Source organism: Mus caroli, chromosome 5 (genome assembly GCF_900094665.2).
Source record: "Mus caroli chromosome 5, CAROLI_EIJ_v1.1, whole genome shotgun sequence".
Taxonomy (NCBI): Eukaryota; Metazoa; Chordata; class Mammalia; order Rodentia; family Muridae; genus Mus; species Mus caroli.
This window is the reverse complement of record NC_034574.1, coordinates 97,309,806-97,364,659: the sequence shown is the minus strand read 5'-3', so window position 1 is coordinate 97,364,659 and position 54,854 is coordinate 97,309,806. Positions and strand designations below refer to the sequence as shown.

The 54,854-nt window shown below is 39.8% G+C and overlaps 1 pseudogene across 2 annotated transcripts; it reads right to left on the bottom strand.

Annotated features, from left to right (window-relative positions):
- Positions 1 to 19,658: 19,658 nt before the first annotated feature.
- Positions 19,659 to 54,485, bottom strand: LOC110294739 (annotated as a pseudogene). 2 transcript variants are annotated; one of them, XR_002377970.1, is made up of 5 exons: positions 54,266 to 54,485; positions 40,449 to 45,744; positions 38,533 to 38,699; positions 34,831 to 34,988; positions 19,659 to 22,992 (listed from the first exon to the last, which is right to left on the bottom strand). The product of XR_002377970.1 is annotated as a THO complex subunit 2 pseudogene, transcript variant X1 (transcript). The 2 variants fall into 2 exon arrangements; XR_003836709.1 differs by lacking the exon at positions 54,266 to 54,485 and adding an exon at positions 54,024 to 54,247.
- Between the last annotated feature and the right edge of the window lie 369 nt (positions 54,486 to 54,854).

Genomic DNA, 54,854 nt, shown 5'->3' with positions numbered 1-54,854 from the left:
CTTATATATACTATCATATCATCTGCAAAAAGTGATATTTTGATTTCATCTTTTCCAATTTGTATCCCTTTGATCTCCTTTTGTTGTCGAATTGCTCTGAACTTTCTGGATTCTTACAGTCTGCTGTACTAGCTATTTGCTTCTCATCAATCTGGCCNCTCTGGTGTAAAAGCTTGACACTCACTTTTGCTTCCCTAAACACCTATTACAAGACATTATAAAAACACTTTGAACTTGAATGCTGATGCTACATTCTGTGCTTTCTCCCCCACATTTTCAATTTCAACCTGTACTGTAAACAAGGTGGCTGAAGCTCTCACACCAATCTGACAAATGGCAATGTTATAAGAGATTAAAATCAGAGAGGAGAAAGAGTCAACAGGGCATTGCTTAAGCTGTCATTCTGTGCTGTTTTATGACCAATAGGGCATTGGTTGTAGGGATCCTTTATAAGGGTATAGTCCCTTAAATGTGANCTTGAACAATGTTACCTATGAGCACATGTGTATTGAAACTTAAAAAACAAAACAGAACAAAACAAAAACCCCCACAAACTCCCACAAAAATAACTCAAAGTGGCTTTAACTGTTATATTTCTCACCGTCAATTTACTACTCATCTTTCAAACAGTGAGGCCCATGCTCTACAGATCTCTCTGCATGGAGAAGATCAGAATGGTGACTATGGCTCTGCAGTCTCTCATGCCTCTTTGTGACTTAGGGAAACCCATGACCTCTGAAACCCACAAAGAAAACAACTTGGAAGAGTAATTTAATGTCTGCTTCCTGCCAAGCACCATGAACACATGAAAAACCTCTGAAACTCAAATCTACTTTTGAACCCTGGACTTAATTTCCATGAAACATGCATTGTGGCTGGTGGTAATAAAACAAGGGACAGATGCATAACAATAGTGATTTTCAAGAAAAACAGGCAATTTCCTGCTGAGGAAATGCCATCAATAAGATGATGTAGGTTCTTGTCCTTATGTGTAATATTAGCTGCTGATCTATAACCTGACACACACACAGCTTCTCAGCTGACATAATTACATCAACAAAGTTTGATACCACAGAACCTCCCCAACTTGTATACCCACCAATCTGTACAATTTCTATAAACATCCATGAATTAATAAATGCTGAGGAATTTAAAACAATCACTCACTTTGCCTCATCAGGTCTTATGTCCTAATGACCCCTGCAGATGACTCCCTTAAACTTTAGTCTGTGAGCTAGCTCTTGTCTACATTGTTTCACCCTACAGTGTACACAGTAAACCATTCCTCCTGTTCTANTCTGAAGGCAGAAGACATGTTCCACAGGAACGCACTTTTCCTTTCACTGCAAAGGACAGNTAATCACAGGACTTAAATGAGTAATTTTAAAAACGCTCTTGTACATACATTTAACATTCGAACTTAGNAAGTCTAATAAAAAGGAAAGCAGGGTCATTGCCCTGGGGAGCATGAAACTGGGATGCACGTGACAACACAGCTTGTCTCAGAAACATTTTTTCTAAAAGGCTAAAGGTGCAGGTGTACAAAAACTAACATTGCATCTATTTTTGTTTTTTTTTTAACAGAGACATATTGAAAGAACGTGCTTTCAGTCACTCAACATTTGAGATGCCTTTTACAACCTAGGAAAAACTAACTCCAAATGAATCACAACCAAAATGTTAAATGTTACAGAAGAGCTTGTAGACTCTACTAGAGGAACCAAGCCTGCCTGCCACTGGCATGGATGTTTCTATACACAAGCCCCTGCTCCTAATGCTTTGTGCAGATTCAGCCCAGAGAGGGAAGTTTTTCAGATGCCACCGCTGGGTCCAGGAATGGATTACACTAACAGGGACCTCACTCGCAGCTGCATCAAGCTGCTGGTTCCCGCCCAGCCCCGAGCAGGACCCACCACAGCGGCTCCCGCTCCTCACCTTTGTGGAAAGTGAGGATGTGCTGGCCATGCTGCAACTTCAGAGCTTCCTGAGCTTCCCTCAGCGCTCGGCAGTTGAGGTGAAAAAACAACACACAAAATCAAGTAAACTCTCACAGAACCTGCAATGTGATTTCCGGAAGAACCCTCCTCCTTTTCTGACTGGCAGGCGCGTATGGAGACTCTGATTGGACAGTGAATCTGTCNGTCCATTTATTCACTTCCGTTGGGCACAGCCTGTTTGGGCTCCGTACCGGGGAATAAATATCTAGACTATATTTTCTTTTCTGCAGCCTGGCTGGTGCTGGGCTTCAGGGGAAGCCAAGAGTCTGCTCAGGGATGGGAAATGCAGTCTTTGATGAGGGCCGAGGCCAGAGCTGGTTAGGGAGTTCCTGGTCTGTGACGCGTCCCAGTTCTGGGGAGGAGGGTGGGGTGAGGTTCTGACTCTTGAACATCCAGGCATAGCTGGGAGTCCCAGAAGAGCCAAACTGAATCAGGGCCCTTGGGGCACATATCTGTGTGATATGATTTTAAATTATGTAGCCATATTGTGTTTACAATATTTTAGCTTCGTGAAGAGTAAATTTTAAAGCCTGTTACAATCTCAAATCTATTCTTTTTGAATCTCAGTTGACAATAAATGTATTTCACGGCTGCTGTTAATTTCTTGCTGCCTTCCCATGGTGAAGCTCTGTATTATATGAGGATGACATGAAGTTTTTCTGTTCCATGAATGACAGTGCTTTAAGATCCTTGTCCTAGCTGCCTGGAAGCCAGTCTTCTCCTGGCAGTCTTTGTAACAAGATGTAGAACTCCCAGCTCCTCGGGCCACATGCCAGCCAAGCTCTGCCATGCACCTTGAACTTCTGAATTGTAATTGAGCCCCAATTAAATGATGTCCTTTTAAGAGTTGTCTTTGTCATGGTAACTGTTCACAGCAGTAAAGCCATAATTAAAACAGGAAGAGATAATTGAAAGGAGAAAACAAACAAACTACTAAAGGCCATTTCAAAAGACATATCCAAAGACACTACCATTGTTTCCTGTCCCCTGGACAACTCCCTGGTGACCTTACCTGCCTTTGTGGGATGGACATGAGGTGACAGAGAGTCAAGGACACGGACTTCTGGAGTAGACAAGAAAGACAGTGCAAGGTCTCTAAACACTGCTGCAAGCTCCTTTAATTCCCTCCACCCATGCTCACTGGTACCAAGAAAGCATCTGATGGTATGAATATAAATGCTCAGAAGATACTGTGGAATCACAATTCTTTAAATAATTTTAGAAAATTCCCACCACTGTACATGTCAGTTGCAGGTTTATTTGCTGGATTTACATGACAAAAAATACAAATTAAAGAAATAGAAAAAAAAGAAGATGGTTTCTGTTTCTTGTCTGGATAATTTAAACTAAGTAGAAATTTAAATATGAAAAAACACAATGAATCCTTTTCTGAAGAGGTAGCAATTGTACATAATTAATTGTTAAGAGGATAATCATTATACAAGCTAAAGAGAGGTGATTCTCTCACAAACCCCATGATGAGAGATGGAGCCCCAAGATGACAGATGGAAACCCTGGGTCTCCAAGAATTCTTCACCAGCACATCTGTAAGACAACACACTCAAAGGTAATGTCAAAGTTAATTCAGGATATTTACTGTTGCTTCCATTTACAAACACATAGTTAAAACATATCACTAAACATTTCTTTTATTTAATTGATACTAGTCCTAATATGTTTTCAGTTTTGTTATACATTATGACAATCCATCAATTGTCTTGAATCTGGTACTTTAGTTAATTTAAAAAACAATCCAATTGTGGATAGCTGCAACGTCTACTCAAAAGCATATTGGAAGATGTCCTAATAAGCTTGGCAGGTTCTCAGAGCAACATTGTGATCCAACCATGTAGACTCAACAATGTCATTCATTTCTCAATGTATAATGCTGCTCTCTACAAAGGGGAAAAGTATGGATCAAATATTGCTACTCCTGTAGAAGAAAACCACAGCCTCCTAATGACACAGATATTTCAAGGAAATTAACGTGGTAGACACTCAGTAGACACTCATGTACAAGAACAGAAGCAATGAATCCTAGACCTGGGACCAGAGGAGAACAAGAACTTCATTCAGCCAGGAGACATTGAATTCCTCTCTGCTCCTATACGAAGTCTGAAGTGACTGTAGCTTGTGTCAAGTTGACAATTAGGTACCCAGCACAAATCCCACACAATTATAACCTATGTATTGCATCACCCATACATAGCCCCAGGTCCACAGTTGAATTCCTGTAAAGTGTAGGATGGTTAGAGTTTATTCTCTGGATACTCTCCATGGCCTCTCTAAAACAGACCATTTACCAGAGGGGTCTCATTGTCCTGCATCTTAACTATCCTAGGAAGAGAAAACACTGCATGTCCTCTCTGAACATTATATCCTCTTTACTGTAGATTTCAAGGTTTGTTAGAAATATGATAGCTTTCCCAGTCTTGTCACTTAAACTCTGTGCAACATGCAGATGAAGCTCAGACATTTTAAAATGAGTGTTGGGCTGTTTTTATTTTTAGAGTAGTTTAACAAAGTTTAAAACACAATAATTATCTTGACTGCAAGTATTATTGATTTCTAGCCATGATACCTGAAACAGCTTCTATAAAGCTTTAGAAGGAAGTGTTTATAACTGTTACCATGATTGGTCAAAGCTTATGGGAACTTTGTTGATTTAAGTAGAGGCTTGACATCAATACATTGATCCTTGGCTTACAAATTGAAATATCCTGTCAATCATCTCTAAGGCTTAAAATTTACATATCTTTAATAACTTGCTAGGACACTGGCAGCTTGCATAAACTTTCTAATTTCTCTTTCCATTCTGGAAACATCCAGCCATCCTAATCTTCATAGATAAAACTTTATTTATTAAAAATCAATCGTTGCCTTCTCTTCCTCCTTCTCCTCGTTCTCCTTTTTGGTTTTTGTTACTGAGACAGGGATCCTCCATGTAGCCCCGGCTGTCCTGGAATTCAGTACTAGGCAGACCAGGTTGACCTTGAACTCTAGTGGTCAGTTAAAGACTTGCCTCTTACTTCCCAGCCTTATATTTATATTCTTATAATGTTTTTAACTTACATTTTAAAGAGTCCAAGGAACATTGATGTTTGCCAATTGAGAGTATGAAGTTAAAATTGCAATTATTTCCTTAGTATCAGGATATAGAATAGTACAAAGCAATCTTTTAATCAGTAACAATAACATGCTCATTTGATCTTTGTTTTTGTAGTTGTGATGAATTGATGATTTTTCATTATCTCAGTAAGAAGCATGTCAGGTCCAGGATGAGTGGCAGCCTCATTTTTTCTAATTTTAAACATGTTGGAGAGGTTAAGGAGTGGAGCTGTTTCCAATTAAACTACTCAAATTGATCCCAGTGGCAGCAGCTGCTCCAAGTTACTAGCTGCCAGCCCCAATGTTCTACTTTCCTGAATGAAATACACACTCACACTCACACACACACACACACAGAGCAGTTATATTTTATATGCCTAAAACAACTCAATGGCAGGGCCACTTCCTGGCCCCTATATGGCCAATCCACCTCCGTTTGATATTCCTAAGTTATTGCTTACCAAACCTCTATATTCTAACTTTGCTGTCCCTCACACAGTCAGGCAGCCCTTTCAGGGCTACTATTCTCTGTCTCCTACATGGTGGCTATGCTCTCTATTCCTCACCTTCTCATGGGTGGTATCTCCTGACCCTCCCCCAGCACATGCCAAATCTCCTTCTCTTCCTCCTTATCTCTCCCAAGCCTGTGAATCATAAAAGTCTCTCCTCTTCCTGCCCTGCACAGCCATTGGTTTTCAGCATCTTTACTTACCAGTCAGAATCAACCTGGAGCATCCCTGAGCATCTTACATATAGACACTTTTGTGAGCAGTTTTGGGGACCAAAATTAACATAAGAATACAAGCAGCTACAAGGGTATGTTCATAGAAATGGAGATTCTATTTTATTGGTGTCAATATCTTAGCACGTTGTAATCAAATAAGCAATTGTATGAGGATCTTTATCCACAGAATGAAGGTATACTTAATAATTATTCATTATAATAAACACAGTTTGCATTTTCTAATGCCTATGAAAGAAATAGGTGATCGCAACTTCCTCATTGCCTGTCTAAGGCTTGTTGTAGACAATAACAACGCCCATAAGAGCTCTGCAGGCTTTTGTCTCACAGTGGAAGAAGTTCCAAATGTGTGCTAAAGCTGGGGACTTCACGTTCAGACTGGGCAGTACAAGCAACAGGCTGGTTGGGAAGCCAGGGCTTGGCTTTATTTCGTAACCCTTTAAAGATTGCAAGTCTTGAGCCACAGTTTTGAAGTTTCATTTTTTTTTTGAAGTTTCATTTTTAAGAGACTTAAGTCATTAAATCAATTTTCTTTAAGATTTTAACTTTATCCACATAAAAGGATCATATCCAACTCCATGGTGAATCAATAAGTGCTTTAAGGTGAAGGCAAGCTTTGGTTATGTATGCACAAGTCACACAGCCTCAAGCTGGTGGAAGCCTGTTTGCTGCTGGGTACTAAGCCATGGATGGCTGCCAACTTCCTGGAACAAGGTAGNGGCTGGAGGAGGATCCCCTGCAGAAGCCGCCCAAGTTGCTGCTGATGCTCAAGAGCACACTGGGGAATGAAAGCTCACAAATGTGTTTCAATGTTGCCTCAGTTTCAATTTTTTAGGGGACGACTGTAATTGTTGCAGATGCATATGAAATTTAAGAGGCAAACAACTCCCTTGAGCAAAAGCCAACAGAGAACCTGAAGTGGACAGGCTGACAAGCAACAGGAGCAACAGCCTTAGGGAAAGCTGTCCTTTGGGCCACCTCAACCCACACAAAGGCCAGTCTATTACACAGAATTTCAAGAGACCTCCAGGACAGAGTTTAACATCATAATCTCTTGTGTACTCCTTTTGAAATTCCACCATATATCCTAGGNGGTATAAGTACTGTTATTTATCCATATTCTTCTCCTATTACTCTTCACAATCACACAGGAGAAAAAAATGGGAGCAATCACAGACTCTTTTCCCATTTATTTATATGTACACATTCAATTGTCTTTCACCCTCATCCCAATGATCCTGAGTCACTGGAGAACTGCATTTCATAGATTTGTAATCCTCTCTCATAAGACACAGGCAGCTCTGGGCTCTGAACGGTGCCCACATGTTTATGCTCGTTCTATCTATACATATACACATATATAATAAATAGACATAGACTAGATGTAGACTTACAATAGATGTAGACTTGATGTATACATTCGTAGTCTTCCTGAGAAACAAACATTTGAACTCCACCTACATTTTTATTTGACTCCATAGATATAAAAAATATTGCACATTTAGAATGACAATGATTAATCACTAACAAATAAACAGTGCTGGAAAGCAAAGTGGTAAGCCTATATTTAGAGTCAGAGAATCCTCCATAACTGTATCCATATTTCTAAAAGATGAAGCTGACTGCATGGACTTATGAAAAGCACTCACCATACAATCTGACTCTGACAAAACCAGGCATACCAAAAATATGAAGTCTTATGAATATTATAGTCTCTATAGGCCACAAGCAAGGCCTGAATCTGAAATNAGAACAGACTCCTGAGTTGAGTGACATCTCCACAGCAGCTTAGAGTCAGATCATACCCTAGGGGAAAACTGAAAATCACCATCTGTACCTGGTCTTTTCCCAAGCTATTCAAATGATAAATAAGTGGGCCTGAGGCCAGCATGTTGACTAAGAGGGTCACCACAACTGGGAAGCACAACAAAGGGTTCAGTAAGAAACACAAGCATGCATGCAGGACTAGAGAAGGAAGAAAACCTGAATAACAAGCCAGTACTCTTAACCTAACAAAAACCCTGCCACCAATTTAACCACTGGTATTTAAAGTTGAGAATACCACACACAGTTAAGACTGCATCCTTGATATCCCCTGTTGTCCTTTTGCAGGTCCTGTGAATGAAGAAGCTCTCATAACAATAGATGACCATCCCTGCAGATCTGAAGTACTTCAAAGCATCCTGTGCAGGTCCATGAAACATAATTTTTTCTGAAGCCACTAAGGTGAGGCTATCAAAAAATCTGAAGATGGAGTACTGAGGCTGATTGATCGAGAAGATGATGGTCCATAAGACATGCTAAGTCACTGGACACTGGAACCTTGAATTCTCCACAGAATATTTCACTCCTGAAGGCACACTCTTTTTTCCCATTTCAGGTTGAATTTTTCTTATAAACACCTCATCTCCCTTGTGTTATAGACCCGAGCAACCAACCAAGTTCCACGCTTCTATTTAAAAGTCTATATCTGGCAACTCTACTATTCCATTAAAAATATGCTCCCTAATACAGTGCAAGGACTTTTTACAACAACAACAAAAAAGTCCATATCTCTTTAACATGTGGAATATCAGGGGTTCACAGTCCACCAGAGTTCTATTGACACTGTAGATCCCCAGGCAGTGCAGCTCTGGAATATTGAATTAGATCACTTACAGGCACACCAGGTGATCTGTAGATTTACCTGAAATTGAGAGCTAGTGATAGGGCATTTATTGATATTATGACTATATGCACAGTCCCTTTGAACACATACAGTTTCTACCTCTTCAGGAATTGGTTTTTATTGTTCTGATAATATGATTCATATTGCTAACCACTTGATCACTCTGCTCATTGCTCCAGTGATAACCTCATTTCAATTTTGATAATATTGGCAAAATAAAAATTTTCATATAAGTTTCCTATTCTGAGGAAAAGCATCAAAACGCCAAGCAACAGCTTTATGGTTTACAGTTAGTGAGGAACAAAGTTTGGTTTTGATCATTGCTTTAATTCCATGACAGGAAAAATAAGCTGAACTACCATGTCACAGAGTCATATCTATTGGAGAACCAATAACCAAGATAGTGATTTAAAGCATTTCATAAAAGCTGAGTATGGGGGCATATCTGTATAATGCCAGCAACTAGGATAATTTCCGGCGGCCAGTACCCAGGTAGATTACAGAGGAATCCAGTTAAAAGAGACAGACAGACAGACAGACTGTAAGGGAAAGAGAGAGAAGGAAGAAAAAGAGGGAGGGAGAGAGGAAAAGAGGGAAAGGAGAGAGACAGAGACAGAGACAGAGACAGAGACAGAGACAGAGACAGAGACAGAGACAGAGACAGAGACAGAGACAGAGACAGAGACAGAGACAGAGACAGAGACAGAGACAGAGACAGAGACAGAGACAGAGACAGAGACAGAGACAGAGAGAGCTGCCAGTGGAGGTGCACACCTTGAATCCCAGCATTCTGAAGGTAGAGGCACGGAAGTGGGTTCAGCCTGACTCACGCTGTGAAACCATGAAAACAGAGAACTTCAAGAAAAGCATCTTATACACATTGCTTGTGAGGAGCGGGTGTGGTGGCAGTCCCAAGAAGGCACCAGGGACTGCAGCTAAGTCTTATGACTTGCACCTGACTTCCTCACCTGAATATAAGCCACAACCATCAAGAGAGCTGCACAGGTGTACCAGGATACTGGCGAATCCATTTTGATGGAGATATGCCTCTGCTGCCTGATTAGCTGAAGCTGCGTACCTGGTGAGGTGACGTGGCCTGCTGTGAGTGGATGGGAACTGAGTATATAAGAGTGAGAGGCCCGGGATTCGAGGGAGATATAAACAAAGAGAAAGAAGAGAGAGGAAGACTGAAGTTTCCTGAATAAACTGCTGTTAGAAGGACTGGTGGTCGTGTCGTTCTTGCTGGTCGAGAGCGGACGCAACAATTGCTCAGATGGCGATGCATCCGAAGGACTAACGCTTCCCTTCTGTCAAATGCTGGAATATGAGGCACATGGTGGCAGAGGGGTGCTGAAGACTCAAACCAAAGAGCAGATGTGACCAGATCCTTCCTCAAAGAAAGGCCCTGACTCAGCCATTAGCAGCATCAGCAGCTCCTCTCATACTGCAGTCAGGAATGTTGGCCCTGCCTCACAGTACAGAGAAAGGGGACTTTTATTTTATTTTAATTTATTGGCTTATGTGTATTAGTGCTTTGCCTGAATGCCTGAGACCACATGTGTTCCTGGTTCATGTGGATGTGAGAAGAATAAATTCGATCCCCTGGGACTGTAATAAAGATGGTTGTGAGTTATCATATGCATGCTGGGAATTTACCCTGAGTCCTTTGAAAGAGCAGCAGTGCTCTTACTTGCGGATCCATCTCTCCATCCCAATCCAAGAATTTTATTTAAAATTTTTTTTATTTAAAAAAAATGTGAATTCTGATTGTAGGAAAGAATAGGATTGGAATATATTGCATGAAAAATTTCAAAGAATAAACAAAAAACACAAAGATTCTCCCAGTGAGGGGGCTTCTACTTGCCCCATGAATTACTTATTACTTACAAAAACGAAGAATAATGTATTACAGCCCATGGTACAAAATGGGAAGTAAGGAGAGAACCCATCCCACACAGAAAGCCATGTCAGCCTGTGAAGTAATTAAAACAAGAGGGAAATTACAAGTTCACACGAAAACTCTTTGGCAAAAACCAGATAAGGAGCAGAAAAATACCATAATAGGTGACTCTTTTCCGTGACAGATTATTAATAAATCACAAAAGGAAATATTGTAATTTATTCATAGAATCCAGCAACCATGGGCATGATTAGATGAGAAAGATTCATATAGGCAAGCCAGATGCCACAATGGATAAGTCCTGTGCTGCCAAGTGTGAAACTCCTGAATCAATTCCCAGTACCCACTTGGAAGAAGGAGAAAACCAACTCCCTTGAGTTGTTCTATGACCTCTATGTGCATACTACACACATTCAAACATACAGACACATTTACATATATGTGCACACACAGACACACACCCACATGCCAACAACTAAATGAATAAATGTAAAAAATAATAAAGAAAATTCTAACACTAGGATGCAGTTTCAGGAGTGTTGGAGGCCAAGGAGGATACAGCGTACCAGGGCCCAGGTCTGCTCCCAGAACCCTGGGATAAACCATGCTTAGGATGATGTGACACAATAACCTAAGAGTACCAATGGGATGAGAAATGGACAGAGGAAAGCATTCCATATTGAAAATGAGCAAGAACTTGATCTTAGAGAATATCCTGAAGCAGACAGAAAAGGGCACTCACAGCAAAGTGGTGACACCCGAGGGGTCCACAGACCAGGAGGTGGCAGGCCCTGCTTGTTGACCACCTCACTGGGATGGCACAATAGACAGTGTTCTCAATTCCTGGAATTACAGGCTGCAGTTTACAGAGGGAATGAAAGGACAGAGAGAGAGAGAGAGAGAGAGAGAGAGAGAGAGAGAGAGAGAGAGAGATAACAGTAAGGGACAACAGGGAGTAGCCTTGGTCAGCAGAGTGGGAGGTCCTTATATGGACCTTCTGGTTATTCAGTCAGTTTAAAACTCTTAAAGCAATGCTTCCTACAAATCCTTCAGCCACAGAATTTATTCTTGAGTGCAGGAGATGTCACTTCTTTTACTTCATTCTTCTTTGGGTTCAGCAACCAATCTTAGAAACCTGTTTCCTCTCCAGGCATCACTGTGTTCAGATCTCTCCACTCAGCCCCAGCTCACTTGGAACATACTTAAGGATTTAGGGACATGCTTTTTGGTTTGGTTTGGTGTTTTTGAGACAGGGTTTCTCTGTGTAGCCCTGGCTGTCCTGGAACTCACTTTGTAGACCAGGCTGGCCTCGAACTCAGAAATCCACCTGCCTCTGCCTCCAGAGAGCTGGGATTAAAGGCATGCGCCACCACGCCCGGCAGGACATGCTTTTTAAAGCAGTGCTCCACCTTCTCCAGTCATACACCCTATACTCTAGGCTATGCTCTTGATGCCTCTTCTTGTTGGTTGAAGTTTCCCTCCAATAAACAAGAGTCCTATTGTCTACTTTTGAATCTCCTGCACCAAAAATGTACACAATTGACTGGGTATTAAGGTAATAAAACCTCAATGGCTTCATCAATGGGAGGAGAGGCCCTTGGTCCTGGGAAGGTTCTATGCCCCAGTATAGGGGAATGCCAGGGCCAGGAAGCAGGAGTGGGTGGGTTGGTGAGCAGTGGGATGAGGGAGGGGATAGGGGATTTTCAGAGGAGAAACTAGGAAAGGGGATAACATTTGAAATGTAAATAAAGAAAATATCTAATAAAAATTTTTAAAAAAGAAAAAAGTAAAAAAAAACAAAAACAAAACCAAAAACCCTTAATGGCCCTTTAGCACATACCTTCTTGTTGTGGGAAATATTTAAAAAGAGAGTAGGCATGTTTCAGTGCTAGTGCCTGCAAGGCAATCAGTGAACTTTCACTTGGCAGTCCCTCTGCCCATCAATTTTCTGGCCTTGAGGGGCCACAGGGCCTCTGATGGGCCATCTCACTCAGTGTCTCTCTGCTAACCATCTCTCCGGTGGCTCCCCCTGCCCCCCCCCCGTTTATCTCACTACCACATAGCGCTCATGTACCCCACGATCAGCCATCGCACCACCTGATTTCCTGGGAGAAACAAGTCTTAAAAAGTAATAGTTAACCAATTAGATTCATGTAGCAATAAAATCACGATTTACAAGATGTTAATAAATAATTTCAGAGCCAATTGATGATGATAAAGCTTTACCCCAATTATTCTACCCTTGTGAAAATCTCAGGTAATTGCAGCAGTTTAAAACCACTTCAGATCAGGATCTTCTTCTTGTCTGTCTGCCTCTCTGTTGGCTTCCTCCTTCTCCTCCTCCTGAGACCTCTCTCCCAGTCCTGCCAACTCCTAGCTCAGCCTCCCTTCTCCTATCCAATCACAGGCCTTCCACTGCCCTAATGTGAGTGGACAGAGCAAATCCTACAACACCTTCTCGGACTAAGACGATATCAGTTGTAGTTCTGAAGTCTAAGTCTGTGGTGAGCTCATCCATGAACAACAAGGGATGCTCAGTGACCAGCTCCATTGCCATCCTGGTCCTTTTGCATCTAGGCTAAAGCACCGATGATCATCAGTATCAACAGGAACATAGTAACTGTCATTGGTGAACTAGCTTACTCCAGCAATATACCATTATGTTATATCACTATCACAAAGAGCCAAAATATGGGCACCTGGGAGAAGATGGGGGTTTCTCTCCTAACAAGACAGTAGAGTGAGGCTCAGGTCAGGTTTGCCATGAAGCCATGTTAATAACAGTTACAATTTGGTCATTTTCAAGTCATGTATTCTAGGGGATGAATTAACACACTCAAAGACCCTCATGTCTCTAAAGAAATGAAGAATAGGGGAGAGGAGAAAATGAAATGCCCATGTGAGGAACACTTTTCCCTGCTGGATCGTTTTCCCATTCCCAGAATTAATCATTGTTTAGATGGCTCTGCAGCTTAAGTTCAACCTTAACATCATGTAGTCAGTCACTGGTACCCTAACACAGAACAGAGTTGCTTTTGACAACAAAAACTTCAGGACACAGCTTGTGGACGGTCATGTCATCCATACACAGTTCTCTCTTCTCTCTTCTCTCTCTCTCCCCTCTCTCTCTCTTCCTCCCTCTATCTCTCTGTATGTATGTATATACATATATATCGCTCACCTTTCCTTGATAATTTGTTCTTTATCCAGATGCAGAAGTTCAAATGCCTCATTAAGTTAAGCACCTCACTGCCTTCAGGAAGACCTGCTGAGAACTCAAAATTTTCTCTCCCCATCAAGCCATCAGTATGCCCCAAATCACATCATTCGTAAGGGAAAATGCAATTTTAATTAGATATTGTCATCACTACATCTCTAAAAATGTAAGCCAGCCCACACATACAACACATCCTGTGTAAAGCTCAACTTTAAATAAGTTATCAATTTCACTATTATAGATCAAATAAAAAGTTTACAACAGAGAAAGTTTACATGCATGTCCGTTACGAGTAATGGCTAAACATTCATCACCTGTCACAGCTCCACAGGTTCATGGAGAGTTTAAAAAAAAAAAAACCAGAACTAAAGTATTAGTAAAGTTTTGATTAAATAAACCCAGTAATATTTCCATAAGCCTGGGATTGTTCCAGTAATTGACTTGCCCACTTCTGGGAGGTCAGACCTGGTCCCCTGAACTAGTTTGCAGCCTGTCATAGAGTCATGCGGAGTCTGTCCAGTTCATTGCTCTGGAGAAAAAACAGGAGAGAAAAAAAAAATCTACCAAATATCAAGTGTGTGCACAAGCTATATCTGTTGATGATTGTTTTGCTATGGCCTTCAACGGTTTTGCTATTTCAAACAATTTCTGTGAGCATGTGTGTTTATTTCCTTGTAGAGCTGAGTAGACACTTGTCTTTGTTTCTTTTGGCTTAACTGGAACTTGGGTGATTGGATCATGTTAGTTATATTTCTTAATTGTCAAAAGAACCCACAAGTTATTTCTAAATTTGCAATGGCCATGGATAACCTCAACACTTACTATGTCATGTGATTCCTGAGTAAGTCTTGAGCTTGGTTGAAAAGATTCCTGACTCTATGATTTGTTTCCTTTTGATTATACGGATGCAATTTTAGTTTTCTGATATGTGAACTAGAAGACTGGCTTATGTGCATTCTGAGTACACACTTCTTAGATATTTGCACTTCTTAGATATGTGCCTTGTAATTTGGAAGCAAGGAGGTTGAAGTGCTAGTGTAGACCTATTTCAAGGAGCAGTCTACTCCTACTATTATATAACTACATAGAATTTCTTTAGTAATTTCCATTACAGAGATAGGCAAAAAATATTCAACTATAAAGCAACACTAGATGACCAAAATTATAGGAATTTTGTATTCAGATCAATGTAATTAATTCTAATTTAACACCCCAGTGATTATGACTTTCCTTCCTTCAACCTGCCGTGAACTCACAATTCAGAGCTGTAGTGTTAAGGGAAGAAATGGTGTTAAGGGAAGAAAAAGTACAGAGAAGGAGTGCACATTTCTATGGCTCCTACTCACCAGAGACATCCCTGAGAGGTCACAGATGACAGTCATTAGGGTTCCTAACCCTTTTCTGACTGGAGCCTATGCCCATGTTTCAGATTCCATCTCCCATGTGCTTGCTTTGTTTGATAGATGAAATACCCAGAGGTTCTGATGTACAGCTGTAATCTACAGAAGTTTCTGTAGGCCAGTCAGAATCACAAAATGAATCCATGTTCAAAAAGAGAAATCAAGGAGAAATACTTCGTCCTAGAAAAAGTAGAAACACCTCTCTGAGAGGCAGCCAAGAGCAGTCTTTCCTACTCCCATTTCAGGGTTAGGAAACCAGGGGGAAGGTCACCCTTCTTGGGACCACTGTTGTTCAGTCTTTGTGCTGCCTGGAGGACTCAAAAAAGGAACCTCTGGGCCATGAGAAAGTATTATTCTCATCAGCGTATTTGGTGTGTGAGCACATACTCTATATGTACATGTTCTTGTGCATGAAAATGTGTGTGTGTGTGTGTGTGTGTGTGTGAGAGAGAGAGAGAGAGAGAGAGAGAGAGAGACAATGTCAGAGGTCAACATTAGATTTCTTTCTCAGCCACTCTATACCTTATTTTTTATTGAAAACAATTTTTTCTTAAATAGATTCTGATCACAGTTTCCCCTCTTTCATCTCCCAGATCCTCCTCACTCACCCATCACCAAACCTTTTTCTCTTTAGAAAACAAAGAGGCAAATAAAGAAACAAATGAACCAGAGTAAAGCAAAACAAACAGGAAAACAAAGTATGAGACACAGATTTATACACAGACTGAGAGACAGACACACACACACACCATAAAAACACAAAATCAAAAGCCATAATATATATGTAAAATGCCAGCAAGGTATAAAAAAAAAAAACCACCAAAGAAACAAAAACCACTTCAAAAACACCACTGAGATTGTCTTTTGTTGGCCATATACTACAGGGCATGGGGCCTGCCCTTGAGTATGCTCAACTTTATTTTTTAAGGCAAGGTCTCTCCCTACTTATTTCCTCTCCTAGTCCTCAGGTTATTGAAATGCAGCACTATGACTGGCTTTTGTATGGGCATAAGGGATCCAAGCTCAGGTTCTCTTGCTTGTATAGAGTCTCTCCAGCATTTTTTCATCTTATTTTTTTGATTTTTATTGAATAGTGGCATTACCATTCAAAACAGCGCATTTTGTGAATCTTGTTTTTTCCCTTCAGATTTTCTTTTCCTCTATAAGAAGACATGACACGATTGCTAAATTTCCAAAGATGTCACCCTAGAGAGTAGCCTTTCTCTTTGACCTGTTTCAGCTCCAGGTTCAGCACCTTATTTCCTTCCAATCCTGAGCATCTGTGGACAAGATCTTCTTATTCTAGCACATGTGGGTGCCTACCCAACCTAAGGCAAATTCATGATACTCTTGGGAAGATTGTTAGCCTAGTTTACTTAGAAACATTTCTTAACTTGAATTTTGAGGAATATTACCTCTTCACCCAGATTTCCCAGATGTCAGGTGCTACTTTGTTCCCAGCACTGTGGCCCTTTGTACCCATTGTCATTACTTCAAGACTAGATCTTCCACAGTGTGCTCCTCTGTCCCTCGTTCCCTAGTATTTTTATTACTTCTGTATAATTGTTTCAGTTGTTTGGCAGCAGCTGAGGGAAAATAGGAGTTCCAATAAAGGCAGATTTGTCACAAGGGCTTCTAGTCATGCTTGTGCCTTGCATGTGTGTCTGACTACCACATCATATCTCTTCAGTCACAGGAAACCATGCATTTTCTCAATCTATCCCATACTAGGTAACATTAAAATTGACCACCTAGTTATATCTGTTTGTCAAATTTAGCCATGAGTTTTCTTTTGGTCTTGTGGATTGGTATTATGAGGGGACACATTTTAACATCATTTCAGAATCTCATTCCTCATTAAAGTTCAGTTCATCAGCTCAGGCTACATTTTGATGACTCCAGTCTAGATGAGATACCACTGTGGTAGGTTTGGGAAAGTGGTGTTTTAGGTTCTCCTCCAAGACCTGTAAATTTACTGATCTGAGGTTATTGGCTAGGTTTCTAGTACCAGATATAATTTCCCTCTTGAATAGGTCTTCCCTCCAGCTGAGGACTGTTGGTTGCCATCAGGTATACTTGACCTATCCCACCCTTAGTGTTTATGTACCATCAGGTCATTGTGTGATAGCTGGGTAGGTCTATTGGTTGCTGCTCCTCTTCCTTGGAAGTTTGCATGGCAACTTCTGGCTCCATGAAAGCCAGTCCTCAGAGAGGATGCCTTCATTTCAGTCCCAGCTCAAATCCATTGGGTCCAGGGTCCAATAATGTCTTCAGCAATGGGGACTTAATCTTCAACCTCTGGGAGGCAACCAAGGGCAATAGCAACAGACCATATTTTGGGATTCTCTGAGACAACCCTGACCAACAGCTTAAAAGGAGGCTTCAAATGCCTGGTGTTTGGGGTTTTGTTAGTTGTATGTGGTTCCTTGGGGAAGCATTGTCAGCAAAAGTGGGAAAAATTCATTAAACTATATGTGATGTGTGAATATGTATCCAGACTTTTTTCTAGTATATGAAATTTGAGGTGACTAAATAATGGTGATTCCTTATAAATTCTCAGACATTCTGTTACTCACCCCTCCCTTCTTTATTATCTTAATTCCTCCCAAATTAAGTTCTCCATTTCCATCTTTCCCCTCTAAACCACTTCTGTCCTGTTATTCTACTGTTCTATCTCATGGTCCCTTTTACATTCCTGGCTTCTGTAATTACCCCAGGCTGTGTACTCATGTCTGAAGTTCTGGAGCTAGGGCTGCAGATGGTAGAAAACATGTGATGTTTGTCTTTCTGGGTCTGAGTTGCCTCATTCAATAGGATCTTTCTAGATTCATCTATTACTTGTTTTATATTTCCCTGATTGCTAGAAATGATTAACAGTATTTTTTAAAAGGTATTTCTTTACTTTCACATGTTATTTTTTTCACTCTTGTCTTCTGAATTCTTCATATATTCTGGATATTAATCCACTGACAATAGCTGTATTTTTGTCCTCCCTTTTACTCTAAGGCAGTACCTGTCTTAACTCTTAAGATGTGTTTCTTATAGACAATAGATAGATGGGTTTAGTTTCATAGTCCATTTAGGCAGTAATATCTTTATTGGAGAATTTAGGCCATTAATATTTAAGGTTATTATTGTTGCTTACATGAAGGCTTCACCCCTGCATTCTGTCTCTTTGGTTGGGGATGGTAATCTGCAGGTTACTCAAAGAGAAACCTAGACACCAACTGTCTTAATAGGGCTTTCTTATTGCTCTGAGGAGACACCATAGACACAATTCTTAACAAAGGAAAATATTTAATTGGGTCTGGCTTACATTCCAGAGGTTTAGTGGTGGGAAGTATGGTGGCACGCATCCAGGCAAGGTGCCAGAGGAGCTGAGAGTTCTACATATTGGTCTGTAAGCAACAGAAAGACTGTGTGCCACACAGGGCCTCCCTTGAGCATCTGAGACCTCAAAGCCTGCTCCCAGTAACTCAATTCCTCCAACAAAGACACACCCTCTCCAGCAAGGTTACAACCCCTAATAGTGCCACATCCTATGAGCTTACTGGCATTTTCATTCAAACTACCACACATAATCTGCCATAAAGCCTTTGACCTACAATTTGTCCTGCCTACAAGATGTGCCGGGGTAATGGTGGCACAGAACGTGTGGGAGTAGCCAATCAACTTGAGGCCTCACCCCACCAGAGGGAGCCCATACCTGATACTGCTTGGATAGTCAGCAACTGGAGACTGGATAGCCCAGAGACCTAGGGGTAGAACTAAACATGACTGACTGGTGTTTAAAAATTAAAATGATTCCTAATGATACTCCGCTATAACCACAGACAAGTGCTTTGATCAGCTGTGTCTTCAGCACCAGGTGGGAGTGGAGAGAGACCCACAGCTAGACATTATACAGACAGAGCTCCTAAATTTGAGGTCTCCATTGGTTTCTGCTATTGTGCAGAAGAGAGAGCAGACTGTAGGAATCAGAGGATGGAGGACACCAGGAGGGCCCACTGAATTAACAATGCAGGGCACATATGGGTTGAGAGAGACTGAAAGCAGTGATGGGGCCTGCAGGTGTCTGTACCAGGTCCTCTGCGTGTTATGTCTGCTGTTGGCTGCTGTTAGCTTGCTGCTTTTGTCAGGCCCTAAGAGTAGGGGCATGTGCCATCTGGGACTCTTTCTCTTGTTGGGCTACACTGTCCAACTTCCATGTGAGGGCCTTTCCCTTGTCTTGTGTTTTGCCATGTTTGGTTGTCTCTTGTGAGGCCTGCTCTTTTCTGAAGGGAGAGAGGGGAAATGGATTGTGGGTGGGAGCTCAGGGAAGTGGAGGGAGAGGAATCTTTGACTGGGATGTAATATATAAGAGAAGAGTCTTTTTTTTTGTTTGTTTGTTTTTTTGTTTTTTTTTGAGACAGGGTTTCTCTGTGTAGTCCTGGCTGTCCTCGAACTCAGAAATCCGCTTGCCTCTGCCTCCCGAGTGCTGGGATTAAAGGCATGTGCCACCACGCCCAGCTTAAGAGTCTATTTTCAATAAATCCAAACCAAACCAAACAAATAAACAAAACATTAAAGCCCCATATCTCTGGAGGCGATATATTAAAAAAAATGAACCAAGCTGTGTTCAATATCAGGGATGTGTTTTATTTCACATCAATTATACATTCATAATTTAGTATTAATATATAGATATAACCAGTCATACCATATCAATTTACATTACATTACATTACATACTTTGTATATTATGCATGTTAACATGTGGCATGTTCATGATGTAACATAAGGGAAAAAGAAGCCCAAACCTGCAGTTGTGAAATATGTGTTCAAGTAGAAACTTAAAAAAGCCTTTTAGGTAAGTTTTTAATTTTCACTGGACAACATCTGTCCTTTTAGCCTTTGAAAATTTAAATTGCCAAGAAATCTTTTCCATCTTGCTGATTAAACAGACCTCCCTCTTTGTAAAACAAGGCACCTCCTCCTCTCTTCTGTGCAAAGTTCAGCTCAAATGTGCTTCAGACCAAACACACCTGAGAGTGGTGTGTACTGATTCATCTTCTGATCTTACAGATGAGACCTGATCACATGGATAGTAAATACCACCAGGGTCAGAACCACAGCATTGTCTTCTCATTGTGCCTTTCAGCCTTGCCTGGCTCTGCCTGCGTGGGCTACACAGTCATGCAGTGCAAGCGCACAGGACGCCATCTCACTGTACTAAGAGGCTGGACTGTCAAGTATACATGTAAGGGACAATGTGGGTATTATAATCATAGTCTGGGTCTACCAATCTTCAGCTACTGCTCTTCTCTTTTTTTTTTTTTTTTTTTTTTTTTTTTTTTTTTTTTTTTTTTGGACACAGTCCATGTAGCCCAGGTTCCCCCTAAACTCCTGTTCTTCCTGATTCTACCTCTCAGGTGCTGGGACTGCAAGCATGTGCCATCATGTCCAGCTACAGCTCTTGATCACAAGTTGCCAAGAACTGCTGTTCACTGTACAGGATAGCTACCACTGCCCCAGACTAGTTCTGTACCCCAATTCTTCACATGAGGTATGTCTGAATTGTGTGTTCTAGTTTTTCCAGAGTAGCACAAAGGAAATACAGTTCTAGCATCCTGCAGTGTTAGCCAGCTTGACAGCACACCCTCTGTACACCTTTCCTTTGCAGGCTTCCTCAGCTTCACTACTATCTACACCTCCCAAATGAACTATGGGCCCTTCAACTGTCTCAGGTTACAGCTCTAAGGAATCTGAAGAGTGAGTTTCCATGCATTACAGCCCTATTGGAATTACAGTACCCAGTTAGTTAACTGAAATGAGTACTTACTGTAATAAGCATTGTCTCACTATGTGCTTGCCAAAACATAGAAATTATTCAGTCTATGCTATTACTAATATTTGCTAATAATAAGAAAAATATTCAATTGTTTTTAGTGAGGAAATAGGTATTTTTTTCCACCTGTTTTGCATATCTAGTCTTTATTAAGTCAAGTGGCCAGTATCACATATTTCTGAAACTCTTAATTGTGGAGATTTGAACGATTTATATCCCAATTATGCCAACAAAGGGCAAGGTACCAGAAAAAGCATTAAACTATATTTTTTAACACACGAAGAAAAAAATCTAAACAAACAAAAAATCCAAACAGATAGAACTCATGAGTAAAAGGAAAGAATTTTGTATAACCTTGTAGGTATAGTAAAACACAGTATCTAATATATATCAACATCAGTACACATGAATACTGAATAATGGCTGCCCATCAAGTTGAAGTATGTTTTCACCTAACAACAGTGCATACATGATAAATACATAAACTCAATATACCTGGAACACAAACTTTACCACCTAGAAGAACTTGTTCAACATACTGAAAAGATGGAGACAAAATTATATGAAAAAACTGTTAAAAATTAGTATGATTCATTCATCAACTGACTCAGAAAGCCCTATCACTCCTGTTTTCACTGGAGACATGACTGACAACATCTAGTAATTAATTAACATGAGAATGAATACAAGATACAGCACTAAACACAGAGTTTCTGTAGTGGTTATAAGACCATCACCAGCCCTCACTTGTTTCTTCCTTATCCATTTCGATTGTAAAAGATCACACTATATACTATGTTTGGAAAACAAACAAAATCTCTTATTAAGAATAGATTTTACACAGAAATTTAATGAAAAACTCTTCCAATGAAAACAGCAGCTACTAATACAACTTCTTCCTGGTGCTTTCTGATAATAGATGGACTTTCAAAAAAAAATCTTTTAATTAAGCAAATTTTATTTGCACTATAAATTCTACTGACATATTGGACTAAGAACAGTTGAGACTTTATCTCTGAAATACTATGAAATGATTTTTGTTTTATGATTCATAATAAATTTCAAAACAGTCAAAGTATCTTTCTTCAATATTGCTTAATTGACCATTTCACTGCATACCAAAGTAACACTTAATAAGCTGGTTCTACTAGACAGTTTTTAAGAATAAACTGAGTTCCAAGTAAGTGGAAGCATGAAAAAGACGTAAAAATATTCACACTGAACAAATTGTTGAAAGTCAAACTTATTGTGAGTTAAGGATCCATAAAATTCTTCTGTTGCAGTTAGGGATACTATCTGGAAATTTGGGGGGCCATTTAACAGAGCTATAACAATAAAAAACAAAACAAAACAAAAAACAAGTAATACAGCTAGTTCCATAGACATTAGCTATGAGAAAGAAGGCAAAAAAATGTAGTATTAACATCCTGACTCTTCATACAAACTCCAGCACGATGGGGACATAGCTGTGCTATGGTCTGTCAGTATAGTTCAAGTTTACCAGTAGAGGGTACCTGAGAGGAACAACCACCACAGAGCTGCCTCAGTGTGGAAACCAATGCCCTCCTCCTCCACACACTGGTTAAGATGTCACTGACTTGTGGCTGGAAGCATACTCAGAAGTCCTTTGACAGTTCCAAGCTTTAGACAGCTACTTGTCACCTGAAGAGTTAGGCAGGGCAGCAATTGTGCGTACTTCTCAACATACTTTCCAGGTTTTTTCCCCTTAGTTCAATATTTCAAAGTCTAGATCTATCATGTGAGGAAAAGTTAAAAAATCTTTCATCCATGGGTAAAGCTTATGGAAAATAGTGTAGAAGATTAATGATTAGTTATAAAGACCAGCATCGTATGATAAACCAGACATAAGTAATGTACTTGTTATGGCAAATCCACTCAGGACCACACAGTAACACGTGGATCCTGGCACCCCCACTTCTGCCTCCAACTTCCAGGTCCACTGGAGACTGGAGAGGACACCTGGGCAAGGCTGACTGCTGAATCTCATGGTCACACTGAGACACTGGCCTGTGTGCGACAGGACACCATCAGTCCCAGCACTTGACCTTTCATGCACCGCACCAGCTGCTCCATCTGTTCCCTGTGCATCTCACAGTCACCACTTGTCAGTCCCTATTTAAAACAAAAGAAAAACAAGAGTGTGTTAGTAGCCAGACCATGCATAGTCTCCTATATAGAAGTTGCCTTAAGAAATATGGGACCAAATAATGTCCAATAAGTTAGGAAAGCCTGGAGAGAAGCAGCCACTCATAATCACTGTAATCACCACTCACCTAACTGAACTCTCCAGGGACAGCATAAAGAGTCATGTCTGCACATTATTAGTTCTTCTGCAGTCATAGAGAAAGAAAAGCTATTCTAAGAGTTACAGAACATGATTATTGTTATGTATCACAGATTTAAGAATTTGTTTCAGAGATAATAAAATTGTATCAATGCAAATGAATGAAAACAATATAGTAACTGAAAAAACATTTATATATTTGTCACTTTTCTTTTATTGAAAATATTTTTTCATACAATATATTCTGATTATTATTTCTCCTTCTCTCTCATCTGAACCCTTTCTGTCTCTCCTTAGAAAACAGCTATCAAAATAATAATAAAACAAAAACAAACTGGAATAGAAAAAAACAAATAGAAGACAAAGAGCCACAGAAAACCCATATGCACAATAATACCCACACATATTCACACACATATCCATACATACAGAAATCCCATAGAAATGGAACTGGATAACCTAATATACACACAGAGCACCTGTAGGATTAAAAGAAAAAAAATCCCCAAGACAAAGATTCTCCAAAAATGCCACTGAGCTTGTTGGCCACCAACTGTTGTGAAGGATGCACCAAAGAAGACTACTTGGACATAGATTCAAACCAATACAGAATCTTTATCAGCCCGCTGGCGACTATACAGGGTGCTCAGGACCCAGTGCTGTTTGGTACTACTCTAATGGTGAAGTATTAAGCACAAAAAAACACATCCTGGGCTGACAAACCTCAGTTAGCCTGAAGCCAAAAGACAAAGTCCATCAGGCAACTTCCCCAAGGTATGGATTTTGATGGATTAGGTCTCTGTTTTCCTGCTGGTAGGTGCTGCTGCCTACCTGCTGGGTTCTAAGGTCTGAATGGTACTTTCATCAAGACTTCAGTTGTGCTTAGTTAGGGTCTTGAGGTCTGTAAAAGGAGCTGGGCAAGGAGCTTTCCTTTCCAAAGCAAACTGTCATCAGCTAGTATACATACAATGAAACACCTTGTTCACCAGCAGACAGTTTTTAAGGCATAGCCACAGCATTTAGTAGTCTTGCTTACTAACTCATGTCTCTTCCGTTTGGCAGCTCCATGATCAACACCTGACTTTGGGACACCATGCTGCCAGTGGTGTGCTTCATGCCTCTGTCCTTGTTTCCGACCACACTGCAGGAAACCAGTTGAAGGAGCACACTAGTTAGCATGTTCTGTTCTATTGTCTTTTGAAGAACAAACTGCTTTCTCTCTCTCTGTCTTTAACAGTTCAGTTGGAACCTCATTCTAAGTGGCTTTAGGGTCTGGAAAAAACCTTATACCCTGCTGGTGGAAACTAAGGGCCTGTTTCCTCCAGTGATCATGGTATCTGAAGTCTTTAAATGTATGCACACCCCTACAGACAGTCTCGACATTAAAAAAAAATCTAGAAGAACTTTTTTATATGTGCAGTTTTTGCTATAAAGTCATTCATTTGGAGTGCTAATTTTTAAGGAATGGTGATATTACAAAATGCATATGAATATATTCTTTTTTTTTAAAGATTTATTTATTTATTATATGTAAGTACACTGTAGCTGTCTTCAGACACTCCAGAAGAGGGAGTCAGATCTTGTTACAGATGGTTGTGAGCCACCATGTGGTTGCTGGGATTTGAACTCTGGACCTTCGGAAGAGCAGTCGGGTGCTCTTACCCACTGAGCCATCTCACCAGCCCCGAATATATTCTTTAAATATGTTATTTATTTCCAATACTATTCTAAGGTGACACCAGAAAATATATGGTAAACAAAAATTTAAGAAAACAGAATTATGCTCAGAATGTATTTCAAGTGAACAAAGCAGTATAACAATTGTGTTTTCTTATCACATTATCTTGTGTAAAAAGTTACATAATGTCTTAAAAATATAAAGACTAGACAAGCCTGGCCGAGGAAGCACTAAACTGGGTCTTTTCAGCACACTCTAACCCTAAGGAAGGTGGTCACATCATTCAAGACTCACTGGCCAACCAGGGCCTCCAGGAAGCACTGACTTATGAGGATATGCATGTGAGTTTCACTTGGAAAGAGAGGGCTCAATTCTCCCCAGAAGAGCCTCTACAAAGATGTGATGCTGGAGAACTTCAGGATCCTCACTACTATAGGTTACACCTGGGAAGACATTAATAATGAAGAACATTTTCCAAGTACTAGAAGACCTTATAGAAGCTGAGGCTGTTCCACAGCCTGCTGTGCATGGGTCCCTGCCAAGAGAGAGTTGGTTTCCCAGGAGTGCTGACACAGGCTTATAGACCCACAGGAGGGACAAGCTCCAGCCAGAGACAGCAAGGCCATCTAGCACCAGAGATAAACTAGGTGGTGAAAGGCAAATGCAAGAATCTTAGCAACAGAAACCAGGGTATCTTGATATCATCAGAACCCAGTTCTCAAGCCACAGCAAGCCCTGGATACCCCAACACATGGGAAAAGCAAGATGATGATTTAAAATCATATCTCATGATGCTGACATAGGATTTTAAAAACTATTTATTTATTTATTACATATAAACATACTGCAGCTGTCTCTGACTCACCACAAAGGAGTATCAGATCTCATTATGGATGGTTGTGAGCCACCATGTGCTGGGATTTGAACTCAGGACCTTCAGAAGAGCAGTCAGTGCCCTTAACCACTGAGCCACCTCTCTAGCCCCCCTGACATAGGATTTTAAGAAGGACATATAACTCCCTTAAAGAAATACAGGAAAACAGAAATTAACAGGTAGAAACCCTTAAAGAGGAAACACAAAAATCCCTTAAAGAATTGCAGGAAAACACAACCAAACAGGTGAAGGAATTGAACAAAACCATTCAGGATCTAAAAATGGAAGTAGAAACAATAAAGAAATCACAAAGAGAGACAATTCTGGGGATAGAAAATCTTGGAAAGATATTGGGAGCCATAGATGCAAGCATCACCAACAGAATACAAGAGATAGAAGAGAGAATCTCAGGTGCAGAAGATACCATAGAAAACACACACAATCAAAGGAAATGCAAAATGCAAAAAGCTCCTCACCCAAAACATCAAGAAAATCCAGGACACAATGTAAAGTCCAAACCCAAGGATAATAGGAATAGAAGAGAGTGAAGATTCCCAACTTAGAGGGCGAGTAAATATCTTCAAAAATTATAAAAGAAAACTTCCATAACCTAAAGAAGGAGATGTCTGTGAACATACAAGAAGCCTACAGAACACCAAATAGACAGAAAAGGAATTCCTCCCATCACATAATTATCAAAACACGAAATGCACAAAACAAAGAAAGAATATTAATAGCAGTAAGGGGAAAAGGTCAAGTAACATATAAAGGCAGACCTATTAGAATTAGACCAGACTTCTAGCCAGAAACTATGAAAGCTAGAAGATTCTGGGCAGATGTCATAGACCCTAAGAGAACACAAATGCCAGCCCAGGCTACTATACCCAGGAAAACTCTCAATTACCATAGATAGAGAAACCAAGATATTCCATGAAAAAAAATTTACATAATATCTCCCTACAAATCCAGCCCATCAAAAGATAATAAATGGAAAACTCCAAAACAAGGAGGGAAACTACACTCTAGAAAAAGAAAGAAAATAATCTTTTTTTTAACAAACCAAAAGGAAGATAGCCACAAAAACATAATTCCACCTCTAACAACAAAAATAACAAGAAGTAATAATCATTTCCTTAATATCTCTTAATATCAATGGACTCTATCCCCCAATAAAAAGACATAGACTAACAGATTGGTTATATAAACAGGACCCAACATTTTGCTGCATACAGGAAACCCACCTCAGTGACAAAGACAGATACTACCTCAGAGTAAAAGGCTGGAAAACAATTTTCCAAGCAAATGGTACCAAGAAACAAGCTAGAGTAGCCATTCTAATATCATATAAAATCGACTTTCAACCTAAAGTTATCAAAGAAAGATTAGGAGGGACACTTCATACTCATCAAAGGTAAAATTTACCAAGATGAACTCTCAATTCTGAACATCTATGCTCCAAATGCAAGGGCATCCACATTCATTAAATAAACTATAGTAAAGCTCAAAGGACACATTGCACTGCACACAAAAATAGTGGGAGACTATAACACTCCACTCTCATCAACGGACAGATCCTGGAAACAGAAATTAAACAGAGACACAGTGAAACTAACAGAAGTTATGAACCAAATGGATTTAACTGATATCTATAGAACATTTTATCCTAAAACAAAAGGATATACTTTTTTTCTCAACACCTCGTGGTACAATCTCCAAAACTGACCATGTAATTGGTCACAAAACAGGCCTCAACAGCTACAAAAATAATCTTATGAATCCTATCAGATCACCACAGAATAAGGCTGATCTTCAACAACAACATAAATAATAGAAAACTCACATACACATAAAAGCTGAACAACACTCTAGTCAATGATAACTTGGTCAAGGAAGAAATAAAGAAATTAAAGACTTTAGAGTTCAATGAAAACGAAGCCACAACATATTCAAACTTGTGGGACACAATGAAAGCAGTGCTAAGAGGAAAACTCATAGCTCTGAGTGCCTCCACAAAGAATCTGGAGAGAGCATACTCTAGCAGCTTCACAGCACACCTGAAATTTCTAGAACAAAAGGAAGCAAATACACCCAAGAGGAGTAGATGGCAGAAAATAAACTCAGGGCTGAAATTGATAAAATAGAAAAAAAAAAGATCTATACAAAGAATCAACCAAACCAGGAGCTGGTTCTTTGAGAAATTCAAAAAGACAGATAAACCCTTAGCCAGACTAACCTATCTTAATTAACAAAATCAGTATCCTAAAATTAACAAAATCAGAAATGAAAAGGGAGACATAATAACAGAAACTGAGGAAATCCTAAAAACCATCAGATCCTACTATAAAAGCCTATACTTAATACAACTGAAAAACATGGATGAAATGGACACTTTTCTAGACAGATACTAGGTACCAAAGTTAAATCAGGATCAGATTAACGATTTAAACACTCCCATATCCCCAAGAGAAATAGAAACAGTCATTAATAGTCTCTCAACCAAAAAAAGCCCAGGACCAGATGGGTTTAGTGCAGAGTTCTATCAGACCTTCAAAGAAGACCTAATTCCAATACTCCTCAAACTATTCCACAAAATATAAACAGAAAGTACTCTATCCAATTCATTCTATGAAGCCACAATTACTCTGATTCCTAAACCACACAAAGATTCATCAAGGAAAGATAACTTCAGACCAATTTCCTTTATGAATATCGATGTAAAAATACTCAATAAAATTCTCACAAACCGAATCCAAGAACACATCAAAATGATCATTCATCATGATCAAGTAGGCCTCATCATGGTAGTATATCTAAGTGACCCCAAAAATTCCACCAGAGAACTCCTAAACCTGATAAACACCTTCAGTGAAGTAGCTAGATATAAAATTAACTCAAACAAATCAGTGGCCTTTCTCTACACAAAGGATAAACAGGTAGAGAAAGAAATTAGGGAAACAACACCCTTCACAATAGTCACAAATGATATAAAATACCTTGGCGTGACTCTAACTAAGGCAGTGAAAGATCTGTATGATAAGAACTTCAAGTCTCCAAAGAAAGACATCGAAGAAGATCTCAGAAAATGGAAAGATCTCCCATGCTCGTGGATTGGCAGGATTCATATACTAAAAATGGCTATCCTGCTGGAAACAATCTACAGATTCAATGCAATCCCCATCAAAATTCCAACTCAATTCTTCACTGAGTTAGAAAGGTCAATTTGCAAATTCATCTGGAATCACAAAAAAACATAGGATAGCAAAAACTATTCTCAACAATAAAAGAACCTCTGGTGGAATCACCATGTCAGACCTGTAGTTGTACTACAGAGCAGTTGTGATAAAAAATGCATGGAACTTGTACAGTGACAGACAGGTAGATCAATGGGATAGAATTGAAGACCCAGAAATGAACCTACACACCTATGGTCACTTGATCTTTGACAACGGAGCTAAAACCATCCAGTGGAAAGAAGAAAGCATTTTCAACAAATGGTGCTAGCTAAAGTGGTGGTTAGCATGTAGAAGAATGTGAATTGTTCCATTCTTATCTCCTTGTACAAAGGTCAAGTCTAAGTGGATCAAGGAATTCCACATAAAACCAGAGACACTGAAACTAACAGAGGAGAAAGTGGGGAAGAGCCTTGAAGATATGGGCACAGGGAAAAAAATTCCTGAATAAAACAGCAATGGCTTGTGCTGTAAGCAAGAATCGACAAATGAGACCTCATAAAATTATAAAGCTTCTGTAAGGCAAAGGACACTGCCAATAAGACAAAAAGGCCACTAATAAATTGGGAAAATCTTCACCAATCCTAAATCCGATAGGGGGCTAATATCCAACACACACACACACACACACACACACACACACACACGATAAAAAAATGCATGGAAAACCAAATAAGCCCATTAAAAATGGGGTACAGAACTAAACAAAGAATTCTCAACTGAGGAATACAAAAGCGCTGAGAAGCACTTGAAAAAATGTTCAATCTCCTTAATCATCAGGGAAATGCAAATCAAAACAATCCTGATATTCCGCCTCACACCAGTCAGAATGGCTAAGATCAAAATCTCAGGTGACAGCAGATGCTGGTGAGGATGTGGAGAAAGAGGGACACTCCTCCATTGCCAGTGGGATTGCAAGCTGGTACAACCACTCTGGAAATCAGTTTGGTGGTTCCTCAGAAAATTGCACATAGTTCTACTAGAAGATCCAGCAATACTCCTCCTGGGCATATACCCAGAAGATGCTCCAACTGGTAATAAGGACACATGCTCCACTATGGTCATAGCAGCCGTATTTATAAAAGCAAGAAGCTGGAATGACCCAGATGTCCCTCAGCAGAGGAATGTATACAGCAAATGAGGTACATTTAATCAATAGAGTACTACTCAGCTATTAAAAACAATGAATTCATGAAATTCTTAGACAAATGGATAGACATGGAGGATATCATCCTATGTGAGGTAACTGAATCACAAAAGAACACACATGATATGTACTCACTGATAAGTGGATATTAACCCAGAAGCTCAAAATACCCAAGATACAATTTGCAAAATACATGAAACTCAAGTGTGGACACTTCGATCCTTCTTAGAATGGGGAACAAAATACCCATGGAAGCAGTTACAGAGACAATGTTTGGAGTAGAGACTGAAGGAATGACCATCCAGAAACTGCCCCACATGGTGATCCATCCCATAAACAACCACCAAACCCAGACACTATGGCAGATGCCAACAAGAACTTGCTGTCTACTGAGAGGCTCTGCCAGTGCCTCACTAATACAGAAGTGGATGCTCCTAGTCACCCATTGGATGGAGCACAGGGTACCCAATGAAGGAGCTAAAGAAAGTACCCGAAGAGCTGAGCGGTTTGCAGCCCCCTAGGAGGAACAACAATATGAACTAACCAGTAACCCCAGAGCTCCTTGGGAATAAACCACCAATCAAAGAAAACACATGGTGAGACTCATGGTTCTAGCTACATATGTAGCTGAGGATGGCCTAGTCAGTCATCAATGGGAGGAGAGGCCCTTGGTTCTGTGAAGGCTCTATGCCTCAGTATAGGGGAATGCCTGGGCTAGGAAGCAGGAGTGGGTAGGTTGGGGAGCAGGGGGAGAGGTGAGAGGATAGAGGATTTTTGGAGGGGTAACTAGGAAAGGGGATAATATTTGAAATGTAAATAAAAAAAAATATCTAATAAAAATTTTCAAAAATATATAAAAAAAAAAAAGAAAAGAAAATTTCATAGGCTGTAAAGAAGAAATCAAAATCTGTAATGTAGCAGATCACCTTACACTACATGCCTGGCAATTCAACTGACAATCTTCATTACAATTACACAACAGCAATGCATAAACTGAACAGGAAAGCCAGACCATCTACTCTATCCTTCTACTACAAGTTTAAACAAACAAACAAATCAACAACAACAACAACATCACTGCTATCACAAGTTACACCAACTTGGTGGAAAATCATTTTGTTCACCATCACTAGCTCCATGTAGGAGCATGAGCTATGAAGTTAAGACATTAAAACTTCCCAGGTTCTTCTACCCCAGATTATTATTTCCTTCTTAGGATATGTATCTATCCCAAGATATATACACACATATAAATGTGTGTATGTCTTTAATCCCAGCACTTGGGAGACAGAGGAAGGTGAATCTCTGAGTTCAAGGCCAGCCTTGTTTACAGAGCAAGCTCCAGGACAGCCAGGGCTACACAGAGAAACCTTGACTTAAAAACCAACCAAACAAAAAATAATGTGTGTGTATGTGCGCGCACAAGTGTATACGTATTTATTATTTATTTAATTTATCCTTTGATTACTGCCTAATTTTTAAATATGAAAGTTTAATCAGTCAGGCAGTAGTGGCGCACGCTTTTAATCCCAGCACTTGGGAAGCAGAGGCAAGTGGGTTTCTAAGTTCGAGGCCAGCCTGATCTACAGACTTAGTTCCAGGACAGCCAAGGCTACACAGAGAAACCCTGTCTCGAAAACAAAAAACAAAAACAAATAAATAAAGTTTAATCAACAGATAAGCCTTTCTAAGAGCTGGAAGGATGACATTCTACTATGACATGACAAAAGCCTTGGACTCAAACACATGACTGGACTGAACCAGCATATGAGGTATTAGGATACCAATGTAGCATTTTGTACCAGCTTGGTCTTAGAAGATCCTCCTTCCCTCTCATCTCAACCTTCAACCTTCCTTATCCGCCTCCACCCCAGCTAAGTCTCTTTTCTAGTTTCATGTTTTGTGCTTCTTTGCCTACTTCCATTCCTCAATTTTTTGTTTTGTTTTGCTTTTGAAATTGACCAGGTCACTCAGTATTAAGTCATATCAGAAGTGCATTTGGCCTACAGGGTAGACATCCTCTCTCCCAGGGCTCTGTTACTCCCAGGTTGTCTGCCAAATCATTGATACTTAGTGATCTTTTGTGTCTCACAGTAACTACAGGGTTATCTTGACAAATCCCACTTTCTACATGCCATACTGAGGAAATGAAATGATGCACTTAATGGTACCATCTCATTGTCAAGATAAAATACCCAGCTGCAGAATTTCAGTTTTTAAAGCTATCAGCCAGGTATTCAGTACCATTGCCTCCACTGTGGCAAGTGGCCACACCAGATGTTGGCCTCCTAGAATCCAAGTAAGCTCTAACAGTGGTCTCCAAATCAGGGTTGTGGTAAATGAGATTTCCTCTCCACTGCCAAATCTTTTACTAGTTAACTTTTAGAGCAGTACTGAAAGCATTAACCTGTGACAGAGTCAGTGTAAACTCAGAAAAAAGTGACCTACACATCTTAAGACATCTCTCTATGACACACTGTGGCTCTGAGTCTGCAAACTCCATCCAGAAACTGAGAAAACAGTGTCAAGTTACCAAGGAACTGCCTTGATGTTCATCTTAGTATCTTGAAAGTGATGGACATATTTAAGACAGTCTATTGACTTTTAATTGTCAGTTACCTATCATTCCTGATTTTCACAGGAATCATTAGGAAAACCTTGAATGTAATTACAGTGCAGTTTGACTCATCTTTTTAGTTCCAACTGGCTAGTTCAGCAGAGCAGAGGTTAGTATGAAAAAGAATGACAAAGTATACAGACTATATTCTTACTAAGTGTTAATGTATGTGTAAGTAATCATGTGAGTGACGTGCAAGTATTGTAACATGATATCCAGTGTGAACTGTGACTCTTCAAGGCTTTGCTTCATCTTCTCTTCTCTTGTAGAAGCAGCATTATCTAAGGTCCTACATAGTCTACTCTGTTTACTGTCTACTCTCCATCTCATTCTTCCTTGAATGTGGGCAAGGGTATCTTTTCCACTGATATGCTCCAAGAGCCAAGAATAGGACCTGCACAATTACTTTATCTGAGAAATACAGGATAAATCAATGTCTACTAAGAATGTAAAACTGAGGGGAATAAGTCAGGGAGAAAGTTAGGAAACAACAGTGAATATACTCTGATAACTCTGTAATAGGTAAAGACAGATGCCAGGAACAAACAAACAGTGCTTTTCTGGAAAGGTTACAGAATAGGGGTGAACTTAAGACGGATTAAGGTCCTTTTAAATATTTCTATGTCTCTCTCTCTCTCTCTCTCTCTCTCTCTCTCTCTCTCTCTCTGTGTGTGTGTGTGTGTGTGTGTGTGTGTGTGTGTGTACAAGCAGAAACCAGAGGTCTAGGTTGGGTATTACTCTTCAGAGCTATCCATCTTACTATCTGAGACAGTCTCTCAGTAGGACCTGAGCTGGCTAAATAGGCTAGGGTGGCTGGCCAGTAAGCCTCAAGGTTCTTCCTGTCTCTGCTTCCCCAGTGCTGAGATTACTAGTATGTGCTACCATGCCTGCTGTTTATGTGGGTTCTGGGACTTAAACTTGGGTCATCCTGCTTACCCAGGAAGCACATTACAGGCCGAACTGTCTCTCCAAGCTCCCCTTGATTTAAGATTTTTTAAATATTTTATTTTGTATGTTTGATTGTGACAGTGTCTCATACAGAATGGGCCAGCCTTCAATGTGCTGTGTAGCTGAGGGCTGAGGATTCCTGAGCTTCCGATTCTCCCACCTTCACTTTCCAAATGATAGTATTGCAAGCATAGACCACTATGCTCCTTTAAGTGGTGCTAGGATCAAGTCCAATGCTGTGTGCATACTAGGCAAGCATTCTATCAACTGAACAACATCTCCAGTACCCTGGATTTAAAGTCCTCTCTGAATCATAATACTTTTCTAGAATCCTAAATCCTTTTGCCAAATATTCAGAATCCTATCAGTCTTGCTGATTCAACTCTCACGTTGCTTTCAGCCAGATCCTAAGTACCCTTTATCTATGTAGTGGCAGGAAGAGCATTTTTCCCTAACCCATATTCACAATAAAACATGTCTAGATAACTAGCTAGAAATAGAAAGGGCCCTAAGCCTGAAGTCCACAAGAACAGGTTGATGTTGGTTCTGTACAACGAAAAGTTACAAAAAATTGACTGGATTTCTTGGTCCAGCCACATGATTTTTCCAAAGCCAGGAAGATGGGCAGCTGTTTCATTATTCCTGGTTCCTGAGAAATCCAGGTAAGCGCTTGACCCACTGCAATTATTCTCCAGTAGTGACTCATTCTCTTTTCCATTCTCTACATGATCTCACTTGTGCAGACTCAACTAATTTAAGAGCAAAAGTGGAAACAAACGGCAACAGAACCAGGTGAAATCGTCAGAACACTTGTGTCAGTTATAGACACTTTTTCCTGGTAAAATATTTAACATAAATTTTATCACATGGGGTAAATATAAATAACATGGTGTTTCATTGCTTACTGAATTCTCATAGAGTTATTGACCTTCAGAAATGAAGGTCCTAAGATTTAGTGATGCTAATTTAGTCCCTAAAAGTATGAGGAATCAATACTAGAGATATCTGCCCACAGAACCTGTACCATGAGATCCAAGTTTCCATGGTTGTCTTCCCTGGTGTGTGAGTCAAGGACTAAAGCACACAATGCCCTCAAGTGAGAAGTAAGAGAGAACAGAGAAAGGCATCTCACTTTTCAGTTTTCCTGTTTCCATAGGAACTATGGTACTTACCTTAGAAGCAGTCTGTGAGGGAGAGGAGAGACCATCAGCTTTGACCAGGGCCTGGCACACAGGAGGAGTTGTACAAATCTCTCTAATCAACGATGTGGGAAGAGGCAGCTTATCAGCAAAGCAGCACAGATCGAGGGTGTGTTTATGCTTTTTAGGCACTAAAAAAAATGGATTGCTTTCAGTACTGCTCTATTGAAAACTATCCAACTGTCATAACACAGGAAAACAGCTTTTAAGACTTAGTACTTTTTCTGTAAAACTGAATTTTACTAAATTCCTGTCAACAAAGCTAAACGGAGTATCTACTGGGTAGGTGACAAATAATCTGGTTGTCCAAAAAAAAAAAAAAAAAAAAAGGTATACCCTGGTGTAATTTAGAAATATAAATTTTTAGATGACACTATTTCCATGAAATGATCTATATAACCTCACAAAATCAACACACATCATTAAAAAGAGGACTTTGCCTTCAAGGATACACTACACCTCAGGGCAGAGATAACAAGAGATACCAGGAGGGCCACTCTGAAACACCCCAGGTGTTCTTGATTTCTTTATATTCTCTTCAATAATTCTAAGAATAAGTGCCTACATAAACACCACCACAAGGTGTTTAAAGCGTGGAAATCAAAATGGACATGGCCTCTGCAGATATGTTCATGTACAAATATAAACTTACGATCATTAATCTACACTAGAGAAGCATAGGCTTTATACCAGACAAAAACATCCTCAGCATCTCACACTTTAAGTAACTCCAACAGAAACATTATAGAGGGAAGGCAGATGAGGGATACCCAGCACAATCCTGCAACCCCATGAGAAAAACTGAAACAAGGGCAGATGGCACTGGGACAGGAGAGGAGTGTAAAAAGAAAAGGACAAGACCAGACAGAAACTCAGTGGGATGCATAAGTGCTGCACTTTGTATTTGTAGAAAAGAAACAAACTAAGACACCCAAATTTGTCACTAGTGACAGGGTAGACGGGGTGGGGTGGGGTGGGTGGAATTTTCCTCCACAGGGTCTTAAGCAAAGAAGAGAAAGAAACCCTGGCAAATGTCAGACACAGAATTTGGCATCACAAAAAAAACAGTGTATGGGAAGTGTGATCTGTGTGGGAATAAACACAGAGAAGGGGTTTTCTGCACCTTGTAGTTTGTGAACAAGTGGGGACCTACCTCCAGAGGGTTCTTTCCTCATCCAACTTGATGGCTAGAGCAGAAGGATCAACAGTCCCAGTATCTTTTTATCCTAAGTCCCAATATCCTCTACACCCAACTGGGTAAGCAATGGATCACCCTAAGAGTCACAAGCCCAGGATCCTGGCTGTAATGTGGACTGGACACAGGCCCATGGGATAGATACAGTCGTATGAATTAAAGGTGGATTAAACTGAGAACTGTGTCTAGAGCTCTGAGGAGAGGAACAAATCCAGCCATGTGTGGACAACAAGTGAAGGCTCAGTGTACACAGAGTTCAGTTAGCTTTGGTTGTATCGCCCTCTGCATTTAGTTTTCAATGGTTTCCCCTTCACTGCCTAAGCTTGGCTGTCCAAGAATTTGCTCTGTAGACTGGCCTTGAACTCAAAGATCTGCATGCCTCTGTCTCCTGAGTGCTGGAACTAAAGGCATGTACCACCACACCTGGACCTACACTTTTCTCAAACTCCTTTCAGAAGACCTTTATAAGTTCTGGATTGTAGTTCATTCCAGACATACTCAAGTTGACAACTGAGAATAGCCACGACAACCCATCCCTTGTCAATCTGATACATAATCATATTTCCATCTCCAAATAAAAGTAAGTTATAGCCGGGCGTGGTGGCGCATGCCTTTAATCCCAGCACTCGGGAGGCAGAGGCAGGCGGATTTCTGAGTTCGAGGCCAGCCTGGTCTACCAAGTGAGTTCCAGGACAGCCAGGGTTACACAGAGAAACTCTGTCTCAAAAAAACAAAACAAAACAACAACAACAACAAAAAAGTTATAACGTAATAAATCCTAACATGACATAGTTATCCCATGTATAACTGCTAATGCATCAGTTTAGCTGGGTGGGATCTTGCCCTTAGGTCACCATTCCCTTAATTCCATGTAATATCCTCGAATACAGGATTTAGTTCCATTCCACTTCCTGGTTCCCCATTAATCCCACCATACATTTTGTATTTTTTCATTCTAAGCTTGCTACACTTGATCAAAATGCTTAAGAGTGACCCATAGGACACAGTCTAGGCTGGGCTTTTCGGAGCCCTTCCTCAATGTAACTAAGCTGAATCTCTTCTCCTTAGCCCCTGGCAGACTCCACAGAAAAGGGCAAAAGGCATCCACATTCTTCACAAAAACACTGTAAGAATGACCTCCAGGCAACATACTAAAATTCCTCTTCTCTGAAAGCCCAATAGTTCAAATTACTCTCAGTACCAATGTCTTCCATATGCCTACTAGAATGACCTATTAAACCCCACTTAAAGTCATTGCTTTCCAAATCCACATTCCTCCAAACAAAAACATGGTTTAGTTTATTCCAGCAAGACCCCAGTCTCAAGTTCTGACCTCCATCTTGCTTATGTTTTCCATTGCTGTGAAGAGACACCATGACCAAGGCAACTCTTATAAAGGAAACATTTAATTGGGGCTGGCTTATGGTTTCAGAGGTTCAGTTCATTATCATCATGATGGGAAGCATGGCATTATGCAGGCAGATTTGGTGCTGGAGGAGCCAAGAGTACTACATCTTGATCCAAAGGCAGCCAGACAATCTCCTCTGAACTGGGAAGAGCCTAAACATAGGAGATATCAAAGCCCACCCCCACAGTAAACCACTTCCTCCAACAAGGCCACACTTCCTAATAATGCTACTCCTCATGGGCCAAGCATTCAAACACATGAATCTATGGGGACCATCCCTATTCAAACCTCCACACATAGGTAAATATTTGCTTTGAGTTTTTTTTGTTTGTTATTAAAACAATAATTGAACTGGCAAGATTTGGGGCACACTTGGGAGATATCTTAATGCATTTTGCATTATAAGATGGACATGAGAATGTTGAGGGTCAGAGGTGGAATGTTATAGTTGGGATATTAGTGATCTCCTCAAAGGACTAATGTACTAAGACTTGGTCACACATTTTATGTAGCATTCAGAGGAAGAGCTTTGGGAATGTGACTACATCCTGTGGTCTCTTTACCTTTCTCAATAGATTAATCTATTAGATGAAAAACCATAATTCTAAGCACCTCAAGTAACTAAACTAGTTATCTGGCAAAACATACTTCAAGTCCAAGTTATTCAGAACAGATAAAAGCTAGTAAATACAAATAAAGATATCAATCCTGTCAAGAAGATTTTTTTTGTAAATAAATGTATATGCATTGAATCTGATAAACTATGTAGATTCTTTAATGACTAGGGAAAGGATTTAGTTGAATTTACAACAGCAGATTTTGAAAGATCTGCCAGGCACTGTTTTGGGAGCTGTTTTGGGAGCATGATATCATCTTACTAAATGATACAACACAGAATAATCTGTCTTTCTATGTCTTGTATATGCTAGGAAAGTCTCATCTAATATTTGCTGAATCATTAAATAGAGTATATAAATAAGAAGCAAGAATAAAGGAGGACGACTACCACAAACATACAAAATCCTTTCTCTCCTTCCTTAGCTATGTGACAGAAAAACATACTCTTACTTACCTTGCAACGTTGCTATGGAGATTAAGTAAGTAATGTATGAAAGACCCAATTTGTTGCCAAGCACCTGCAGGATTTTCTATAGCTGGTACTCAACCACTCCTTTAAGGTACAACAGTCACTTCAACTCACCATAGCCTACTTCTATATTGGGAAATGCACAGCAGACCCTAAAGAAACACACAAATGATACATAAATTATTTAACGTGTACATTGAATTTATGACATCAAAAAAAGAATTTTCAGGGGAAAATGAGTTCTTTCAAAGTCACTTTCAAATACCTTCCAGAAGTCCTCCCTTGAAGTCCCCTATAAAGATATAATTTTACGTGATATTAAAATGTAATATTTGCTGTTACAAAAATTATTTTAAGTCATGTTAACTCATTTATACTCATTTCCTTTCCTTTATATGTTTTTCTCAAATAATGAGATAAATTCAAAATATGATCATAAACACATGACACACAATCTCTATTTGTCTAATGTTCTCAAATTTCAAATGAATAACTTATTGATGAACATAGTACATTCATGTATTTCTTAAAATCAAGCTAAAATGGCCTTTAGAAAAACATCACACTTAAACAAAAACATGAGGGCTGGTGAGATGGCTCAGTGGGTAAGAGCACCCGATTGCTCTTCCGAAGGTCTGGAGTTCAAATCCCACCAACCACATGGTGGCTCACAACCATCCGTAACGAGATCTGACTCTCTCTTCTGGAGTATCTGAAGACAGCTACAGTGTACTTACATATAATAAATAAATAAATAAATAAATAAATAAATAAATCTTTAAACAAAACAAAAACATGATTAATTTATGTTCCTTTCTATACAGCATTTTGCTCATATTATGTATAATCTTGGTGTTACCCACTTTAACTGTGGATACACTAGTGTTTAACTTTCAATTTTAATACTTAAAAGTTACTATTCTGTTTATTAATGAATGGATAAACAAAATATACAGCCATAAAAAGGAATGAATTATCAGTACACATTAAACATGGAAGTATGAAAGAACCCACACACAAAAGCTACAATACTCTACAATCCTGTTTATGTTATGTCCAAAATCAGCAAATACACTGAGAAAATATCAGCTGTTTCCAGGGGATAAGGGAAGAGTAGATTTAAAAGTGCTTCTTCTGCAGATGAGAGAAATCTGAGACTAAAGTTAGTGGTGACTTCACAATGTGACTAATATGCTACAGACCACTCAACTGTGTATTTTAAAAGGGTTAAGTCATCTCAACTATTAAATTAAAAAATGTAATGTTCCAATAAAGATCAGTGTCCATGAGACTGTGATTAGGAAAGTAAATGTTCTGTAATATGAAGATGTCACCTTATGAGAATTTCTGAGCAAGGGAAATTAAACCATTTTAATTAACATTTATTAACTTAGGGTATGTGAAGGTCAGAGAGAAATCTGTGGGTGTCAGTATTCTCTGACTCCATCATGGAGGCACCACGATTCCAATTCAGGTGTCTGGGCTTGGTGGCAAGTATCTTAACACACTGAGACATCTGACAGATCTTGGAAACTGAGATAGCATATGAAAAGGAAAACATTGCTGTTGTGGTTTATACATGTATGACCTTTCAGACAAACTGAAATTAAACTTTTTGCAAGGAGATAAAAGTGTCAGGTTAATCATACCAGTATAATGTTGTCAATTATATTTGACATACAAACAGGTTTTTTTGTTTGTTTGTTTGTTTTTAAGACAGGGTTTCTCTGTGTAGCCCTGACTGTCATGGAACTCACTCTGTAGCCAGGTTGGTCTCAAACTCAGAAATCCACCTGCCTCTGCCTCCCAAGTGCTGGGGTTAAAGGCGTGCACCACCACTGCCCGGCTCAAATGCAGCCTTTTCTACAGCAAGGTGCTCAGCCCAGAAAAGATTAACTCACCTTTCTAAGAAGGGTGATCTGAGACTCAGCTGGTGGAAATTTCATAGATGCTGTTTCTAGGTGGTATTATTTCAAGAAAAAATTGTACGCACAGAGATCTTGCTGCAAGGAACTGCCCAGACGTGAAAATAATGTTCTGAAAGCCAGTGACTTTGCAATGTCTCGAGAGGATAGTGATGTATATTCATCTTCTGACTTAAAGGATTTTCATAAGATGGACAGCAGCAGAGGCTCTCAATTAAGAGAGATACTGTTTAGAGTGTGACACCAAGAGCTCTGGCATCCTCAGCAGGGGAGACCTTCAGCTCAGAGGCCTGCCCACACTTTTGGCTGAGTCTTCATTATCTGTGCTTGTCTGAGGTCTTATGATGTTTCTTCTCTTCCTTATCTCCAGAACTGTCCCATTTCTCTTTCTTCTCTATCTTTTCCTTATCATGTCCGGACTCCTTTTTCCCACTGGATATTTTATCTATCTTTTCAGGTTTAAATGAATCACCTTTTTCTTTGCCTGAGGATTTTGACTTCATTTTTTCCTTGTCTTTCTCATTTGGATAAAGAGACTCACAGGGACTTTCACTTTTGTGTTTTGAAACCCCCAATATTCCATTTTCATCTTTCCGCCTCTTGATTAAGTCCAGGGGTGCCTCTCGGTCATTGTTTGAATAATCTCTTTTCCGTTCTTTCCTGTCCTTTTCCTCTTTTTTCTCTCTTTCTCTGGATCTTTCCCTTGACTTGTCCAAATCTTTCTTGTCTGCTTCTCTCTCTTTACTCTTGCACAGTAGTGGTGGAATATGGTTGATATAGAGTTTTGCTGAAGATTCCTTAAGTTTGACAAGACTGTCCTTTATTGTGGAAGAGTGTGATGGAGAAGGATGGGAATCAACTTTGCGACGTTTTTCTCTTTCAGGTTCTGTGATATCTGTTCGGGAAATAGGTGATTTCAAGGAGCCAGAAACTGGTGCTTTTTCCCCTCCTTTAACATTCTCTTTTGACTTCATTTCCTTTGCTAAATCTCTTTCTCTTGAGGGCTCTTTCTCTTTTTCCCTTTCTTGAGTGGATTTTGATTCTACATTGGCGACAATGATCCTGAATTTCTCATCTTTAGCTTTTTCTTCCTTCTTTAATTTTTCCTTGTCTTTATCAGATTTAGGCATTCTTTCTTTGGCTTCTCTTATTTTTTCATCTTTATTTGGTTGTTCTTCCTTGGGTTTTTCTTTACTGTCTTTACCAAGTACCCTGGCCTCTGGAGTAACAGCTGGGGTCTTTTCTTTTTTTTCTTTTTCTTTGCCCTTTTCTTTGTCATTTTCCTTAACAGCTTTGGTGTTAGAGCCACTGTTTCCATTGCTTAAATTCCCTTTTGGTATGACACTGGAAGCTTTATTAGCAGCTTTCACAGCACACTGAGCTCTTTCTCGTGATCTGTCGGCCTCCTCAGCACTGCTCTCATCTAATTTACACATACTTCCTATGGATGAAGGCAGCCCACTACAAGGCCCACTTGGTTGTAGATTGGTAGCAGTATTTCTTGGAGGAGGGTCTTTGTGATGAAATTCATTTTCAGGTATCATGTATGACTTTCTACTTTTCAGCTGCCCAGAGTAGACCATTGCTAATGCATATAGATCTGGTTTCTTTTCTTTTTCTTCTTGGCAGATTTTATGCACTCTTCTTTCCAAAGCCTGACCCAGATTTAAAACCTTGGGGTACCATGGTAGTATTTTTGTTAGTACAATCAAGATATTCCTGATATGTGTATATTCACCTGTTTCCAGGCAATGTACCGATGCCTTGGTTAGTTTGTAATGCCATTTATGTACAACATGTCGAAAATTCTCATAATCTAGCTGATCGGCTTTATTTCCACCATCAAATCCAGTTGCTCGTAATATAGTAAGGAATCCTGGATAGTTTCCACATTCCTTCTCATAGGTAGATCTGTCGCTGTGCCACCTAGTCACAGTCTCTAACATGCAGCAAAGAAATCTCCCATATCGACTAGCTTCATTTTCAGTAAAGCTAGCAACCATGTAAATTATGTCTGAAAAAACTCGGTCATAGCAAAGAAGTGTGGAAAAATTTGGAGTCTTTTGTTGATGGACTAACTCAACAAAATGAGCACAGTAAACAGAATCAATTGCTGAAAAAATACATCGAGGAAATATACACAACTGGAGAAATTTTGTGATGGTCTCATTTTTAGTAGATTTTGCTAAGAGCCAGTTGTCCTTTTCTAATTTCAGCCTGTGTAGAACTCGCTGTACATGCTCCATCTGTTTCTTTTCCTCTTCAAGAAGCTTGTCCTGCAAGGCAGTGCAGCGCTCTTTCTCCTTTTTCTTTTTATTTAGAGGCATTTCTTGATTGTCATCAACTGCTTTCATTTGGATCTTCAGTTTATTGACTTCCCGTTCATAGCTGGTATGTGGCACTGCAAGGTCATACATGGTCAGAGACCAGAATGTGGTATAGAACTGAGGGCTGATATCGTCCCAGACTTTGGAGATATGTAACGAGACCACTGCTTCATGGACAGGAGCCATCACCATCTCACATGACATAATGTACTTATGAACTTTATGTTGCTGCTTACTACCCTTTTCTGATTTCTTAAGTTCATCATACTTTGATGAAATATGGTGTGCATACATTGGCCGAGACAGAAAAAATGCTGCATCGTGGGGTGTATGAAATTCATTACAAAGCACATCAATTGAAGGAACTCTCTTTATGTAATCATCTGTGCTTAGATTTGATGCTAAAAACCCACCAAACTGTACCAAGGTATCATGACACTGGTCATATAGCTTTCCGACAAGTTTCAAATGTTTCTCTCCACCTTCCTGAAATATCACCCCATTCCTTTGCTGTGCTATGAGCAAACAAAGAGGAAGGGCAAGATCATGGTCCAGTAGTGCATCCTTTAATCTCTGAGAGGATTTTTTAGTGTTTCTAATCTGGCCAAAATATCCACCTTCAGCTTTCAGTTGTTCCCCACCTGTCATAGCCTCAAGCTGCTCCATTGTCATTTCCTCTGTAACTTCTATTCCTGCCATTTTTTGTACTACTTCTTTCAATATAAGTAGGTCAAAACTTTTGCCTGCCTTTAACTGATTGGCTACATACTGAAGAAGACCAGCAAGATCAATTGGGTATTTACGAAAAACTGCACCACAGAAACTAGCCAGACTCTGAAGCCAGTTGGAGATGGTTGTGTCATCATGTTTCATCCTTTCTTTTTCTGGATTAGCTAGTGCTTCAATGATACAATAGGCTAAAACATCGTAATTCAACGCAGTGAGATATTTCAATGAGTCTACCACAGGGGTTATTAAATTATCATACTTCTGTATTTGTGACAAGATATAATCAAACAAAATGGTTGGATTACTGTGGCTCAATTTCCCAATCTGTCTTCCTGAAGGCTTCACATTTTCCTTGGTTAGGCGCTTCATGATGTATTTGGCTCGGTCTATTGTATGAGCTTTAACTTTCACTAAAAGTGGATGGCTGTTGTAAGTCTCATTCTTCCACTGTCCATATAAGCGATATCTATGTTGATAAGGAAATGTTTTAAACATTCCCCATAGTTCCTCAGACATGCACGCATTGCAATCCATTAAAGAAAGAGAAGGAAGCAGTACCTGGTCAGTAACGCTAAGCAAACAACTAAAAATAGCTTCCATTTTCTCTTTATTTTCTTGTTTCCCATCAGACTGAAATTCCTTCATAAATGACTTGCCTATGCGCACAACCTTTGCAAATAAGATGGGATCATGAGAAAGGTGAGGACCAAGGTAATAGAACATACTGAATACATCTCTCCTTAAGTCTTCAAAGCTCTCTGCTTGCTTTGGTGCCTTCTTGTTTTGTAAAGCATTGACAGGTGAGCCTTTGGCACCTTTAGGGACACCAACTCTTCGGTAAATAGGCTCAATAGTTATGTGTATAAGATTGCAAATAGCAAGGGCTATTACTTTATGTGATGTTGCATAATATGGAGGCATATGGTCCATAATACTTTGCGCATGTTTCCAATCACCAATAATTAACAAGGCTTCCAACAAACCAAGTTTTTGGTTGTCAGGTGCCTTCTCTACCTTATCATCTTTTTTCTTTTCTTTCTCTCGTTCATCACTTTTTTCGGAAGGCAATACAACCATTGTAAGTTTTTTAACAATTTGCTTAGCTTCCACAATTTCTCGTTTGTATTCACTCACAATGCAGCTATCAGCTGGAAGAAGGTGCACATAGAGATCATCCAAATCGATAAGGTTAAACTGCAGGAGCACTGCTGCAGCTCTATACAAGGAGGATGGGGTCTCACCATTTGGCTCCTGGTAAAACTTGAATTTGAACCCAAGAATATGACACAGTGTGTGTGGTTCACACATACTCATATAAGCTTCTAATAAAGATATAAAGAAATCATGGTGTTCTGGCCTGCATTCAAACACTTCTAAAATGATATCCAAAACTCTATTGGGATCTAGATTAAAGCACCCTATTAAAGATTTGAGAATTTCTAAGATTAAATCACTAGTGATATTTCCAGATAAATCTTGTCCTAATTCAACAATCAGCTTGGCATAACCTTCATTTTCTTCTCTTAGCAAATTGAACTTCTGCTGTTTATAGAAGAGTTTCGTTTTGATCTTAACTGATTTTTGATTGAACTGCTGCGATTGTTTGATAAGGCCTAACGACTCCAATGTTTCTGGATCCAAGCGTTCCTTTAGAACTGTGTCTGAGACTAAATATAAACATGCTAATATCAGTTGTGTAAAATGATCTCTTTTGCTTTTTTCTTCTAGACAATTCGTCTCAATATCTAATATGCAGAATATATCAGCAAGAATAAATGGAATATCTTCTCGAAATTCACTGATGTCATTAAGAACATTTGAGGCCTGTTCAGGCTTTAAAGTTCCTTTAATGACATGGTATGACAATTCATAGAGTGCCTGTTGGAAATCTCTCCAAGCAAAAGTGTCTCGGCTTTTACTTTCACTGAGAATCCGGCACAACCGCAAAAACTCGCCTCTCCCAGATTTTTCCCAGGTCTTGATCCACTCTGCAGGAACCACTACAGTTGTCGAGGTCATCGCCATCTTCTCTTCCCTAGTAGCAGAGACTTGATGTGCAGTCTGCACTTATGCACTAACACTCTTGCTTCCAGGAGGTTCAAGGAAAGACCGGCTCAGAGCAAACACCAGGATGTTCTGAAGAAAGGGTTTTAGTATTGTTTTTCTGGTTCAGGATCTGGAAGCAGGGAGTTTCAGATGCTCAGTGCTGTAGGTCACTGCAATAAAGAGAGAACCAAATAAGATTCCAGAAGCCAGCGAGCTCATAAGTTCTCTAAGCCAAATACCTCAACCAGGAGCTGCTTTTGGTAAGGGGCATGTATCAACCCAGATCTTCTCATATTCTTACCTTCTTTCCCCACCATATTTCTAGTTCTTACTATCTCTTTGGCTTACAAACAAATCCTATAGTCTTCATATCATCTTATGTGAAACAGCTGACTCCGACAGGCTATTCAGTAGACCCTGTGGCTGTCTTTAGAATTCCACATTAGCCTTGACATCTATCTCCTCATCCTGAACCTGTGATCTCCTTATTCTTCCTACAAACATTAAGGGATGTGTCTCAGTTCCCCAGGTGAATTCTCCATTCTTCTTGGTTCTGTTCTTTCTCCGAGAAAGAATGACTCCTCCCTAACTACCACCTGAGATCCTCTGATTTCTGTGGCCATGGCTACTGGAAAATCTTCTTTTTCCCTGTAGCTTCACCATTCCATTCTTCTCTGGTCCCCTTCAAGCCTGAAGTGTTAACTTCCCCAAATGCCTCTATGCCTATTAGTATACCACATCACTTTTGTTACTACACTGGATCATTATCTGTTTCCTTTCTGGAGGAGGCTGAATGACAAATATCCACTTACCTCCTGCCATTCAAATCCTGTGTGGGAATCTCTAACCAAGTCACAAACACTCTCAGTTCATACTGAATGAACCAAGGAGGCAGGAAGATAACATGAAGATACAAGTTTGACATATGGCCATGTACCTACTGCTTATATGAACCTAAGTGAGTTTTAATTTCCTCTTCTAGAAAACAGAACAACTATCTACTTGATAGAATTTCCTGAGATAGAGATAAACTTAATTAGAATTTATCCAGGAGTCACTATTTCCACTTGCAAGATAGAAACCATAAATGTTACTTAAAGTTAGTTCATTTGTCCCTCTAGAAGAGCTCATAGTAGTCCCGGGTATCTTGCCCATCCATCTCTCATGGATCAATAGACAGATACTATACCCTCTGCAGAAGCTTTGTGTGGATCTAGAGCAGCAGTTCTCAAGCTGTGGGTCATGACCTCACCTTTGGAGGTTGCATATCAGATAGCCTAATATATCAGATATTTACATTACAATTCATAACAGCAGCAAAACTACAGTTATGAAGAAGTAATGAAATAATTTCATGGTTGGGATCATCACAACATTAGAAACTGTGTTAAAGGGTTGTAGGATTAGGAAGGTTGAGAACCCCTGACAGAGTCAACAGAAGAGTGAAGAGTTAAAGAGTAAGACCTGACAATGAATAAGATTACTTCAATTAATGTGAAACTATAATGGATGAACTATTACTAATCGTAATAGGGTTTCCTGTGAGTTTGCTAAAAACTATTTTTAAAATACTTTTTACTTCTAAATATAGTAGACATGTGTGAATACACAAATATATGCATTTTAAGCAGTCATCTTAAAATGTTTCCTTTTCCTTTCATGTTTTAGACTGCTTCTGTTGCTGAAATTCTCAGGATCTGTTGGACCTTTCATGGCTTTCTGAGGGAAGAGGTAGCTCTGCATGGCTGCAGCATCCTCTGCTGTACAATCAGAGATCCCATGTACTCGAAATTAAATGCACTGAAAAAATCCCATGTACTCGAAATTAAATGCACTGTGAAGGACAAAGTAAGAGTGTGGAATAACTTTAAATGAAAACCAAAAGGAATACTACTAAATGTCAGGTAACAGACACATGTATCACAGATGACATTATTCTTTATTTAATTCTTGTTTTAACACTTGAATTTCCACGTCTCCACAACAAAATCCAAAACAATGTACACTAAAACACAGGTCATTAAAACAAGCAGCACTTAAACTAATTGAAGCAGCTTTCAAACACAAACACAATCACTTCAAAATAGCTAGCATAGCACAGACTTTGAAAAATATATGTATGAATATTTAATAATAGATTAAGTTATAAAATTATATTTTGTAAATGTCAATCACATGAATTGAAAAATCAAAGAAGTACTGTAAGAAAAGGAAAATGGAAAACAATAACAACAGATTAGTGATTACAAGTCATGGAATGTGAACAGATTAAATATTTATTAGTAGACCAAGTTCCAATAACTAGTTAAAAATGAAAAAGGCATCTTTAAAACTTTTATGATCATTTAAAATGGACATCTTATATACTTCTGATAATTATATATCCATGAAGCACCTGAAGTGAGCTCCACTCTAATGAGTGGATTATATGGAAAGTTGCTTGAGGGAGCATATGGGAATGGTATGGATGGACTTAAAGGCATTCTACACTGAATAAAGTTGTATCCTGGAGGCCACAACAAAAATGGAAACAGTCACTCCATTGATCAGTGATAACAAAGGAAAAAACAAGCTGGCTCTTCATGGATATTTTTTCTAAATTCAGTTTCTTGTGAGTATTTGCAAGCACACATTTATGAATGCAAGGCTTTGAACTTTGGGCATGCACTGCTAAAAGGCACCTATAGCTCATTCAGTGTTTATCTCTATAGTCCTTGTGCTTTGCTATTTTCAAGGAGTCTCTATGTATTGCCCTGGCTGGTACAAAACTTGCTATCTCTAGTGGTAAGCAGCCCAGCTTTTCAAATATACTACGATTCTTCTCCAAGAACATCCTCTAGTTATTCCATCAAACACTAGTAGACTAACCAGAAAGACTTTATGGTGGCAACTAAAACTCTAAATCGTTAGCTCTACAAAGGTGAGATTATAGACGTAGGCCTGATTTAATCACATACACTCCTTTAAAGGCAAAAACTAGAAAAGAAATCCCATTTTTTTCAGAAGGATTCAACTTGTTTTGAAGTTGAGAGGGATCACTTAGGAAAAAATGCTGGAAGCCTGGAGAAGCTGGGGCATCTGGGCTAGTGGACAATCATCATAGGTCATAGGGACTTTAGTGCTAACATCAAATGGAACTTGATTTTACCTACAACTGGACTCTGATTGAAAGCAGCTCCAGGTATAATTCTTTAACTGAGTCCCGACGGCTGACACTGATTTGGCCTCTGGTAACCTAAAAAGCCTAGATTAGCTTTAAGTGTAAAAAAAAAAAAAAGTTACAGAGTAGATGTTGTTTTAATTCTCCTTTCCACTTCCACAACATGACTCTCACGTTCAATGGGAGTATGTAATATTGTGGAATACCAGTGCTAAATTTGTGTCCTACCCAGTGACCGCAAACTTCTTGTCTCCACTACTTCAGTCTCCAAAGGACTTTCTACCTGCTAATTTCTAGCCTTACTAGGATGATGAAATGCTTTCTACATAACTCTCTCGCTCTATTTTTCAATCTTTGCAGGACTATATCTTAGAGCTTATTCAACATACCTTTATAAATGAGAAAGCCACACTTACTGTGGTTTTCATTTATTGGGGTAAGTTTTTTGTGCACTGTGTAAAAGTTGTCTTTGTTTTATTCAAATGTTGATTTTTGTACCAGCAGAGAGCTGCTGAGCACTGTTCGGGTCTCTGGTATTGTTGTTTTTATGGATTTAATAAAGAGCTGATGACGAACAGCTGAGGCAGGAGAGGAAAGGCGGGACTTCCGGCAAAGAGAGGCTCTGTGGGAAGAATCAGATGAGAGAGCATGACACCAAGGTTCAGGGACTGAGAGAGAGGTAATGGGGAGGTAGAGCATGGACTAGAATAAACAGGTTAATTAAATAAGACTTAGGTCCAGTGGGTGGGAACCTGGAAGCTTACAGTAGACACAGACTGATAAGAAAAGACAAGGTTTACCTTACACGCATGCAGATGCAGAGGCCTTTTGAACAGCCAGAGATGCTGAGGAGTTTGCACGCTGACTAAGCAAATGAAAAGGAAAGGAAGGGTTCTTAGGTAAACTGCTCATGGCTTTGGTGCCCCCAGCATGTATAGCTTTGCTGGCAGTTCCCAAAGGCATCCTTTTTTGAAAGGATTTCTCCTGCAAGTTTTTAAATCATTCGACTTGTTGTTATGTTAGTTACTCTTTTTCTAGTAAATTATTTTCTGTTTCCATCATCTAATTTAGTGTTCTGCTTGACCATGAACACCTCTAAGACATTACTTAAACTACAATTTGTAGGGTAATCACATAAACAGCTTTTCTTTTTCTTCTGCTGACTCTTTTGTTATTTAAGGTCAGCTGGAGTTTTCTGTTTCAAGTAGACCTAACTGGAATGTAAAAGTCAAAATGTTTGAGAACAAGGAGAAAGAGAGGGTGGGAGTGGGACATTAAAAACCACTGTGCTAAAAGAACTGCTTCATCTGAAAAAAATAAAGTAATAGAGGTAAAATATTTGAGTCAGCTTTAAATTGAAATACTAAGTATCAATGGCTAAATACATATTCAAGTAATCTTGGCTCCTTAATTTTTATGAAAGGAAGATACATGTCTACATTAATGAGCTTTTATAAACTGTTGGTATGAGAATAAATTTTAAATAGCTCTTTTCATGGGTCCTTACTAAGAAGTGACAGTTAAAAATTCTAAATGACATTAAATTTAATGGCAAAGACTATAAAGAGAAAGTGGCTACATTTTAATCAGAAATCTAGAAAAAGATGTAAAGTGAATTATTTTGGTGTTAAAATATAATTTTGTCCAAATTCACTAAATGTGTAAGCAATACTTCAAAATGTAAATTTAAAGAAAGAACTAAGGAAGAAAGAAAAATAAATGGTTATAAAGAAAATATACTGTTTGATAAGGAAAATGATGAAAAATAAGAATGTAACACAAGATTACACAAAATGAATTCTTAAATGTTTGTTTAAATATATATACATATATATATACACACACATATATGTGTATATATATATATTCTTTGTCTGCATGTACACCCACACATCAGAAGATCCCAATATTGATGACCATAAGCCAGTAAGCCACGTGGTTGTTAAATATTACTCAGGACTTCTAAAAGAACAGAGCAGCCAGTGCTCTTAACAGCTGAGCCACTTCTTCAGCCTCCACAACAAAGCTTATAGAAGGAAATATATGTATAATTTAGTTGGCTATAATTAGATACATACTTAAGTTTTTCTAAAGAGAAAAAATTTTGATGAAATAATGTATACAACCAGAATTTGATTATCTATACTTAAAACCAGTTTCTTAAAACAGACCTGATCTTAATAACATTTTTAAGAAGTGATAAGGAACAATGGTTTTCATGCTGTTTTCCAGGACATGGCTATTCTAACTGTGACTATTGTAAGTGCTCTCATCTAGTTTCATTCCTTCTCTAAAACACTGACAATTAGATTAAAACAAAAACCAAACAAGCAAAGTTAACAACTATGTTTAAATGAACCTTTCAACTAAAAATTAACTGTTACAAATTACAAATTAACTGTTCTCGCACTTCTTTCTATAAGTTACTATTACTAAAAATAATTGTTTTGTGGTTCAAATTGAATCTACAACCTAAATCTGTCTGGCACTTGGTTTGTTATCTATTTTTCCTTCATTCAATAGTACAATGCCTAGCAAAGTAACAGTGACCCAGCTTGAGATATCCATCCCCTACAGCAGTGGTTCTCAACTTCCCAATGCTGTGGGGATCATAAAATTATTTGCATAACACTGACTTTATTAATCATTATTCCTCCAAAGTAGAAACAGATCAGGCCAGTAACAAAAACAGGTTAATTCTGGCAATGCGAGGCAATAAAAATTTAACTATGCTATGGTTCTTTAATAGTGTTCTCAGGAAAGCAAACTAACATCCAAAATGTTGGAACATGAAGGAAACACCAAAGCTGTCAGAGCAAAGTAAAATTGCTATGTTAACTCCATTCTCAAAGTAAACAGACCTGAAAGACTTTCAGTCATTGCCTGAGTTAAGCATCGCAGAAGACTCTGGCTAGGCATGAACAAAGATCTCAAAATCTGCCTGTATACCTATGCCTTCTCAGTTAACAGGAGGCTTAGGATGGACAAACTAGGCAGTGTTTATGCATGGGTCAGCACTGAGCTGAAAACCCCAAATTTCAGAGTACATGCTGAACGAACCTAACTGGTAAAGAGTCTCAAACTCTATTACTAACCTTTCTTAAACACAGCCCTGTCCATCTACTTCAAGACCCAGCTATACCACTTCTGGGCATATACCCAAAAGATGCCCCACTATACCACAGGGACACTTGCTCAATTATGTTCATAGCAACTTTATTTTTAATAGCCAGAAACTGGAAACAACCTAGATGGCCCTCAACTGAAGAATGGATAAAGAAAATGTGCTACATCTATCTAAACAATGGAATGCTATTCAGCTATTAAAAACAAAGACATTCTTTTGTAGGCAAAAGAATGAACCTTGAAGACATCATTCTGAGCAAGGTAACCCAGACCCAAAAGGACGCACATAACAGGAGCCTAGCATGGCTGTCCTCTGAGAGGCTCCACCTGGATGAAGCTCCGGGAGTCTTATGGAAGAGTTGGGGGAAGGACTGAGGGCCCCGAAGGGTATAGGAACTCCATAGGAAGACTCACAGTTAACTAACCTGGACGCTAGGGACCTCTCAGACTGAACCACCAACCAAAAACCATACATGGATGAGCCCCTCAACACTCCCCCCAAACCCTCCAGCCCCGGGCAAATGTGCAGCTCAGTCTTCATGTTGGGTCCTGAACAACTAGAACAGGGGCTATCCCAAAAGCTGTTACTTGTCTGTGGAATTTGTTCCCCTAACTTGGCTGTCTTGTTTGGCCTCAGTAGGAAAAGCAGTACCTAACCCTGCAGAGACTTAATGTGTCAGGGTTGGGAGGGCCTCCACTTAAGAGAAGAAGGAATGAGGTGGAGGAACTGTGAGAGGGGGAGATGGGGAAAAGACAACCATAAAGATATAAAGTGAATTTTAAAAAATTTGAAAAAAACCAACAAACAAACTTAAGGGCAATTAGATGGACTGTATAAAACAGTCACCTTGTACCTGTCCCTGGTACCTTTCTAATAATTTCACTCTCCAAGAAAGGTCCAGAAGTTTCTTAATGAATACACTTTACAGTATCAAATTAGGTATTCTATTCAACACAGGGTTCTAGAAACAGTAACTATCCATGATTCCTTGCTGTGGTCTGGTTTATTGGTTTAGACCTATTCTAAGTGAAAGGAGGAGGGTGGGAACCCCTATACTACATACAGACATTTGATACACACGCATGCATGTCTCTCTACACCGACAGTGGTAGGAATGAAACTCAGCCTACATAATATATAGGCATTTGATACACACACACATGTATGCCTCTCCATACCAGCAGTGGTGGGAATTAAACTTGGCCTACATGGTTTATTTTCATAATACCAGAATGTTTCATTTGGCTGACTATCCTGCTCTCTATTTGGTGATGTGCTTTCTTTTCATTTCTTTTGTGTTTTCTTTTACCTCTATGTCAGCAGTTCTCAACCTTCCTAATGCTGCAACACTTTGATACAGTTAGTTCCTCATGTTGTGGTGACCCAACCATAACATTATTTTTGTTGCAACTTCATAACCTACTGTTATGAACTGTAATGTGAACACGGTTTCCAATGGCCTTAGGCGACCCATGCTACTTACACCATCTTTTGGAACTACAAAGCTTGCTGGTATCAAAATAACTGTTAAGTATAAAGAAGCTAGCATCCCCATTTTGGCTTGAAATGAAGCGAGAGAGTATTTATATGAGTGTTTAAGATTAAGACGTCTTCTGCAAAGCATCCAAAAGAATAACTTCTGCCAAATATTTGGTCATATCATGAATACATGCCTTCACGTTTATATAAAGTATACTGCAGTGTTTTCAGTACTCTATAAACAATCAACGTTCTTGTCCAAGCACCTTGGCTGAGTTTCGTGAACTGGGGGAAGAGTTAACAATAATGCCCAGTGTCAATTTAACACAGCTGATAATATTCTGATTTTGGTTGTAAATATGATCCTGAAAATCTCCTACGGGCGGTAAATTTCTGAGGGCAAATGCAGCAGGCAAACCTAGGGACGGCAAAACACACTCCTAAAATCCTGGCACCCCGTCCTTTCTCTTAATTTAATCGTAACCACCTTCCCCGTATCCAGCATTTCCACAGCTTCAGAATATTGCAGAAAACTACTTATTAGAACCGGGTGAGGAATACTGAAGTCATTCCCGGTAGTGCTGTCAACTCTTCACTCCTTTCGCTCCAGTTCCTGAGTTTACTGCACCTGGCACACAGTTTAACTCCGGAGCTCGCGCGCGGTCCAGAAACCACCTACTTACTGCCTGCCGGCCAGGTAGGCGTTCTGTGTGCCCAGAGACGCTCACGGGAGCCACCAAACGCCGGGGCTGAGGAAGCGCCCGGTGACACCAGAGCTCATTTAAGGTCTGTTCGCTTCGAGAACGCCCCGGAAAGACTCGGGGGTCTGCGGCTTTCCCCTGCGTGGGTTAGCACAGCCCGGTCCGCCGAGCTGGACAGAGGCCGCAGCCTGCCCGCTCGCCTGGGGGCCGCCATGCCGACTCACCGCTCGCTCGCGCTCCGCCCGCGCCGCCCGCCGCGACCGCGCCGGCTCGCGCTTCCCCGCCCCAGCCGCCGCGAACCGCCTCTACGCCGTGGCTCGGGAAGGGCTTCACCGCTCCGCGCCCTCCTGACCCAGCTCGATAGGGACACCAACGATACACCGCCAACTCCACAGAGCGGTGGGAAACCAGTCGGGATCTCCTCGGCGTTCGGCTGACGTCACTGCCGAGGGACGGCGGCGGTGCGGCGAGTCCTCTGCGCATGCGCGGCCGCACTTCGGTTGCTGGCTGGGGGCGGGGGGGTGGGGTGGGGACTGAGGTCGTTGGTCATCACTGCGCCTTTGTTAGAAAATGCCTTGCTGAGGTGACTGTGTGCACCCGCGGTTTCATTTGAATGTGAATGCTAAATACAAACAATTCTGAGAGCTTTCTGAAAATGATGTGGTTCAACTGGTGGAAAATCTGGTAGTGTGCTATGGAAAAAGTTTGTTTATCTCCCAAAGTATGTTGCTCTCAAGACTACAAGTCAAGCCATGAGTTCGGGAAGGATGACTAAAATACTTGTTCACTGTAGACAGCTGCCAAAATTTATTC